Source organism: Beta vulgaris, chromosome 9 (assembly GCF_026745355.1).
Source record: "Beta vulgaris subsp. vulgaris cultivar EL10 chromosome 9, EL10.2, whole genome shotgun sequence".
NCBI classification, from domain to species: Eukaryota; Viridiplantae; Streptophyta; class Magnoliopsida; order Caryophyllales; family Amaranthaceae; genus Beta; species Beta vulgaris.
The window spans coordinates 23,904,640-23,976,728 of record NC_079210.1 but is presented as its reverse complement, the minus strand read 5'-3'; the positions used below and the strand labels follow the sequence as shown (position 1 = coordinate 23,976,728).

General features: G+C 37.1%; 1 protein-coding gene and 1 long non-coding RNA gene across 2 annotated transcripts; both read left to right on the top strand.

The window, feature by feature from the left end:
- The first annotated feature begins 14,920 nt into the window (after positions 1-14,920).
- LOC125493506 (uncharacterized) lies at positions 14,921-17,185 on the top strand. Its single transcript, XR_007270112.2, has 2 exons — positions 14,921-16,359; positions 16,840-17,185. It is a non-coding gene; the product is annotated as an uncharacterized LOC125493506 (long non-coding RNA).
- A 9,980-nt stretch (positions 17,186-27,165) lies between these two features.
- LOC104902805 (putative ubiquitin-conjugating enzyme E2 38) lies at positions 27,166-41,501 on the top strand. Its single transcript, XM_010690708.3, has 6 exons — positions 27,166-27,428; positions 29,894-30,427; positions 30,530-30,593; positions 30,978-31,117; positions 40,155-40,466; positions 40,903-41,501. Exons 1-6 carry the CDS (start codon positions 27,342-27,344, stop codon positions 41,143-41,145), a joined length of 1,380 nt encoding a protein of 459 aa, XP_010689010.1. The 5' UTR covers positions 27,166-27,341; the 3' UTR covers positions 41,146-41,501.
- The last annotated feature ends 30,588 nt before the right edge of the window (positions 41,502-72,089 follow it).

Genomic DNA, 72,089 nt, shown 5'->3' with positions numbered 1-72,089 from the left:
CATCTGCAGCATTTTTCACATCTGCAAATCTCTCCTTATTAAGCTCTTTAAGACCCCTCTTCATCCCTTTCAACTTCTTGACAACTATGAACATAGGAGTCCCTTGAATTCTCTCCTCCCACCCTGCTTGAACTCTCTCCATAAAACATGCAGCTTCAGTCCACATGTTAAAAAACCTAAAAGGTTTAGGTTTATTTATTACTCTCTTGTCTAATTTGATTAAACAAGGGCAAGGTCTGAAATATTTTCAGGCAAGAACAAGGTTTCAGCATTTGGATATTGCTCCATCCATTTTTCATTCACAACAACTCTATCTATTCGAGAGAACACTCTATCACAACCCTCTTGTTTATTAGACCAAGTAAAGAAAGGCCCAACAATTGTTTGTTCTTGTAGTTCACAGTTTCTCAAACACTGTCTAAACTCCATAACTTCATCTAAGGTGATAGGAGACCCTATTCTTTCATTGAGGTTCAGCATATTATTAAAATCACCCCCTATCAACCAAGCACCAGTGACATCCTTACTAATTCTCTGCAAATCCATCCATAACAGCATCCTTTCTTGAGCATCATTCATCCCATACACCATTGTAATCCAGCATTTCTTCCCAGTAGCCAACACTTCCACACTACAGTGAATAATTTGATCAGTACATTCAACTACATTAACTGCAAATTTACTAGGCAGCCATATCACCCAAATCCTTCCACCAGGATGAGAGTTATAGTTTGTGACAACAGACCACTTGCTACCAAATCTACCAATCACCCAAAGCTGTATTGTTTGATGCTGAAATTTTGTACAAAAATTTGTCTTAGAAAAACAGAAGGCATCACAAATTGCTAGAAATAAAAGAAAGCTCATATTGCTTGACAAACGAACTCGATATATATATATATATATATATATATATATATATATATATATATATATATATATATATATATATATACCAGGATAAAAACCAAGGATCTGGGGTTTTAACAGATAATACAGAGATAAAATAAAATCTTAAAATAAAACATTAAACAATTAAAACTAAGGCGGTTTAACCAGCCATTGCTTAAAATGAAAGACTTACAAATCGTCTTGATATGAAACTGAAAATACTAAAGAGAGTTACAAATTTATTTGTGGAAGAAGAGAAAGAGAGAGAGAGATTTTCTGAGGAGCTTTTGTTCTCGTGTATTTTGCTCTGCCCTTAATCTGAAGAAGAGTCCTCAATATATAGGCAGGGGAGAACTAGTAATGTCACGTTGTTTTACTGTGTATGAACAATTTGTCTTCTGCTTTAAACTGTTCACAATTTTGTCTTGTAGAAGCTTTATACTGTTGATGAATAGTTTTGTAGCTTTATACTGTTGAGAAACTTGTCTGTTGCTATTCAAAATTACTAGTGAGACTGTAGTTCTGAAGCATTTTGTCTGTTTGCTGCGTAAAACCTGTTGCTGCTTTGAAGATAGTGAGCGATATCTTTTTTTTTTTTTTAAGTCTGGAAACCAGCATCTTCTTCATCGTCACTCAGGTGGATGGAGGAGTCTGCTATTGTTTCATTGTCCGAGGTTATGGAGGATTCAGACATGCTATTAGCTAGCTGTCGAAGGATCCGTGCGTAATCTTCGGGGGTTTTAGCTGAGGCAAGCAAGGAATTTGCTTGTGATTTACGGGCTAGGAACTGAGATTGTTCTGCCCCTGATGTCATGATACCTGTGTTACCATTTTTCTTTAGCCATTCTCTAATGGCTGGTTCGAGAATAGACTGCGGAGCATTGAAGTTTGACCACCATCTAGTTTTAAATTTTCTTTGTAGGACCATGCCCCCTTGATCTTGGTTGATTTCGAGGAACCATTGACAAACCCAAGGGAGGTAGAACTTCATTGAAAATAAACATAAGGCAGGAAAACGCCTTTCAATATTTGAAGGTTTATATTGGGTTCTAAAAGTATTATAGCTTTTTGTGACTTCAGGGTGAAGGATTTCTGTAGAAGAGCCATAGAATTTCCACCAATGTGTAAACCAAGATGGCAATTTTTCTGGCTGTATGGTTTTAGTGTTAAAGTAGATTAACCAAGAATGGGATAATCTATTGTTTTGTATTAGGAAGGTGGAGAACCAAGCCTGTTGGTAATCCCAATAATTAAAGGTTTTACAATGTGGGAAAGTGTTGTTGAAGCTAATAGGGAAGGCTTTGTGTTTTGAAAGGTCTTGATTCCAGTCGTGAGGACTGAGAACCTTTAGGATTTTGATGGTTGAATAAGATGGCTCAGTATGTTCATTCTTATAGAAAAAGTGCTTGAATTCAGCAGAGCCAGTGGTTTCAAGGATCGTCTGGTAATAATCTGTTGTTTTAGTACGATCCCACGGTTTGTAGAACCAGTTTTTCCCAAAAATCTTTTGAATTGAAACATAAGGATCATCATCATGATACCCATGTTCAATAGTTATAATGTTTTGAGAAGCAGTTTTTACAAAATATTCGGAAGTCTCATTTTTCTTTTGGTTGAGCCAACACAACCTGAGAGCTGCCTGTTTTAACAAATTGTTTTTGAGGAAGGGTTTTTTGGGAAGATTCTCCTTCCTCTGGTTTTGAAATAACTGTAATATTTTTACCTGCGTGATTTTTGTCTTCTATGACTGCTTTGTTGGAGTTTTCCTGGCTTTGCTTTGAGCTTTGGAAAGCTTGGAGTATTTGGGGGTGTTTTAGGATAGAAGAAGGGTGCTCAGAGATGGAAAGGAGCCAGTCTTGAACTTCCTGAGTTCTATCAGTGGAGGAGGTTTCACTTTCCATATTCTGAACTGCGTCGTACCAGGTTTTTATTGGCTTTTGTGTGGTGCATATGGTTTTCTCAGGAGGAGGTCGGGACTTCTCCTTATCTTTTGTCTTTTTTGGCATTTCTGTAAGAAATTCACGGGTTAAGAAGTCAGGGATAGAATTCTCTTCTCCTTTTATATGCTCAATCTCAAATTCAAAAATGCTTAAAATAGACTGCCATCTGGCAAAAATGTGTTTTGCAGCAATGTTTTGGACATCCTTTTTTAAAACAGCTTTAGCAGCTTGACAATCAACTCGTAAGAGGAATTTTCTATTTAATAAATCAGACTGGAATTTGGTAATACAAAGAACAATTGACAACATTTCTTGTTTTATAGTAGAGTATTTTTTCTGGGTATCATTCCAGTGCCCTGAGGTAAACCTGATAATGTATTCTTTTCCATTGTCGACTTGTTTTAAGATACCTCCGTAACCTTTGTCACTGGCATCTGTTTCAACAATTTTAGATAGGTTAGGGTTTGCTAAACTAAGGCATGGAATTTCTAAAACACGGGTTTTTATTGTTTTAACAGCTGGGTATGGACATCAGACCAAGGTGGTGGGTTTTTCTTTAATCTATCATGGAGAGGTTTGGCAATTCTACAAAGATTTGGATAAAAGTCTAAGACATAATTTAAGCTACCAAGAAATCTCTGTAGCTGTGTTTTGTCTAGGATTTTATCAGGAAATTTGCTGGTGAATTGGAGAGATCTATCAATAGGGGTAATAGTTCCACAAGACACCAAGTGACCAAGGAATCTAATCTTTGTTTGAAATAAGGAAATCTTTTTCGCTGAAACGACGAGACCATTTTTTTTGATTAGATAGAAAAAGGTCTTTAGATTTTTGAAATGCTGGTCAATCGTGCTTGAGTAAACTAGCACATCATCAATGTAAACTATGCAAAATTCTGAAGGGGTTAAAGATATCGTTCATTATCCGTTGATATTCAGAAGGAGCATTTTTAAGGCCAAAAGGCATTACATTCCATTCATATTGGCCAAAAGGAACAGTAAATGCGGTTTTATAACGGTGTTGTGGTTTGATCTGTATCTGCAGAATCCAGATTTCATATCAAATTTTGAAAAGATGAAAGCATGGTGTAACTTCTGCATCAAGTCTTTTTTATTGGGTATAGGATAACGAATCCATCTAAGGGCGTCGTTAAGAGGTTTATAATTTATAACTAATCTGGGTGTGCCACGTTCAATTTCTGAAGCTTTGTTAACGTAAAACGCTGCACAACTCCAAGGGGAGCGGATTTTGAAATTAAGCCTTTACTTTCGAGAAATATAATCTCTTCATGACAATGACGTTCTAAATCGGCATTCATCTGGGTTGGCCGGGCCTTGGTAGGGATATTCTTCTCATCATAATCTGGTTCATAAGGTAAGTCGACCATGTGTTGCTTTCTATCCCAGAAGGCATTTGGAAGATCAGAGCAGACTTCTCGTTCAAGGAGACTTTGGAAGTCAGCTATTTGGGTTTTTAGAGCACTACTTTGTAACTGATCTTCGATCTTTTGTAAATGGATTTTTTGTTTTAGATCGTGCACATCACTTTGCTTTCGGTTGATAAGAGAATTTATCTCACTATTGTAAATAGAACTTGCTTTTATAATGTTGAGATTCCTAGTTTTTGGTTTTTCTAGGAAAAGGAATTCTAGTTTCTTATTTTTGGTTTTGAAGGATATCCTATCATAGCTAACATTGTAAGGGGTTATTATATTTATGAAAGGTGTTCCCAAAATTACAGAATGGTGTATATTGGTAACAAGGACAAACTGGTTTTTAGTGAAAGACCTTGATTAAGAATGCTGGCTTCAGTTTTTCCTTCTATTTGCATCTTGGTGTTATTAGCCGAGCTAAGTCTTTCAGAAGTTTTTTGATGAAAACGTCTCGGGACAAGACTAGATTTAATACAATTTAAATCTGCCCCGGTATCGAATAAAGCTATGGTATTAATTATGAAATCACTAGAAAATTCAAGTGTAACCTTTATATAATATTTTCTAGAACTGATCTCTTTTAAAACAAAGAGGAAATCCTCTGGGACTTTTGGGCTATTTTCTTCACCTGGGTCGGTGTCAGGATCACTCTCGTTAGGGGTGTCTGTAGTAATATGAGAGGTTAGAAGTTGAATTATGGCAGAGTCATGCTGTTGTTTTGTTTTAAGATCTCTTATGTCAGCTTTAATGGTTTTAACTTCGGCTTGAAGATCCTGTATGGTTCTTTCTGGCTTCTTTCTAGAACTCCTCTTTTCTAAAATAGAGGTGAGGTTGTATGGTTCAGTGCTGGGGGAGGGGGGGTTGAGATCTTTTTCTTTAGGTTTTTCCTCAAGGGATTCACGAAGGCGCTCAAGGTATTGTTTTTGTAAATCAGGGTTGCTAATATCCTGGATAACATCTAGGATAAGGCTTTGTTCTTTGGTTAGAACGTTTAGGGTATAAGGTTCATCTTCTTCCGAAGATGAGGATTCAATTTCATCAATCTGAGGTCCATGACTCTCAGCAGAATTATAAGATTCAGTCTCTTCATCAGAAGATTCTATTAGAAGAGCTGAAATTCTTCCTAGAGTCTCATCATCTAGGTCAAGATTTTGGATCTTGTTAGAAACTCTACAATATCTGGCAGTATGACCCTTTTTACCACATTTGAAACAAGTTATATTTTTAAAGTCAGGTTTTGGGGTGGTTTGTTGGTGTTTCTTATGGGTCTTCCATTTTCGTTGCTCAAAGGGTTTTTTATGGAAGACTTTCTCAGTCTTTTTATAAAACCTTCGGGTTCTATAGGGTTTTTGGTAAGTGGTTGGTTTACTACAACTTCCTTTGCAAGTTTTTGCTTGGGGGAAGGAGTTATCAAACTGTTGGCAGAAGGATCCTAACTCCTTTTTAGTTTCTTTTAACTCCTTCTTAAGATGTTTTTGAAGCTTCAAATCCTGACATATTTGAAGGCCTTGTTTAGAGGTTAGGCTAACTAATTCACCGTAGGTTAGTCTATCATAAGGGATGATATGTTCCCCAAAGTCTTCCCGGATTCTGTTTCTGACTTTTTCTCCTAGGATGGTTGGGAGTCCTGCTAGGAATTTTTCTTTCCAAAAGGGTTGGTTAGAATCTTCCCTAAGCATAACCCTAGTGAGAAAAGTATTCTTATACCATTGAAAATCACTAAGTTTTTTGCATCTAAGATTAGATAAAAGATCTGCGTTTTTATCTCTTAGATGGGAGGAATCTCCAATGAAATGTAGAGATAAGGTAAAGATTAGGGTCGAGACAGAATCTTGGGTTGGTTCTCCATTCTGGTTGAGAATGGGAACCCCATCTTCTGTTGTTTGGATAGCATTTAAAATGTCCAGTTGCTGTTGTTTGGTGAGATAGAAATCCCACCATCCCTTTAACTGGCCAGAGAAGCCTGCAATTAACAGTTCTGCAACCGTTTTATCTGACGTACCAGATTGGGTTTTATAAGCATTTGAAGCCATGGTCATCTGTTGTAAAAGGTTTAAAATCTGGTGTTCACTCATGCCATCTATGTTCCATTCATAAATGGAAGATGCGTTATATTTTGGTTGAACAATTGTGTTAGGCTGACTTCCAACCTGGAATTCACTAGATCTTATAGGAATAACATCAAGAGGACCAGAATTTTGCCAAGAGAGCTTAGCTATTTCAGGTGTTTTGTCATGGATGGAGGTAGTCTCGGTATCGGTGTCTTCACCTAAGTTTAGGACACTGATAGTGTTATTCTGGACTGTTTCTTCCTCAACAACTCGTGAGGTAGAAGGTTCCACCCTGCTAAGTTGGTCTTTGATAGCTTGAAGAAATTCGGTTTTTGAAGTCATGACCTCGTTTTGTGCCTTTTGCGAAATCTGAAATGGTTTAAAAATCGGATTTCGGAGGATCTTATCTACAGGGGTTGAGACCGAGTTTGTATCAGTTTTAAGGTTATGTTTCTCAATTCTGGAAAGTTGCTTTCCTAACGTGTTAAGGGTAATATTGGTGAAGTTGTTTTGTAGGACAATATTTTTGAGGTTTGTGGTATCTTCATCTTGAGGTATCTTTAGAGGTGAGGCCTCTACCTTGTGTCTCCTATGGAGAAGGTAATTTGTCGCAAAGGAGGATGGTCAGCTTGAACAGTGCCATCTGGAGTCTCCCAGACGGATGTCCTTTTGCTGGTGTTTACAGGTTCTATGGATTTAAAAGGGTAAACAATGTTGTGGTCAAAACTATAGAGTTCAAACCAGTCAAAAAATAAAATATGAGCTTTGTGTTGAACTAAAAAGTTGTAGTAACTTTCTTGTATTTGTGCACGTATATCTAGGAAATGTTCAAAAAACCACGTTCTCTTTGAGAGATTATGTGTGGCATAAAAGTCTTCATGAACTAATTTTTTATTGACCTCAAAGTTCTTTTCAAGGACGTTTAGCTCATTTGCAATGTTCTCAGTTATAACCGAAGCCGATGGCGAGTCTGGAGGAGACTGTCGTTCAGCATAAACGGGGTGTGGAACTTGGGTTCTATATTCAACATTTTGGATGGAAGGTGAGGGTATATCTGAGGTAGAATACCTTGGCCTTTCTGGATAATTGTTTCTAGGACAACTGATTTGTCGTTTGTAATGCATGTTGTTTATAGAAGGTAGATGAGAAGACCTTCCAAGGTTTTCAACAGAGGAATGGTCTGAATATCTGGAGCTAATACTCCTGTTAAAACTAAGTTTTACACTACCATCAGAGTACTGTACAACTTGTTGTAAATCGGTGTTAGGTTCTGGAAGAGCTGGGGATTGCTCTTCAGGTTCAGCTGCTCCTCGAGGAACCAATCATCAGGAAGACTGACGTCATTCCATTGTATTGGTCTAGGGATTCTTATGTTAGACCTAGAAAGGTCGGTTTGGAGGAGGAGAGTTTCTCCTTTCTTGCTATGTTGTATGTTTTTAGTATTAAAAGCAGACATCATGGCTTTGTAGTGGACTTTATAAATCAAAGCTACTGGTATAGAACCATCGAACATTTTGTAATTATGAGTTTTGATTTGCAAAAGCAAGGAGGATAAGATATTTTTATCACTTAAAGAGACACTGAAATTTGGATAACAATCGAACGAGACTGGACCCATGCATAAGCTTGACTCTATTGTTCCTAATAAGGAATCATTAAAGTCTTTGAATCGGCCATCTCTGAGAGCCACAAGGACTGAAGAATTCAATCCTTCTTTTGTAAGAGGTTTTAAACCTACTTGAACCAATCCTATATGGATGTAACGATATCCCTTTTCAACATGTTTTTGCAAGGTTTTAGCTGAAAACAATTTTATAGTATCAATAGGCTTTGTTAAATGTATATCACGTTCTTGGGTTTTGATAATATAATCTGTTTTAAAAATGTTATATCTACTCATTTTGTAAATTTGGTCTTTATTGACTCTGGGTATTTCCCAATTGTCAATACTTTGTTCAAGATTTTCTATAGTAAAGGTTTCATTTTTTACCAGCTTATTGGCTTTACTACTACTACCATGAGAAGAGGATGAGTTCCTCTGCTCCAAATAGAACTCATGAATCTGGTTAAAAAACTTAGACCAGGGTTAACACTTGGTACAAGCCCTATAATCTACCTGCCATAGAAAAGGTGTAGCCCTATGGTCTGACCGCCACTTTTGGGACTTACTGCCTCTACAAACCTTAAAAATAGCCGAAATAAAAGGACTGGAGCAAGAGTTAAGAATAGAAAGTACTATAACCAGAAAGATAAAGTTTTATAAGGAACAAAAATACTACAACCCCTTGGCTCTGATACCAGGATAAAAACCAAGGATCTGGGGTTTTAACAGATAATACAGAGATAAAATAAAACATTAAACAATTAAAACTAAGGCGGTTTAACCAGCCATTGCTTAAAATGAAAGACTTACAAATCGTCTTGGTTCAAGTTAGGTCAAGTTAAAATATATATATATATATATAATATATATATATATATATATATATATATATATATATAATATATATATATTATATATATATATATATATATATATATATATATATTCATATAATAGGTCTCTGTGTTATATTCAAGTTGAATATTATCGCTAAAAAAAATTCAATTATAGGTAGTGATATGTCTTCAGGAGATATTCTGGATTTGGCGCAATCACAAAGCCAAGTTAGATCTAAGAGACATGTGGTTCGCAGTTCAACAGTTCTTAGATCAGTCACACGGAGAATTATAAATGGTATTATGTTAATATTAAAGTATTCGTATTTTGATGTAGGGATTTTTATATTCATTTTCTATCATATCTAACACGTAGTATTAAATATGACGTTCATAAAGATGAAAATATTGCATCATCTAATTGTGCTCGATCAGATGCTACTATTCAAGATGAGTGTGTTACACATGACAATAATGACAACGTCGTGGCTGATACGGAGATCGTTACAGGTGCGTATATGCACGTGTTATCAAATTTGTAATTAAAATGTGTAGCTTGAAGCTGTATAATGTGATGGAAATTAACTAATTCATTTGTTTTTTTGTTAAATAGATAGCTATTCGGATATAGGAGACCCTACATATGTATGTGAGTTTTGTGGGGCTGAAATGTGGTTTGATGAGAGGGTAAATAAAAAAAATAAGACAAAGAAGCCGGCATTCTCATTATGTTGCATGAAAGGGAAGGTTCAACTACCTCTACTAAAAGATCCACCGAAACTTATTGACGACCTATTAAGGAAGAAACATAACAGAAACAATCATTTTCTTGAAAACATACGAGGATATAATATGATGTACTCATTTACATCCATGGGTGGAAGAATTATTGCACCTACAACTCGAGGACGAGGTCCGTATAATTACAAAATTGGAGGACAGAATCATCACTTGATAGGTAGTTTGTTGCCTCCTAATGGTGCACGGCCTAAGTTTTCCCAACTTTACATATACGATACGGAGGATGAAGTTAGGAATAGAAAAACTGCTGCAAGGTACAACGTTATTGTTTGTTTTACATAACAAGTTGTGCTTATTTGTTATAGTTGAATATTTTTGTTTTCATATTAACAACTTCGCTTATAAGTGTTTTCACAGTACCAATAAATCGGACAAGTTTGAGGATCGCTTAGTCGCACAATTACAAGATATGATAGATCAAAATAACCCTTTAGCTAAAACTTTCAGAATGGCTAGGGATAGGTTTGCATCGGACACATCAGAAGTTGCTGCGCTTATTGTTGGAGATATTGACAGTGCTGATAAAAGAGATATAATTATAGAAACAAAGAGTGGAAAGTTACAGCAAATTTTCGAGCTTCATCCTTGTTATCTGGCAATGCAATATCCGTTGTTATTTTCATATGGAGAAGATGGATATAGAACAGATATTATGCACAGAGATAAGACTCCGACCGACGGTTCAGCGAGAAAAAGATTTAAACTCACTATGCGTGAGTTTTTCGCATTTAGGATACAAGATCGAGCGTTAGAAGCGGCCACGATACTCTTATCTCGCTGGTTGTTACAACAATTTTTAGTAGATGCCTACACAATGATTGAAGCTGAAAGGTTGTCTTTTCTTAGACACAACGAACAGAGCCTTAGAGCTGCGAATGTGAAGAATTTAAGAGGGGCTGTTGAAAGAGGAGAAATGGAAGGAGCTTCAACTGGAAGTCGTATAGTTTTGCCGGCTTCATTCACCGGAGGGCATAGCTATATGAGAGAAAACTATCAGGATGCGATGGCTATTTGTAGATGGTACGGTTATCCGGATTTATTCATAACATTTACGTGTAATCCTAAGTGGCCAGAGATCACTAGATTTGTAAAGAAAAGGGGACTCAGGGCAGAAGATAGGCCGGACATCGTATGCCGGGTTTTAAAGATGAAACTAGACCAACCGGTAAGAGATTTGCAAGATCGAAAAATATTTGGCATTGTTAGGGCTGGTATGTAAGACATATTCCTTATTTACATTATTATTATTATAAATTCCGAACTACCTATGTGTTGGTGTAGTTATGTTCTGTCTGTACTATAACTACTAAACCCTACTTTGTTGTATTTCCAATTTTCAGTGGTATATACGGTAGAATTCCAAAAGTGTGGTTTGCCGCACGCACATATTTTGTTGTTCATGCATCAACAAGACAAGTACCCCGTAGCTTCAAATATTGATAAGAATATTTCTGCCGAGTTGCCCGATGAAGGTGAAGATAAAGAACTATATCAAGCCATCAACGAGTTCATGATGCACGGTCCATGTGGCGCAGCAAACACAAATACCCCGTGGGTTGACAAGCAATGCAGTAAGCATTTTCCAAAGAGGTTTATTGATTCGACTAAAGTGGATAATGAAGGATATCCCGTTTACAGGCGAAGAGATAACGGATCTACAGTTGAAAAGGGTGGAGTTCATCTTGACAATAGGTATGTTGTTCCATATAATGCTGAATTGCTACGTAAATATCGAGCACATATTAATGTTGAGTGGTGTAACCAGTCAAGATTAATTAAGTACCTGTTCAAATATATAAACAAGGGGTATGATAGGGTTACTGCTACGGCGTACCAAGATAAACAGAAAGAAGGTGAAGGGAAAGAAATCGACGAGATAAAGATGTACTATGATTGTCGATACATTTTGGCTTGCGAGACAATTTGGAGGATTTTTAGATTCAACATCCATTATCGAACTCCTGCTGTGGAAAGGCTAAGTTTCCATCTACCAGGAGAGCAAACTGTTTTGTTTAATGACCATGCTGATGTAGAATCCGTACTAGACAGGCCCCATATCGACAATACGAAATTCCTGTCTTGGATGAAGTGTAATGAGAAATATGAAGAAGTCAGGGCTATTAGTTACGTGGAGTTTCCTACAAGATTTGTTTGGAAGCAGGCGTTGAAGGAGTGGACACCAAGAAATAAAGGCTTTGCAATAGGTCGCATCTACCACGTATCGCGGGGATCTGGTGAGAAGTTCTATCTTAGGACGTTGCTAAACTTTGTTAAAGGAGCGACGTGCTATGAAGACATTAGAACGGTTGATGGTGTAGTGTATCCTACCTTCAAGGAAGCTTGCTATGCAAGGGGATTACTTGATGATGATAAGGAATATGTTGACGCAATCACGGAACCGAGTTTTAGAGAATCAGGGTACTACCTAAGACATTTGTTCTCCATGTTACTATTATCCGGGAGTATGTCGAAGCCGGAGGATGTTTGGCATAAGACTTGGAGGTAACTGTCTGATGACATTTTGTACAAGCAGCGCGATATTCAGGAAAATAAAGGTACACAACTATCAACATATCCTGAAAATAGTTACTATATATATTATTAATAAATGTGCATATTTAGTACACGTTACTGCTGTGTAATTTTAATTTATGTTTTCGCAGACCTACAGTTAACAGACGATCAAATCGAAGCGTTTGCGTTGGCGGAGATTGAAACCATGCTCCAAAGTAATGGCAGCAGCTTGCGTAGATTTAGTGAGATGCCGTTTCCGGATGAACTAATCATGTTTGAAGGACAAAACAAGCTATCGCAGATGAGCTTTCTTACGACATAGAGGAGATGACGTTGGAACACGATAAATTGTTAAGGGTCTAACTGATGACCAGTGCATCATTTATCGCAGAGTAATGGATGCTGTGTCGAGTCAAGAAGGAGGTGTGTTTTTCGTCTACGACTACGGAGGTACCGGAAAAACATATGTCTGTAAGACATTATGTGCCGCAGTAAGGAAGATGGGCGAAATTGTATTGCATGTAGCTTCGAGTGGAATTGCTTCTCTCCTCCTTCCACGGGGAAGAACGGCGCATTTGAGATTTGGTATCCCTCTGAATGTAACTGAGAATTCTACATGTGCCGGAATTCGTCCTGGGTCGGATTTAGCCGATCTTCTCATCAAGACAAAGCTTATTATATGGGATGAAGCGCCCATGATGCATAAGTACTGCTTCGAAGCACTTGATAGAAGTTTGAGAGACATAATGAGGTTAGTTGATAGGAGAAACACGCATCGGCCGTTTGGGGGTAAAGTTATGGTGTTTGGTGGTGATCTACGTCAGATATTACCAGTTGTACCAAAGGGAATGAGGCAAGATATCGTGTTTGCTACCGTTAATTCGTCTTACTTGTGGGATTCGTGTAAGGTCCTAACGCTTACTCGCAATATGAGACTTCAATCGGGTTCTTCTAAATCTTCTGCTGATGAACTGCGAGAATTTTCGGAGTGGATACTAAGCGTAGGAGACGGCAAGGCCGGAGGTCCTAATGATGGAAAAGCTGTAATTGAGGTTGTAAAAGATATTCTTATAGATCCAGGCCTCGATCCAATTTCAGCAATTGTTGATAGCACTTATCCGAACCTACATGAACATATTTGGGAAGCTAAATATTTCCAAGAACGAGCAATTTTGGCCCCTACGAATGAGATAGTCGAGATAGTCAATGATCATGTTCTATCTACCATTCACGGAGAAGAGAAAGTGTATTTGAGTTCGGACGCTATAAGCAAAGAGGAGGTTAACTTCGGAGTACATGAAATGTACTCCACTGAATTCCTCAATGCGATAAGGTGCTCTGGTCTCCCAAATCATAGCATACGATTAAAGGTTGGTGCTCCAGTTATGCTGCTAAGGAATATTGATCAAACATCTGGGTTATGTAATGGCACGAGGTTAGTCGTTAAACATTTAGGCAATCGTGTTATTGAAGCAACTGTTATATCTGGAAGTAATGTCGGAGCAAAGGTTTTTATCCCAAGAATGACAATCACCCCGTCTGACTCGACTAAATTTCCTATCAGATTTCAGAGACGTCAGTTTCCTTTAATGGTTTGTTTTGCTATGACTATAAATAAAAGTCAAGGACATTCATTGTCCATGTAGGTCTGTATCTCCCGAGACCTGTTTTCAGCCATGGTCAATTTTATGTTGCCTTATCCAGAGTTACGAGCAAAAAAGTTCTCAAGATCCTCCCCTTTGATAAAGGACACGGTGTGCGTACAACTACAACAAATGTAGTCTACAAGGAAGTGTTTGCAAACATTTAGTTTGAGTTAAGCGCTTTTGGTTTTATTTGTACTTCCTTCTCATTACCACAATTACATGTACAATTCGTGAAATTGTATTATTCGTTTCGTCTTTATTATGTGACTTAATTTACTTATGTTATAAAGCTACTAGCAATTTACGCACGCGATGCGTGCCTCATTTTAAAAAAAAATAAATTCTACCTTTTTGGGGCATTAGCAAGGGTAAAATTTGATCCATGATCCCAAAATTGTAACCGGAAAGTATAAACTAATTTCAGTTTTTTTCCTTATCTAACTTCTAAAGTCTGTTTTCACACATTGATATATATTTAAAATTTTCATCATTTTAAATCTTGTCCTTTTCTAAATATTAACACTTTGAGCTTCAATTATATTTGAAATGAAATTTTAAATTTTTCATACACAATTTGATATTGTAATTTTTTTTTTTTAGAAAAACAAAAATCGTTACTTTTCGCAAATTAATGTAGTTTTTTTTTTTCCTGGAAAATGGATTTTTGCAAAAGTTGTTCGCAAAAAGTTTGATATTGTTTTTTTTTTCAGAATTTATTTCTGAACATGGATTTTTTGCAAAAATTTTGGGCAAAAATTTTAATATGAGCATTTTTTAAGAAAAAAATAAATTTATTTTATATGAAAATAAATTAAATTTAAGTCTGATTGTATAAAAGCCCTTTTGAACTCATTACTATCATCTCCATTTTTTAACTACATAACAGTCGACTAAGTTGCTATTGTTTATTTCACTAATATGCAATAATTTTGAAGCTTAAAAGAATTATGTACCTTTTTGGAAGTTCGCAAATTGCCGATGGATGAATGTGTGATATCGCTGTTAAAATCATATGTTTTTCTCAGATTTGTGTTTATAGGTAACTTTTGTGAGTATGTAATTGTGAATGGTTCTTGAGAATAGTGATTTGTAAGCAAATTTTTGTAAATGTATTGATGTTCTAGGTTATTAGTTTTAGTTTATATGTTAATTTTGAGTTTTAATAAAGTTTCCTGATTATTTGAGTGATTTGCGCGATTTTTATAACGTGATTTTCTCAATTGTATGAGTGGTTTGTAAAGTTTCTTCTTTTAAGTGATTTGTGAATGAGTGTTTTAAATTAATTTTCGTTAGTTTTCTTTGAGTGTCGATTTTGATTTTGACATTCCTTTTGTAATTTAGAAAGAGAAGGGGGGGGCAAAATAGGCATTCCAAAAGAGGACACCATTGCTCCTCCCATCCCTTATATAATAGAGATAAATACACCCGTGCATTATGCACGGGTCCTAAAACTAGTTTGGCAAAACACCAAAACCAATCTACCTCCCCGTTTCCTTGGTCGGTCAATACAAGATTAAACTTAAAAAACCCAAACCAAAACAACTCTCTCCTGAAAAAATCTTAAATCGTGAAACCCAAAACCCCAACCCCCAAAACTAAAAACCCGAAACACTTTCTCTCTCTCCTCCGTCGTTGCCTCACCGGTGTTCATGAAGCTCGTCGGAGCTATTTGTTCCCCTTGGTGCGGTACTGCTGCTGCGCTAGTCCCTTGTCGTGTATTCTCGCCTCCTCGTCGCGGTAGTGTGTGCGGTGCTGCTCGTGTCGCTGCTTGTTCTCCGCTCCTTTTCTCCTCTTTTTGGTAGTGGTGGTCGTTATGGTGGTGTGCCGCTGCTATTTTCTGTCTCCGATTTCGGTGGTGGCGTGGGCTGAAAGATCACCCTTGTTCTGTTTTTCCCCTGTTCTTCGCTGCTCCTACTAGAGCAGAGGTAAATTTACCTCTTTGTTTTTATTTCAGAGCCTTTTTATTCATAATTCAATCCCAAGTTGTTGTGGTTTGTTGTTGTCGTCGCTGCGTTGTTGTTATTGTTGCTGTAGCTATTTCTTGTTGTGGAGGTTGTTGTTTGGCTTTTGATAATTGTCTTGCAATATGATTTCTTCATTGTTTTGCGAAAAGTTCATCTATTTCAATTTGAAATCAAATTTAAGTAAGTTAGAAACATTATTTGTATTTGTCTTTGATTAGATTTGTTTCAAGAAACTTAGTTGTTGTGGAGTTGTTGCTCTGTCTTTCTGTTTTCTTATGGATGTTCTTATTAGTTTAAGTAAGTTGTTAGCTAACTTTGGTTTGTTTATTTCAATAATTTAGAATTATGACTTGTATTGGGAAGTTTAGAATTGGCTATTGATTGTGGTAATTGGATTGAGTTATAGGATTGAGTCTTAGTTTTAGTTAGGTTTATGTTTCTAAGAGGTAGAATCGGTTTAAAGAATTTAAGATTTAGAGTTTGGAATTATGGTTGTAAAGGATTTCCAAATTGGGAATTAGTTGTGATTATGATTTCTAGTTTAGATTAGTCTAAGTTTGGTTATTGATTATTGTTATTGTTGTGAGGTATATTATTGTGGAGTTCAAGTTAGAGTTGGCGATCAATTGCCCATGATTATTCTTGGTGGTGAATTACTAAGGGATCGGTGATGCGTATAAGGTAACTTTTATGTTCAGTAAAATCATTTACTCATGCCCCTGTGTGTGGATCTCTATTATGTTTTTGATACTTAAGTTCGTACTATGGCCATAGATATGAACATGATGATGAAATGTCATTGATTGATTATGAATATGCAAATGTTTTGCTGGCTTAGTTTATGAACTAAAAATAGTAAGTGGGCAAGGTATAGGTAGAGGATGGTTACTTCTTTTGACCAAATATGGTCGGCTACGCTCCACAACGAACCTTGGGGGTAGTATTGCTGGGCTCTATAACGAACCTTGGAGGCAGTGTTTGTCCTTTGTCCAAAGCCCGTACTTGTCACTGATTTGTTTAAGAGAGTGAGCTATGCCAGCGTTGTACTGAGATGAAAATGATTTGAGAAATAAAATGTTTATAACGGGCTGAAGTAAAGGTTACGAGTTTTCCACTCATTTTGGAATTTTGTTTGTTTGTATTTCTTCTCTGAATTTGCAGGTTTGGTATCAAGAGCTCGAGAATGGAAGTGAAGCAAGATTATGATGTCGTCCGAGATTAAGGATTGAGTTTATATTTAGATAGTTGATTTGAGAATAATTATTATATTTCGTTGTATATAATATTTGAGAATTCAGTCGAGATATTTGTGTAATTAAGGATATTTTTCCGCTACGGAGTAATTTAATTAAGAGTTAATTGTTGTTTATGGTTGTCGAGTGTGTTTCATTAGCAGCTCGGAAGAGCGGGCTGTTACAGTATGCTATAATGAGATCCAAAGATAGGAAAATGTAGATCCAAAAAAGAATCATTGTGAAAATGTATATTTTTTCTATTATGTTGCTTAGATCATGGGTAGTATTTTTTTACATGCACCTGTGTTGTGAAAATGTGTATAGGCATAATGGAATTTTCCATGCATTGTTGGTGACATTCATGTCAAATCTGCATTGAAAACTCAGTGTGCCTCTTTGTTTAGAGGTTTGCGATACCGACTTAAGGGGGAATTTTGTGTTGGCTTTACAATTGATGAAGCAAAACGTAATAGACCTGCTGAAATTGATAAAACTAATTGGGATTGGCTAGTTGAAGACTGTTGGAATGATCCCAAGCAAAAGGTGAAATGTCATTGCATGTTGTTTTTTTTTAATCTTGCGATACTCCTTTATGATAATTTTTTTTTTTTTTTGCAAGTATAGTGAAGCATCGTTGTGGAGCAAAGTCCACATCTCGAATCTTTGAAGAAATGTTATGTAGTGTCTAGGTAATGCTAATATTCATATGAAACACATGAAAATAACTAATTTTAAAGTATTTTTTATTATTATAGTTGAATGCTCCACCAACCCAAACTCAACCCACACAAGAGGGTGATGATGCCGCTCAAGATCAAGATGATGAACATATATATGTCAAGCTATATGACAAGACCCATAGGTATATGTACTAATTATCTCAATTACCTTTAGATTTGGGCGAGATTAAGTTGTGACATTGGATATTGATGAATTCTTATAAAAAAAATGTGAATCAGGGGAGTGGATTATTGACCCTGTTGCTAAAACGAATTTGAATGCCTTGAAAGAATTGCATACAAAGGAAGTGCAGGAAATGGTAAAGATGATCTGACACCAATGGAAGCCTACCCTAAAGTTTTCAAAGATTGCTCCGGATACATAAAAGGGCTTGGTGTTCGGCCTAAGCCACCCAAAAGATCCATAAGAGCAAACTCTAATGAGGTTAGAGATGAAATCCAACAATTACAACAAGAAAAGGTGAAAAATCGCACAAAAGTTTCAAATTTGCAATCTGACAACAAAATGCTTAAGGAAGAAATGGAGAACCTGAAGTTAGAAAGTCTTGAAAGAGAGAAGAGATTGAGGGAAGAAAGCATCTCAAGAGAAGCCAAAATGAAAAAGGATTTAATGAAGCAATTATTGGAAATTATGAAAAAAAGAGGCAACAGCAAGGTATGTTTTTCATTCTCCTAAAACATATACTTTCCATGCTTTTAGTTTAATAGTATATAACTCCCTAACAGACTTCTTTTTTTGCTTTTCTAAAGATAAAGTTGTAAACTTGGTAGACATTTGGACGAGATTGTTGATACTTGAAATTTGCACCCTTTTGATCATGACTTGGTTAGTGACACTTGACATTGGTTGTTTACTTGGTAGACTTTTGGACTTTTTTGAGCAGTAGTTATATTATTGGATAAGTACTAGTTTGTGGTCATGACTTTTCTAGTATGATATGATCTAGGTTAGTTGGTGGATAGACAATCATTTACATATTTATCACTTATTAGAGAAGTGGAGGTCATTCTCGATATATTGAGAATGCCCTGCTTGTAGCATTAATTGCTTTAGGACTTCTTATAGACTTTAGTTTTGACTTTGATGTTTTTTTAGTGCTTTCTATGGCTTGTTTTTTGTTCTTTTCTTCCTTTCGTAATTCAGAAAAAGCATTAGGTAGATTTTGTTAGTTTTGACTCTGATATGAAAAATTTGGTATTGAGCTGTGCTTTGTTTATATATTGATATATCCTTCTAGTTCACATGTCTTAATGATATAATTACATTTCTTCTTCCAGAGGCCACTAAATTTGATGGTCTTTAGGAAGCAATTTGGATGTTTCTCCTTTTGAGAGGTATATTTGGTATTCTATATATTCCCTTCATTGCATCAAGTTCTTTAAACACAACTTTGCTAAATAAATTAAAATCGGGCATACTAGTGAGGTGATTGTTGTTTTCATGTGAATTAGTATTCTTCAAATTTTTAGTTGTAAAGAATATACCAACTAGACAATGGTTATACTTTTCTTGTCTCTTTCTAACATGATTGTTATTCTTTTTGAAGATCATTGAAGGAAGATGGTATAAAGTTGGGTACAAACGATGATCAACTAATTAAGGACATCGATATCAAATTAATATAAGGGTTATGTTCCCCTTTTTTGGATTTTGGCAATATAATATTTTTGAATATACTATTTTCCGGCATTTGCAATACTATGGATAGAAATGTATTGCCATATTTAGGCTTACTGGTTACTATTAAATTGTTAAAAGTTAGTATTTTCGTTGGTATACTTGGGCACTTAAATGTATTGCATTAGTTGAGTTTGGTTTATGTTATATGCAAAATCCTATTTATAACAGGTGACGTAATGTGGGCAAGAATATTTTGTGTTCCATCCTCTCAGAAAATAGGCCAGGATTGTTAAAAACCGTACCAAAAGTATAGTATGGGATATGAAATTATAAAATGTAGTCATAGTTTGAAAAGAAGAAAGAGAAATCATTGAGGTGCTTTCTGGAATATGGCTACAAAATACACTTTTTAACGCACAATAATGGGCTACGAAAAAGCCACACCATAGCCCATTATACTTCACATGGGCGACGAAGTCAAGGATTTCGACGCCATTTACTTTGGGCTACGAAAACTACACCATGGCCCATTACAGTTCATATGGGCGACGAAATCAAACTTTTCGACGCCCTTACTATGGGCGTCGGACCTACGGCGACGAATTTTTGTCGAAATAATATTTGTCGCACAAACAATAGGCGACGGAATTTTCTTTATGGGTGAGGAAAAAAACGTAGCCCAATGTTATTTTTCTTGTAGTGCCTATTTTTTTAAAACGACCATAATTTTCACAATAATTATAGATTTTAAAGGACAAAACTAGGCCATTTAGCATTTCATTTGTCGAAATTAAAGAAGCATTCAACCTTAATACAACAAATCCAAGCATAAATAACATTAAGATTTTAACATTGAGCTTTACCCTTTTAATTATATATTTTAAAATAACTTTAAACAAAACGGGTATTGGATCTGGATCTGGGTAATAATTTAGGACTCCCTGCATAACGTTTTTTTTGAAACTAGGATCTAGATCCTACCAGGATCCGTCGAGTCCAAAATTTGAGGATCTAGATACGCTAAAATGGGATCTGGATCCACAGATCCGGGTAGGGTCAATTACCCGCTGACATCCTTACCGTCCACAACAAAATATCAATGAATAATCAATGCATGAATCTAAAAATAATACTTCATAAAATGTTTCACCCTAAAAGTAATACTCCGATCCAATTTTCCGAAATTTTAACCATATTAATAAAAAATGTGTTTTCATTTTTAAAAAAAAACCACAATTAAATTAAAGACGAACTAATACAAGATACTCAAACACATGAGTTTTCAAAAATTTAACTAAAGATTAGTTAATTTCAAGTCAATGGGTACATTGGTACCACAACTTTAAGTTTTTCACCACATCCATGTAAACTTTCTAATTTTATCAATGAAAACTCAGTATGGTAATTTACCTCCTTGTAAATAAAACAATATCCATCAACGAATCACAAAATCAATAGAAGAAATGTATACAAAGTGAATGGGAATAAAGTACATGTAGATTGCAAACAATAGTGTCCAGGGTATGCCTAATGCAATGGTGGTGTAAGGTAGCACGATATAGAGGAGGTGAGAGGGAATGTAGGAAGCAGGAACAAAAGTGGCTCAATGATTGAGCACGAGAGGTGGTCAATTTGTGATCTAAACTAATCTTCTAAATGAAGTAGTGGGCAAAGCGAAAAAATTTCAATGAACTTTTTTTTGTAAAAAAAGATGCTAAGTTACGTGATACACAATGATATTAATTACATCAACTGCTAAACACACGGGTCATAAGCCATTTTCAAAGTATTTAATACATGATTATAAAACTATAAATCACAATATACTATTCATACAATGATTTAGGAAAAAGTATCATAACTTTTTAAATTTATGGAACAAAATTTTTCATGCAAATTGCACGAGTCTGATAGCAAATTAAAATTTACATATATATATATATACTTATTTTTTATATTCTTAACTTTTATATCATTTATTCGATAGATTAATGTAAATATTTTCACCCTTATTTTAGGAGAAATAACATAAAATCTTAAATTTATTGTAACACCCCGATAATTCTCCCTTTCTAGAAAATTCTTTTATAAATACACAAGTAGAGAATTACCCAAGTATTATCGCCCGTGTGGTAACGTATCGGCTTATTCACAATTTTGCAGCGGAAAATCATTAACTAATCTTTAACTTTATTAAAACTCAATAAGTAAATGAAAAATGTTTAGAACTTAAAAAACCAACTTAAATAATCAACCACTGAAATAAAACATGTTTCTACGAAAGCAGAAATTAAACTATGCTAGATACACAGACTCTCCACTCCAGATTCCCAATGAGACGCACATCTACGAACCTGTAATGTCAATGTTATATCGACTCTGCTCACCAGAAGGATCATCACAGGATCAATAGGCAAAGCCATGATCACACACACAAACAAAGCACGTAATCAACAAAGCTGAGTACTACATACCAAATATAATTAGTCCTAAACATGATACTACATAATTAACATGCAGGGATACATAATAATATAAACATATAATATTCTGCAGACAACTTTTACTGAACTAGACTCTAAACATCATTTCTTCCTTTAAATGGAATAGTTATTGGAACGAGTTGTCTTGCCTACTAATGTGAAATACGGGCGCGACTCCGCATTTCAGAGTGACCTGCGATATCGAGGAACCTTTGAAATAAAAGAGGGTTGGTGATCAATCCATTCCTAGAAAAGCTATGGCACGCTCACCATAACCCCAACCCTTAATGTCCAACTCTAGACGTGCACCAGTCTAAAGTCTATAACTATTCTCGTTACACTTTACGTTATTTACATATTATTACTTGTGTTGACACACACATACCAATAGCACATAAATAATAATCAGACAGTCACAACTGAACTTCTTTTATCTTTGGATTTAACAAGTGATCACAACTTACAATCCAAGAATACTATCCTTTTTAATCTCAACTTTATTTACTTGTTGAACCTAGCCAACAATAATCTTACCTTTATATAGGCATAACTTGTAAACTTACCAAATAAGGTCCACGGTCCTCATAAGATAATAAAATAATACTTCTCAAAGAATACATGAATAACATGATTCAACTTCTATAACATATACTAATTCTTCATGCGAATTAATAAATAAACTTTCTTGACATGCTTGCATCAATTATTCCATACAAACATATAATTCGATATTCATAATAAATTCCAAGTCACATGTTGCACAGAGGCATAAAACATGTAAAATAATTTCCAAAAATCACATATATGAACAAAGTAGGTTCCTATACATGATACTAAAATTTAAATCTTCCTTAGAACATGATACTAAGCCACATAGCACGTAATTATGTACGTACCTCGTGTATACTAGCCTGTAGGACACTTTTAATCCGTTAAAAGTTCCCTACGAGATATTCTCCGCTTAGAAAACAAGGTAACTAAAATTAATAACTTTAAATAAAAATTACAGCAGCTTTAAATAATTTAAAACCCCCTTTAAATACGTTTTAAAATCGATTTTAAGTGTCAAACTTGAATTATTTTTAATTCCTAGCATAGTACCACTATTCTAGTAATTAAAACTCTTAAAAACTCTATAAATAACCCTTTTCTGAAATTACAGCATCTTTAAAAATTAATAAACCCCCTTAAAACATGTATATCATATTTAAAATCACATACTAAGTAAATCTCATAGTACATAATATACTACTATAGTTTTCTAGCAATTTAAAACCCTAAAATCTCATGTTTTCATGATTAAAACTAAGAATCTAAGCATAATAATAAATCTGAAATTTTTCTTATAATATAAACTATAGATGAATCGAAATTACTTAATAAAACAGTCATTTAAACTAATAAGCATGATTAACAATAATAGAAAACATAAAAAATATAATCTTTAATGAAATCTTAAGAAGGAAGAAAAGAAAACAACCAACAAAAAGAGGAGGAAAAGGGCGCCGGCCACCACAGACACCAACAACAACACGGTTGCAATAATTTTGGATCTTTTAGGAAAGCTTGTGACGTTTCTTGTTGAAGAAGAAACATTACTTGAAGAAGAAGAAAGAACTTTTGGAGAAGGGGAGAAGAAAACGTGAAAGGAGAAAAGGAGAGGGAGTGCCGTGTGAATTGAGGAGAAGGAGGAGAGAGAAAATTTTCTTTTGTGTGAGATAAAATAATTGAGAATTAAGGTATTTATAAGGCTCCCTCTTTTTGGGCTTAGGAAAAGAGATAAAGTTCTAGTGAAAATTGATGATTAATAAGATAATCAACTTAAGACTTTAATCATCAATATGAATCTTTTCCTTTTTATCCTTTTAGGATTTTTGATTCCATTAGACTTCTTTTTCAATAAAATTATTTTCAACTTTATTACATTATGAAAATAATTTCATTTGACTTTTAAAATAGTCAACCATTTTAAATAATCAAATCATTTTAAAACTAATTTGGGTTTAAATATAAAAATATATATTTCTAAAATCGTTTAAAATTATGGGGGATTACATTTATAAAACAAAAAACTTTACATGCAGTTCTACGGGTATAAAAGTAAAATCATGGCTAGTGGGCAATGACCAATGGGTAGCCAAATATGATGCATCAGTGGTGCAAGAAGGCAGAATAAGACTACCATAAGTGGTTGCTGAAGCTGGCGTATGGCTGAGTGTTATTGTTGGTGCGAATTTTGATTTTATCTGAAACTTTATGAGAAGTAAAGACTCATTTAATTTATATCAATTCTTTTTCAAAATATAGGTGGGTCATGTGATCCACCGTGGCATTAACTACATCAGCTACTGAAGATACATGTTATAAGTCAGTTTCTAAAATAATATCAATACATGATTATAAAATTTTAAATCATAAGTAAATATTCACCACCATGATTTTAGGACAAACTTCCTAAATCTTCAATTTATAAAACAAAAAATTCCCCATGCAGTTTGCACGATACACGGGAAGTTATTGTTTTTTGTGGAAACAATGTCAGAGAAAAAGTATTTATCCCAAAAATGACAGTAACCCTGTTTGACTCCACTAAAATTTCTTATCATATTTCAGAGACGGCAGTTTCCTTTAACGTTTTGTTTTGCTATGACTATAAAGAAAAGTCAAGGACAATCTCTACCTCATGTAGGACTGTATATCCCAAGGTTTGTTTTCAGCCATGGACAATTTTAAGTTGTCGTTTTCAGAGTTGCGAGGAAAAAAGGGTACATGTCAAGATCCTTCCGTTGGTAAAGAGTACAGTTTGCGTACAAGCTAAGTACAACGAATATAGTTGACAAGGAAGTGTTTGCATAAACATATAAATTGATTTGAGAATTTCATTTGTAATTTTTGTTCTTCACCACTCTTACTTTATGATTTTATGATTTTGTGTAAAACGGTAAGTTAAGTCAATATACTTATGTGAATTCTTTTAAATATGAAGTAAAGTAATAAATACTCCCTTGCACGGGTTCTAAAACTAGTTTTGTGTTTAAACAACTATTCCCCCAAAATTTACGAATTTTAGCTTTTAATAAATAGTATAGCTTTTGACAATCACTACCAAAAACCCTAAATGAATCCCACAGTTGTAAGAAATTTTCTCACTGTGATTGTCCTTTCATTTTCAACCGACGACTCGAAAAGTTTACCTAAACTAGAGCCGATCAACTCCAGCTCGACCCGATTTTTGGACTGGGTTTGGGCAGAATATTTTGGCCTGCGGTCGGGCCTGGTCCGATTTTTTTTTGCTTTGGGAAAGCCAAAAATGACTTTTTAGTATTTTTTTGGCCCAAAAATCTCGCTCATTTCGGCCTAAAATAGCGATTTGTGGACACAAAATTTTGACCCGACCGATGTGCATTTTTTAGGCCTGATCCGTCCCGAACCCGGCCCAACTAGTAATCTCTATTCTATAGGTTTTGAGGGGTAGAGCACCAAAAATCTAAAAACTCCTATTTTACCCCTAACTAATGAAGCAAATTACATCCAATATAATAACAAAAAGAAAAAAAAAGGGGAAAACAAAAAAAAAATCTAAAGAGAAACAAATATTTTTTCAAATTAGTAACTTCACCACTTATCTCAAGTAACTACTAAAACAAAAATAACAAAAGGAAAAAGGAATATCACAATCAATAAAAACGTGTCTATATTATATATTTTTTTTTTTGTTGAGGGGAACGTGTCTATCTCTATTATATAAGGGAAGGGGGGAGCAATGGTGTCCTCTTTTGAAACGCCTATTTTGCCCCCCTTCCCTTTCTAAATTACTAAAGGAACGTTAAAATCAAAATCGGCACTCAAAGAAAACTACCGAAAATAAATTTACAACACTCACTCACAAATCACTTAAAAGATGAAACTTTACAAATCACCCATACGATTGAGAAAATCACGTTATAAAAATCACGCAAATCACTCAAATAATCAGGCTACTTTATTAAAACTTAAAATTAACATACAAACTAAAACTAGCTAATAACCTAGAACGTCAATACATACAAAAACATTTACCAAAATTTACATACAATGCAAATCACTATTCTCAAGAACCATTCACAATTAATGGTGGGTCATGATAAAAAATAGAGGTGTATTTTTAGTGAAATCAGAATTTAGAAGTTAGACAAGGAAAAAAATTATTTACTTTTTTTATAGTGTTTTCTATATATAATGAAACTTTTACATATATTTGGACCTGTTTTTTTCTATTATATAATAGCGATTAATCATCAAGATAAAAAGGTTTATGTAAAATATCATTCAAGAATTAAAGTACAACATATCTATATTATATAAGGGAAAGGGGGAGCTATGGTGTCCCCGAATGAAGAGACTATGTTACCCCCTTCCCATTCTAAATTGCAAATTCATTTACAAATCAAAGGGGGTTTCAATTAAAAATATCAAAAATATAATTGTAACAATCACTCACAAGTCAACTAAACTCATAAAATTGCATAATTTACGTTATGCAAATCACTAAAATGAGGAAACTTTATAAAAACTTAAAAATTCACTTACAAACTACAACCTATGAAAAAATTGACTTGAAATCAAAGTGTCTATTTTCTTTATAATTTATGAAGTATTGTACTTAATTCAAAAATCAACTAAAAAATTATAATATTAGAAATCATAAGTAAATTCAATAAATTTTTTATTTTGTTCATAGAATTTAACTTTGAAAAGTAAAAAAAATAAAAAAAAAAATGGTGAGAGACTTGAGTGACAAAAACTAAACCAATCAAATTTTGCAATTAAAAACAATTATACTTCGTATGTCTAATTAATGTTCAAATTTTGACTCTTATGCCGAAAAAAATCGAATTTCTGTTTCGAAAAAAAATTCAAGCACGCATCGCGTGCAAAAAATTCTAGTATTATATAAGGAAAGAGAAAGGAGATACTAAAAATGGTAAATCGTTTTATAACTTTAAATAATAAAATACAAATTCACCATCTTTTATCATTATATTCTCAATTAAAGTAATATTTACATCATCATTGTCTTATCAAATATACAATAAACTTTATAAATAAGTTTTCATATACTTCCTCCGTTTCTAAATAAGTGCAACATTTGCATAGTGTTTACTATTCACAGTTTGAACTTTAATTAGCTTTGGTGATTTACATTTTAGGAAAAACATAGTCATGTGGGATCTTGTTAGATTCGTCTAAATGTGAATATTTTTAATATCAACTTTTTATAATTTGTACTTATTGATAATTAAAGATATTAATGGTTAAAATAATGCATTGGCAAACGTGAAAACAAGAAATGTTGCACTTATTTAGAAACGGAGGAAGTATATTATAACACAATTAACCTTTTAGGCTACTAATCACCTCTAACCTAAACCCACTCTCTTTCTCTCTCCCACCTCATATACTTCTTTTTTTGTCCCACATTCTCTCTCTCTCTCTTCCCTGCGACTGTCAAAACGACGGGTGAATGCAGCACAGTAAAGCAGGAGAAGTAGATCATTTTTAAAAGATCGAATTATTTGAATTTCCCGAAACGAAGAAATCTTTAATGTTACTTATGGACGTGGAATTTGATGATTTACAGGGTTCGTCCCCTTCTCAGTCTTTGATCGCGAAAAAGTTCAAACCAGAAAAGGTAGAAATTTTCTAAAATTAAAATTTTATTTTATGTAACTTTTTTACTTGTTTAATTATCAGTTTAATCTTGATTGTGTTTTTGTTTGTGAGAAATTGTTATCTAGTTTAATTGCTGTTTTTGATCGCTTGAATTTTCTGGTTTTGGGAAGATTTTGTGGATTATTTTGGAATTTCACAGAATTTTGATTGAATATTACTTTTGGTTGCTTTATTTTTATGGGTTGGTGCTTGATTCTTCAATTTTCAGTTACGTACTCAATTTTCTGATAAATTGAGAATTGATCACATTGCATATTGTGATCACAAATGTGGTTAAACTCTTTGTTCAACTGTTGTTCTGTATTTTTCTCGGCTGTTTAGGGTTTCGGGCCATTTTTTCCCGGTTTTGGTGCATGATCACTTTCGGAACATGATGGTGTAATGATTTTATTGTAATATAAATGTTCACTCTCTTAAGATTACTTTGTTGTGTCCTTGAAACTTTTGTGGGTTTTGAGTGATATTACTCTCATGGCGGCAGTCAGGAAATGAGCCACGTGGGTTCGAAATTGTTCGAACATAAATCTTAAATTACTTTTTACTATCTAGAGTTACAATTTTTAAAGAAACGGAGGACTTTCAACAATTATACTTAACGTAACTTCCATTCTTGATTAAATTACAAAGAAATAACTATATGTCTATGATATAAAACATGAAAAAAATGAAATATTAGCAACTACCACAAATATGAAACCTAAAATGGCTAATTAACAACAAATCAACACGACGACAACACTAATAAGTTCTTTGCATTCTCGGTAATATTGAGCTCTGTCACGAATTTTGTTTAGAAGTAATGTATAAAATTCTTCTACGCAAAAAATTAATATCCACACTTCTAGTTTATATTATGCACATTTAGAAATTATATATATATGTAACATTAATCCTTCACATTTTAACACACTTCTCATTGCATATCATATAAATATATGAGTAGTGAATCAAGTGATCGACATTTGACACAATATTAAGTTTTGACTATTTTTACTCAGTACATGTTTAATTTATTGCTTAATCAAGGAAAATAAGAAGAGAATGGAAATTAAACCGAATTCATTACCTAATATTATTGTAGTACTTGGTGGGAAGGAAAGATTTTATTTATTAGATAAAAAAGGAGAGTTCAAAAAATAGAGGATGATAAAGTGTAAAATATTTAGCAGTGTTATTTTGCCTGCCTTTCTCATTAACTTTCATGAAGTCTGTATACATTACAATAGTTGGTTGTGGATAGGAAACTATTCTCAAATAATATCCCTAAACAATAGAAACAATATCAAAGCATATCCTAATTATGCTAATCATATGGAAAAAGATGAGCGAGAAAAACATAAGACTAAGGGAGGATGAAAAAGAAAAAAAAAGAGACAAAACTCCCTCCAAAGGATCGAACCCGCGACGCATAACAACCCTACACACACAAAGTTACCACTGAGCCACAATGGCATATAACTAGTATTACGTGCGTGTTTTTATATATAAACAGTATTTAGTTTCCAATTTCTTCCTGTTTCTTTTCTGGATCCGCGTGGGTTCAGTTGAACCCACTGAACCCACGCTGGATCTGCCACTGCATGGCGGAAGCGGAAATTCAGTGGTTTTAGAACAGTGAAGAAGTGATTGTTGTCCCTGTCACATTGTGGAGTGGCCACAATTTAATGTATTATGATCCTTTCCATTTATTTTCATCCATTTTTTACTCTTAGATGGTAACACCTAAGCTAGCAAAAAGACGAATAATCCAAAAGCATTAGTCTGTTCACCTCCTTCATGCATTTCTGACCACTTATATCTTGATTGAAAGGGCCCTGCTTTTCGCTTCCTATTATAATTTTTAAATCCAAAGCAAATCCAATGGCTAAATAGATAAATGTTAAGTTTTGGAAGCTGAAAATTCTTGATTGATGGGGCTAGCTAATATCACAGCCTAATTTATATGATTGACAGTCGTTATTAATGGATCTAAAACACGAAGTTTATGATGTGTTTGGGAACCCACTAGAAAAATTGGAGAAATCATAGAAATTGTTTTTTTCCTAAATACCAGAAGATTTTGTAGATGTTGTCATTTGATATTCCATTTGATTTTTTGATATTCCATTTAATTTTTTGGTATTCTTGGGGTTGGAGTCATATGTGTATTTTTTGAAATAAAGGTGGTACTGCAATTGATTTTTCATCTTGAAACCCCTTCTCTGACACCAGAAAGATATGTTAGAATTTCAGAGTGAAATGGAGATCAGTAAGATAACTTATTCGGGTATCGTCCAGAACTGGCACTATCTGATCGGCTGTGTGTCGGTCTTGTTGGCTGGATATATTCAGCTTGGATTTTTAATAGCCTGTTGAATTATACCTTTGCTGTGCAGCTTGCTCTATATGGTATATTCTTCATACTCTTTTGTTTCCTGCTTACAGGATGCCTTGACAAGTGATCTAGCAGACTCAACTGCTGTGCTTGTTTCTATGGATAGTGCCAATGATGTGAAGACCTCCACATCAGGATCCAACTATTCAGTTGATCATAATGGTTCCGCTTCTGACTTATCATTTCAGGATGATGCGATTGACGATGTGGATGATTATGTTGATGATGACGACGTTTCTGACTATGATAATAATGATGAATTTTTTTGTGATGACGATGATGATGATGATGACTACTTGAAGTTGCAAGCTCAATTTGACAATGTAGACTTGCCTCCTGGTGTGGAGGCATCAGTTCCCTGGTTGCAGGAACCTATTCCAAGTGAGAAGCCTCCAGCTGTTGGAACTTCAACTTCCTCAGGCACGGAAGCTTCTAGTAGTTCAAAAGCAGTGTCAAGTTCGACAGACAAAAAGGAGGAAGAGATGGATGATGTATTGAGAAAATTAATGTATTTCAAACAATTTGATACTGTTCCTGATTGTTCTGATCATCACTACCTGGACCTGAAAGCTTCAGGCCGACAGGTAATGACATATGAAGCATTGACTTGGATTTTTTTACCCTACATGAAACAGTAGTTTTGTAAGTTGTTGTACTTACATGATCTTCTCTAAATGATACTGCAGCCTTCAAAATCTTGGGTAAAGAAAATCCAGGATGAGTGGAAAATTCTAGAGCAGAACTTACCAGGTGCGATTTTCCACGGTTTAGCATGTACCTCTTTAATAATCTGTGGGAGGATATTCGATACTCAGGTTTCTAGAGATGATCATTTTTCATGTCATATATAGATGTATAATATCCTAATACTGCTGAAACTTTATGATAGCAAGCTTGCTAGATGGCAGGAAGTTCCCCTCTGTCATTTTTTTTCTCTGTATGCCTTGATATCTTTTGACCTTCCTGTGCCAGCATATTCTCTCCTTGTCCTTGACTTTATTGCCTCACATTTATGCCTGCTTGCTTCTTATTGCCTCACATTTATGCGGTTTGGGTGAGTTTTCGAAGAACATGTCAGTCCAGGGCCTCAACATTAGCTGAAGCCTGATTGGCTCTCTGCTTTCTGTTTTGCAGAAACTATATTTGTTAGAGCTTATGAATCGCGGATGGATCTTTTGAGGGCTGTCATTATAGGACCATCAGGTACTCCATATCATGATGGCCTTTTTGTCTTCGATGTTGTATTCCCGGCTTCATATCCAAGTGAACCACCGGTATGTTTTTATGGCTGTAACATCTTTTATCATTCGTGATTATGTCTGCTTATTAATTTGATGCTACTCCCTCTGTAACTTTTTTTCTACAAGTTTTTTGGAAAATGCAAAAGTAGAGAGAAAGAAGTGGGTGTAGGCCCCAATTATAGAGAAAGATTCCAAAAATGGGTATGCGACAAGTAAAAGTTTGGGAGTTTGGAACGACCCAAAATGGAAATTGTGGCAAATATATTGGGGCGAAGGGAGTATATATTAGTCGTTAAGACTGTTTAAACTTATCACTGGTAAATTTAGCTTGTAACCACTATGCCTACACTTCAGTGGAAACAATTTATTGAGGATACTAGTATCTGTTTTGTATTTTGGGTTTGTTTAAAGGGCTGGGAAGTCCGTTCAACAGGAGTTTGTTGGCAGAATCTGTTAATCAAGTTGCCTTTAGTTTAAAAAAATGTAAATAACACATGTTCGTGTTTATGATAAGATATTATTGAATGTTAATGTTGTATGGCCTATATGGTACTTGGTAATAAAGTATAGGACATATTACTGAGTTTCTATGTAGATTTACCTAAGATGTCCTATATATGATAATGGAAACACCACTACCCCAATAGGTGTTTTCTTCATTTATATTTTCATTACCTTGTTGAGGTGTGGGTATGAGTGGTAATGGTTGTTGATGAAGAAAACGACTTTTGAAATGGAGATGCATTATTATGGGCATTTACGCGTGACATTAAAATTATGCATAAACTCGGTATATTTATTCTTTCACCATTTACCTTTTATCGAGAGAACCATAATGGCTCGTTTGGTAGGTGATCATAAATAGCGGTAATGGTAATGAATTTTATTGTATCTTTGTTAGAATATCTTATGTCAACAATATCCGTGGTAATAAAGTTTCATCCTCAAACATATGTTCTTCATAATCTTCCTTTTATTTGCTTAATACCACCTTTCCAAGTGGTAATATATTGTAACCTTAGTTTCTAAAAGCGCGCCCAAGGTGGCCTGGGCGGTGAGAAAAACGCATCCTACTGGTGAGATGAGGCGAACAATGCGATGCACACATGCTTTTGTGCGCCTTTCCCTTTGGTTCGAAGCGCGCGTGTGGGCCACCTACCTTGGTTGAAACCCTAGAACTCGAGGTTTTTCTCTGCCTCTACTCGCCTGATGCTATTCTCTTCTTCTTTTGTCTTTCTTTCTTCGTTTTTCTTTTCTTTATTTATTCTTTCTTTCCTTCTTCTTTTTTCTCTAGTTGTTTCCGGCACATCTGCTGGTGATCGTTGCCGGAGAAGCTTCCAAGTTAGTTCTATCTATTCGATCTGTTCCCCTTTAATTCTCTCTTCTCTTTTTTTTTCCGGTTTCTTTCATCCTTCTTTTAGAATTCAACTTGTACAACTGTAACCTCTAGGTACTTCCCCTTTCTAAATAGTCACGTGACTCACCTCCTCGTCTTTTCTTATTTTATTTTGAGATTAGAGATAGAACATTTTTGAAAAATTAGATAACTTTTGAGTGGAGAGAATTTTAAAAGCAAAAAAAATGTATTGATGGCACTAAGCAGTATCTTACATTTTTAAATTATACTCGCTTTGTCCCTAAATAGAGTGCCCATTTTTCCATTTATGTTTGTCCCAAATAGATTTCCCATTTCCTTATTTAGTATGGGTTCACCAATTAAATAATATTTTGCTTTCAACTTTTATAGTTTCCCATATGATCCACATTCTCTCCTTAATAAAAAATATATAAAAAGTGTACCAACTTCTATATTTAATTATGATCTAATACCACTAAGGTCCTACACATGATTTCTTCTTAATACTTGTGCCCAAAAGAAATGAGCACTCTATTTAGGGACGGAGGGAGTAACAGCTAATATTTTTGTAAATTTTTTTAAGTTCATTTGAGTATAAAATATGTCCTACAATTGATTTTAAGGTTTTTGGCACCAAAGGTGCGCCTCACCTACTTAATGTGTACGCTTTCGGTTTGCGTCTTTTCCTCCATTCGCCTTGTGCTTTGTGCGTTGGTGCACCTTGCACCTTTTAAACTAAATTGTAATGGGTTTCTAGGAGAAAAATAGATGTTTTAGGGGGTAAAGTAGCATTACAATAGATATTGATATGCGAATTCTGCCAAGGCAAACCTTAGAACTAGCAAAATCACAACAATAATTGAAGTACACAGAATCCAAGTAACTAGATAGTAAATTGTATTTACATCTCCTTACTTTCGAGAGGTAAGGTCTCTCCTACTTAACCATATTCTCACTTAATATCTGGATGCCTTTTCTCTTTGCCCTATGGGCTATTTATCTCTGCCTATTGGCTATTTATCTCTGCCTATTGGCTATTTATGACAGACATTTAGTGATGTCATAACAAACTTCTCAGAAAGATTCCTTCCCTTGCTCACATTCTTCTCCCGTGGTGATAAGTGCACTAAGATAGTTGAGGTTACTTATCATCCTCTAGAACCTTCTTTCTTCTTTCTCTTCCTATGATAAGTGTCTTATATTGGGCCTTAGCATTACCCTCCTAGCCAAACTGCCACCTTATCCTCTTGGAAGATGAGACCTCCAGGTAGCATCGAAAAGAGGCAAGCTAGTCCATTGCACTAATACTTTAGAAGCAACAACACAGACGTTGTGTGCTGCACTCCTAGGATAGCTTGTGGTGAAACATCCTGGATGGTGGGAAAGACACGTGGGTTAGTAATGGCTTTCTTTGATTGGGACACATGGAATACGGGATGAATTTTGGCATCTTAAGGCTACTCTAACAAGCCACAAGCCCACATCACCAACTTTAGCTAACACGTGGTAATGCCCATAGAACCTAGGAGTTAGTTTGTCATAATGTTTTTTTAGCCAAAGACCGTTGCCGGTAAGGCGGGAGTTTAAGATACACCATATCTTCTGGGACTAACTGAACCTCTCTCCTCTATTAGTGCACTTGCATCTTTCTTCATATTGTACGGAGCTTCGAGGAGTTGAGATTTTAGTTCATCCAAAATGGAGTCTATGGAACAACTTTTCTAAAGTACTCACAGCTGCCTCTTTCACATCTATGAAGAGAAGGGGAAGGGGGTTCCCGACCATAGAGAGCCTTGAAAGGAGTGCAATTAGTAGAGGAGTGAAATAAAGAATTATGCCAATACTTTGCCCAAGGAAGCCAAGCTGCACAACTCCTTGGGTTCCCTTGAATGAAGCATCTCAAACATGCTTCCAACTTCCAAGCACTTGTTGACCACCTCGGTCCGACCAATGGACGACTGAGGATGGTAGGAAGTACTTGGCCCATGGTGTCAAAACAAAGCCGCATTGTACCGTGAAGGTTTTCAAATCTACCGAACCGATATTACCCGTATCGTAAAGGTGTAAAAAAACGCATTTTAGGCAGGTTTCAGGATATTTCATGGTTTAAGCCGATATTCAGCGGTTTTACAATTGCATTATCCCCGTTCCCGCATCACCGTGATCGTTACCGCGACCGTGACCTAAACTGTATTTTCGAACTATGCTTAGCCTAAAGAGCTCTCTCCTAAAGATACTCATGAAAACTTATATCCCTATTTGACACAATAGTGGAGGGAAACCCATGCAAGCGCACTACTTAATGAAGAAATTAGCCACAGTTTGTGTTGTATATGGATGTTTTAAGGAAATGAAATGGCCGTACTTGGACAACCTACCCACCACAACAAAGATAGAATACATGCCTAAAGACTTGAGTAAGCCCTCCACAAAGTCATAGAAGCGCACTACTTAATGAAGAATTTAGCCACAGTTTGTGCTCTATATGGATGTTTTAAGGAAATGAAATGGCCAAACGTGGACAACCCTCCAACCACAACCAAGATAGAATACATGCCTAAAGACTTGAGTAAGCCCTCCACAAAGTCATGGACACATCTTCTCATATCTGGTTGGGAACGGGAAGTGGTTGTAAGAATAAGAGTGGAAGTCAATGTCTATGAATGAAATTCCCCTAGGTAACACCAATATGCTTTTATAGTTCAATAGATCCAAAGGAAACCCCTTCATATAGTTCAATGTGTGCTGTTGCCATTGCCAATTTTGGTACTAATGTGCGGATCTTGTTTGGTCTATTTGTGGAAAATGGGCCAATGTGTACCGTGAGCAAGAGGAGGAAACCCATTGGACAAGGCATGCATGAGCACCTTGTTCCTAGGGCCAGGTTTTTATTTGATGTCAAAATCAAACCCAAGTAGCTTGCCAAGGGTCCTATTTCCCTTTGCTCAAGCAAGTGTTTTGTTGATTTGAATGGATAATGAAGTGCCTGCCAAGTAGGTAATGTCTCCATTTTTGCATCGCTAGGACCACAACCATGAGCTCTTTTTCATATATGGACCTGCACTTGGCCCTTGGTCTTAGAGTCTTGCTGAAATATGCAACGAGATGGCCCTCCTTTAGCTGCCCTGATCCATATCCACATGCATCAGCCTTAATCACAATTAAAAGCTTAAAATTAGGCATGGCTAGGAAGGAGTTGTAGGAAGGGTTTAGTAGCTTATGAGACCACCATGCAATGCTGCAGACCCTTATACAAACTTCCTGTAATAACCTGTTAAGCCTATGAAGCCTTTTCATTTCCTCAAAGAAGTGGGTTCTGGCTAATCCAACATGTGATCTACATGCTCCTCCATCATATTCTCACTGTAGATGAGAATATCATAAAAAAGACTAATACAAACCTTATGAGTTAAGGTCTGAAGACCTCATTCATGAGTGCTTGGAATGTAGTTGGAGCATTGGTTAAGCCAATTGGCATAACAAAAAACTCACAGTGCCACTCATGAAGGCAGTCTTAGGAATGTCTTCTTGCCTCATTTGAATATGGTGATATCCAGATTTGAGTTCAAGTCTATGTAGCTCATTAAGGAGCTCATCTATCACATGGATTTCTAGAACAATTGCTTTCTTCAAGTGCTTTATAATCAACACAGAAATGCTAAGAGCCATCTTTTTTTTTTAACCAAGAGTACAAGACTAGAATAAGCACAATGGGAAGTTTGAATAATGTCACTTCACAACATATCTTTGATCAAAGTTTCAGTTTCATCTTTCTCGGGTATTTATAGGGCCTAACACTATTCGGGTGTGTTCCATGTTTAGCGGTGAAACTATGCTCATGATTTCCCGGGGGGGTGTAAGCAAGAAGGCATGTGAATACCTCCCCGTATGTTTTTCATATCGAAAGTAAGTCTATTGGACGTTCCAGACCTAAGTTTCCTTCCTTCACCATGGTAGCAGCTTCCCCCCTTTCTTCTTCCTCATAGTGTGAGCATAGAGTTAAGTGAGATACATGGATTTTCTCTCAAAGTGAGTCTCTAACACCATGATTGGAGGTGATGGTCAGGGTGTTTCAATATTTGGTCATGGTTCCCAATATTTCAAGCCATTTAATGCCTAGTATGAGGTCAAAGTTACCCACAGTAGGGGTAAGAAGTCGTTAATCACCTGAATCCCTTGCATCATTAACTCCACATTCTTGCATTCCCCTTCTCCATACAGCTCCAGTTCTAAGAGATTTCCCAAATGTTTTCGAGATGGGATCCATCATCCGCTTAACCCAATTTTATTAAGCGTTTGACGGGTGAAGCGGGTGGCGGGTGAAGCGGGTGATGGATGCAGGTTGGATGCGAGTGAGATTTTTTTCATCCATCACCCGACCCATCACCTGCTTAACATCCACCCATCATCCATTTTGTCAATTACATATGTTTTTTTTTACATGGTTAAATTTTTTACTTGAAAATTTTAATAAATATGCATCTTATGGCGTAATTTTTTTTGAAAATTGTTATATATCTGCTCACCCGTTAACCACCCGACCCACCCGTTCAACTGTTGGATGACGGATGGATGGATGCGGGTGATGGATGCGGGTGAAGCTCCACCAGCCCCGAACCCGATCCATTTCCATCCCTAAATTCCTTAGCCTTCAGACTTTTCTAAGGATATATTTTTATGCTCTGTTACTCGAACTCGGCAAATTTTGCCAAATACCCGTGTCGGTACGACACTACACTGACACGGGTACGGAATACGTGTTGGATCCTTCACTTTGCACTCGGACACGACCAAAGTACAAGAGGGAGAAACAGAATACTTAGATCTAACAAAGAGATACAAATAAAGAAAAAACACGAGATCTATTACCAATTGCGCTCCATACCTTCAAATTCATAGAATTGGATATTGTTTTTTACCAAATAATAACGATATCACCTTCAATTTTCAGATCTAGGGTTCGAGTAGTAAATCCTAGATCTGAAAATTGAAAGCGAAAGCTTCGAGACAGAGATAGTGGGGCTTTTGCATTTTAAGACAAGGCTCATTTATTAGTTAAATTTGCATCGCCGTCGATGATTCGACGAGTTCACCGGCAAAAATGAAGATCCATCTTCTACTTTGTGTTTGACTTAGGGCGAGAGAAGGGGTGAGGTACTGAACGGTCGAAGTGAAGAAGGAGAAAATGAACAGAATGGGTGAGCAAAGAGGTTTGTTTTAACTTTTTTAATTAAAAAGATTGGTGGGTAAGGAGATTTTTTTTATATTTTTGACAGCAACCAAAGAGATTTTGAATATTAATTATTTCTTTTCAAATATCGTACTGTACATACCTTATCTTTTTGACCTTTTTTTTGTTCCCTTATTTTTTGAAATTTTCCATATCTGTGTCTTCACTCTTCATTCTTAAATTTAATTTCGTGAATTATAAGTAATATTAATAATTAAATTTTATATTATAAAATATTATTTTCGCGTACCCGTACCCGTGTCCAAATTTCGAAGAGAGCCGTGTCCTGATTTTTTTGGAATTTTCGTACCCGACACTCGGATCCGTACCCATATCCGACACTCCTAGCCGAGTCCAGGTAACATAGTTTTCATGGGTAGTACGAAGATCAATATTGATTTTCACCCTTTCTCCTTGTACAGTGGCCTCTAATTTAAGGGTTCTCGGGGGCTAGGGATATCCATCACTGAGTTGAGTGAAATTTCTAGCTGGGAGTTGTCAGTTGTGGTGGTGAAAAAGTCAAAGTGGGTCAGGTAGAATTGGTCACCATAGTCAACTTCTTCTTCCTCCTGATTGAGGAGAACATTCAGTCCTTTTCTGGTACAACGATCCCACATGCCATTTAGCATCACATTTAAAACAGAGACCCTTCTCTCTTTTGTACTGCTACTCCTTCTCATTGAGCCTTTTTAGCTCTCCAATAGGGCGGCCAGGGACTTGTGTCGCTGGTATGTGTTTGGGTGAGGCTTGGTATTGGTTTAGTTGGGTTTGGTTGGTTTTAAATGGATTGGGGGAATGATAGCTATTGGTAAGCGGAGGAACTTTTGGCACTAGAATAGGCCCATAACTTCACACCACGTACTTTTATCTATTTTGTTATTATTTTCAGGGCCTGCTTTTCATGGCCTTTTCAAGTATCCTGGGCCCATTGACCCATAGTTTACTCTTTATACTATCGGTTAGCCCACTTATGAATATTCCAAAGGCCATCTCCTCCGGTATTCTTTCCAATGGGGCGATGAGTTCGATGAACCTTCGTCGGCACTCCTCCACCCCCTTTAGGTGGTGATGATCTAACCATTAGTCGTGCAGTGAACCCGTGGCGGTTGGCCAAAACTCCCTCAATAGTATGCGCTTCTTCTCTAACCAATGAAGGATTAGCCGCCGACTCTGCCCCAACTGGTACCAACGAGGAGCATCTGTTCCAAATGACACCACCGCTGCTTCCACATGTTCTACCTCCTTCAACCAGCAGAAACTAAAAAATTGTCCCCTCGAATAATCCATCCATAAGGGTTAGATCCGTTAAAGAGGGGCAGAACCAACTTCTTGGTTTGCCACCCACCACCATGATATCCTTCCTGATACCCTGCTCTTCCACGTTGTCAAAACGATGCTCCAAATCATTTTCTTGGTCTGCATCTCCTTGATTAACACTCCTCACCCGTTCCTCCCATCCTGTTCGTTGCTGTCCCTCACCGGGGCGAGAGTTGTCCGGTGCTTCCTCCACCACTTGTTTGGTTTCAAGGGTGGCACGTATCTCCACCTGAAACCTCCCTTGTTAATGCCGACCACTTCCGATCATTGTCTCATGGTCAGCCCTAGCCCTAGCCCTAGCCCTAGCCCTAGCCCTAGCCCTAGCCCTAGCCCTAGCCCTAGCCCTAGCCCTAGCCCTAGCCCTGGTAATGCGCCCTTCTAGTCGATGTGAGAGAGAACCAGAGAAGTGAATTCCTGTGCCAGTTTCTGGTTAGCCTTCTCCAAACTGTCCACAATGTGAGCAGTGAGAGTTTGTTGGAACACCAACATTGCCTTGCTCACCACAGATTCTACCTCCTGAGAAAGCGAACCATGAAGCTCAGCCATCCTCTGTTCTGACTGCTCAATGCGTTGAGTATTTCCATTGGCCACCATTTCTTCCCGGCTCTAAAACAAAACGTGCTGTGATACCAATTGCTAAGGCGAACCTTAGAACTAACAAAATCACAGCACGAATTGAAATACACATAATTCAAGTAACCAGATAGTAAGTTGTATTCCTGATCAGAGTAACCAAGGGATTACGACTCCTTACTTTCGAGAGGTAAGGTCTCTCCTAGTGCATGACATTCTCACTCATTTTCTGGATGCCTTTTCTCTCTGCCCTATTGGCTGTTTATTATAGATTTATATACTGCTGAGCTGGCCTGAGGTCATAACAAACTTCTGACAAAGATTCCTTCCCTTGCTCAAATTCTTCTCCCCTGGTGTGCAGTAAGATAGTTCAGGTTACTTATCACCCTCTAGAACCTTCTGTCTTCTTTCTCTTCCTATGATAAGTTTACAGCAGAGGAGGCTTATATTGGGCCTTAGCAAATTCCTTCACAAATTTACATTAAAATGCATTACCAGTGCCATTATTTGTGACTACTTACCAATTTTCTCTAACTATGTAGATCAATAATTTATGCTTTAAAATATTCACTCTTAAGAAATATATATGCCAGATGGTCCATTATCATTCGAGTGGCTTTCGACTAAATCCCAACCTGTATGAATGTGGAAAAGTCTGCTTGAGCCTGCTGAACACTTGGACTGGTGGACGAGATGAGATGTGGCTTCCAAACAAGTCAACAATGCTTCAAGTTTTGGTCTCTATTCAGGCTTTGATTCTGAATGCGGAGCCGTTCTTTAATGAACCTGGGTATGAAAAGACGTACAAGGGGCAAGAGGGGAGGAAAAGATCCAAGGAGTATAGTGAAGATATTTTTATTAAATCCTTGAAAAAGATGATGTACACAATTCGGAATCCACCACAGGTATGACTCTGTTTACTGCACAACTTCATCTTCTTTGAAATGTCAATTATGTTTAATTCAGCTCCCCCTCCACCTGGTGGTCCAAAAGAAAAAAGAAAAAGGCTGATTCCATTTTTTGCCAACGCTGAAAGGTATCAATTTTTTGTAAGAAATGATTGACTGTCAATCAATTCTTCCAATGTTAGAAGGCTTCTTCGAAAGAAATTGATGTTGCCATTTTTGTTTTGGGGAAGGGGGAGGGCTGAGCCGTGCTTTGTAAATGGTGAGTTTTCTCATGCTCAGAGGTCTGCTAGTAATTAGCTTCTGGTGTTTCTAATGCCAGGAAACATCTCATTCCCATGGTGCTGTACTGCTTATTGTTATGCAGATTGTAGTGTTATCATTCTGCACTTTTAACTATTTGAACTTGTAACTAGACAATCAACTTCTCTTGCAGCATTTTGAGGATCTAGTTTCTGGGCACTTCCGTGTTCGTGCTTATGACATCATAAGGGCATGCAAGGCATATGTTGATGGCGCTGAGGTTGCTTGTTGTGTTAAGAAATGGCTGGAGGAGGGTGACAACGCTCCAAAGCCCGGCTCTCCAAACTTTAAAGCTGAGGTTGCTAAGATGATGAAACCTCTCATCAAATATTTTATCAATAATGGGTCCAAGGACTGTGAGAAGTTTTTGAACTGATCATTCAGGAACTTCTGTTTGCACAACAAATACTGACATAACTGTGGAGGAGCTAATAAGTAGGGCTTTAAGCATTACTAAAATACAGATTACTCGTGCAGATTTTTAATGGGATTGTAGACAACTACTACTGTGTAGTGCTAGCGTTATCTTTCTATTATTAACGTGTAGATATGATGTTGACTAGGCCAATGGGTTATTATCGGAATCAACTTCATGCTTCATTTCCTCAATGAAGTGAACATGGTTAACCGTTTTTATGTGCTCTAAGAAAGTTTTTCAATGGCTACGACAAAATTGTAGCTATTGTAGTTTGTAATTGTAGTAAATCTAAGCACATCATTTTAAAGAGACAATCTAGGCCATTTATATGTTTAACTACAAAACAAGAAAGGTTCGACGCATAGCCTCCTTTCTCTTTTCTCCTCGTCCTCCTAAAAAGCCCTAATATTTTCTTCTAATTCAGGGTTGTTGATGGTAAGTTTTTTTTTTTCTACTAGATTTTATTGCTTTTATTATTAGTAATCCCTTATTTTCTCTTTTTGAAAGTTTTATACTCAAATTTTGGGTTCTTTATCTCCTTTCATGGGAGTTTGGAGTTCAATTTTACTCTGTTTCAGGAACGTATTAAATAATTTGGGGTTCCTGTGCTAATTTTAAAATCAGGCGCTAATAATTTTTTTTAGAGAATTTATAAGATTTTTTATTATTATTTTTTAATGATTCAAGTTATACTTCAATAAGTTTTTGTAATAATTTCACACATTTGTTCTTGTTGTATACTAGTTTTTAAGCCCGTGCAATGTTTATTTATTTTTGTAAATTTTTTGTCAACATTGTTGATGTGAAATGAGATTTTTCGACACAATTGCTGTATAATTTCTCCATTCTTTTTCTATTGCAACATTCATTTTGAGTAGTTTCATCTATTCGAATCACTAACTTTTGATATAAAAAAAAAAAATCAACTCTTAATAACATCGTCTTTGTTTTATGTTAATAAAACCATCATTAATTACTCAAATTGCCTCATAAAGTTGTATTTACTTTATTAAGGATTTACTTATCCCCTATTCTAGTATAATCCTCTATGCTAAATTATCTTTTTTTTTCTTCTTACAAATCATGCCCAAACTCATTGTTCTAGTAGAAAAAGACAGAAAAAGTAGTTGTCGTGATAGTTTAATTTCTAAATTTGTTATTGCAATATAGAAATTTTACATTTTTAATGTTCAGTTGAATATCGTAGCTAAGTCTATTATTCTACAATATAAATCCTAATTAGAGACTTAAATTTTTGTCTCTAAATGGGTACAATACTACAATCCATCTCAAATTGCAGCTAGAGACAGTTTTGAGACAGAAAACAAGACGCCCCTATAGGAAGCGTTTATGCGAAATTTTCGTCTCAAATTCGAGGTGGAATTTTTTAGAGTGCTTCTCAAAATCTCTCAAAATTGAAATGATTATTTTTTAGGATGTCTCAAATTTGAGACGGAATAATTAAGCATTCGTCTCTTATTACGAGTTTTAATTTTTAAAAAACGTATATTCATAGTAGTCTAGCTATAGTACTTAATCATAGTTGCTGTCCTTATCCTCACTTGCTCATATAACAAATATTCACCCCCATGTGTAATTGATGAAATACTTTGCAAATATTAACTAGAACCGCAAGACAAGATCTAACATTTTTGATTCCAAATTCTACAGTCGGCAACACCTGCCATAACATGAATATTATTGATTAATCCAATGATAAGGCATAGAAATGTATATTAAAAAAGTAACAGTATGCATGCATATATCTTCAAAGTAATTTATTTATCTTTGTTAACCCAGTATGCATGCATTGGAATGAAGAGTAAGTTGAATTTTGTTCCATTCCTCTAATTTTGAATCTATGCGTTCACATTAGATTATAAAAACATAGTGATCATGGGATTTTAATTTCACTTCCCAGCAACCTTCAGGTTAAAACTCGAAAGCTCGTCTTCAACTGCTCCATCAAAACCAGCATCCGAAAACCTCAAATCCTTCCATTGCTCTGCCAATGAATCATTATCTTTATGCATAAACGACACCGGAAACGACCGAAAAAAACTAATGAACCAACCCATTTAAAGCAACCCCAAACTCGGCCCCAGCTTGGCCTATCCTATTATTATTTACCAATATCAAGAACCCCATTGATGATTGATCCCATCTTCTCTATAACCCCATCTTCTTCCCATATCCCTCTCCTATATTATCTTTGCACTTAATTATGTTATATCATGTAATGTAATAAATCTAGAACCGAGTTTCTCGCTGACCTAATCTTCTCCTCATATCCCTCTCTTAAATTATCTAGTAGAGAAATGGCAGCAAGATAAACAGCTGCTGGCAGCACTCGACTACTGTACATCCTACATGCTCCCTAAGCTCGGGACCAAGAATAGCAAAGCGAGGCTAAGTTGAAGTAGAGAAATGGCAAATAATTACCTCTAAGCTGCAATGCCATGCCCAGAACCAGAAGGAGGTGGCGGTGATGGTCTGATGGATGAAACTAGGGGTGATAATGAGTCTAACAAGCTAGCAGCTCGGGCTCGGCTCGGTCAAAGCTCGGCTCGAACTCGGGCTCGGCTCGGTCAAAGTTCGGCTCGAACTCGGGCTCGGCTCGAGACTTAAACGAGCCGAACCGAGCTAGACAAAGCTCGACTCATAAAGCTCGTGAACAGTTCGATTATTATTTTACACTAAAAAAAAATTATATTAAAAAAATATTTTACATTAAAAAAATTTAATACAAATTATATTTTAATTTAGATTACAAATTATATATTTTAATTTGTGATCCAACTTCACCTCTACTCCACTAGGCACTAAAGTCCCACATTGGTTAAGAAAACAAGGATCAACCTTATTTTCTTTATAAATAGCTACTATCTTTACTTCAACTTAAAGTTTAATTTTGTATCTCCTTGGTTGGAAACAAAAACTATACTTTATTTTCTTCATAGAGGGAATGAAGTATATTTTTAAATATTTGATTATTTAATACTTAAAATATTTGATAATTTTTTTTTTAGCAAAACATGGAGTCCCACATTGAAATTTTAACAATGCTAGGAAGGATTCCAAGTTATAAAAACATATGTAAATAAAACAAGGGTATAATGAGTTTTTTTTCTTAACAAAACATGGAGTCCCACATTGAAATTTTAGTAATGCTAAGAGGGATTCCAAGTTATATAAGCATGGAGTTACACATTGAAATGGGGATAATGAGTTTGTTTTTCTTTAACAAATCATGGAGTCCCACATTGAAATCTTAGCAATGCTAAGAGGAAAATCAAGTTATAAAAGCATATGATGGGTGAGTGAACAAGCTCACCTACTTCGAGCCGAGCGAGCCTAAACGAGCTCGCGAGCCGAGCCTAAACGAGCTCGAGCCCCAAATTTCCATCACGAGCCAAGCTCGAGCTCGGCTCTCCCAAGCTCGGCGAGCTCACGAGCCGAGCCGAGCTTGGGAAATTTTAAACGAGCTCGAGCCGAGCCCAGTGCTATTCGGGCTCGGCTCGCTCGATAAGCACCCCTAGATGAAACAGAGGTGAAGTTCGCCGACGACATTGTGAGTTTGTGACTCGGTAAGTTGCTCCAATATTGCTCTAATCTCTATCAAATTCAATGAGCACCCCCATTACCTGGCCCTGTGTTTAACCGTGGTGGACTTTTGTAACCGACCAAAGTGATAAATTCAAATAACATCACCTATCATTAGGAATCTACTCTTTACAGTTAATTTGCTACGACCACAACAGCTTCTGCTCACTCCTATCTCTGTTTCTCACTTTCAGCAACTAGGCCTCATCAATGAATCTTTCTAGCATTACTTTATAACCACTTATCATTGGTGAACAAAATCTCTTTATATGATCAAAACAAAACAAAACAAAACAAAAAACATTGTAGAACCTAAAAACGGTTCTCACTTGAGTGGATCTGCAAGCTCTTATAAGTTACACATATCAGAAAATGTACTAAAATTGTTAAAGCTTTAGATTTTGAATTTCTAAATCCACAACCTTGAATTAACCAGTTTCAAGTGTTGGAATCAAGGCTTAAAAAGCCTTGTTGTCTTCTTTTATTGAAATGTCCCACATTGCTTGTGGGAGGGAATACTTCCTTATTCTTATATTTCCTCCCTCCTTCCTTTTATTGAGTTGGTACTTGAGATGCTTTTGTGGTTGGATGTCATGTTTGGTTTGGGCTTGCTATCACACACGCGTGCCACCGATTCTGGACACAACCATCTCCCTTTCAAATGTCTTCTATGTTCCTAAAGGGTACTTAAATGGGGGTTTATTTATTTTGAATGTTGTTTCTTCTGTTATTCATGTCATCAATAAAACTGCTTGTGAATCTGCTTATATTGCCGAGTCTTTAAATTTATGGTATGGTAGATTATGACATGTGAATGTTGCTTCTATTAAGAGACTAAGGACCTTAGCTTTAATTCTGAATCTGTCCTCAACAGAGTTTTCTAAGTGTCCAGTTTGTGTTGAAGCCATTAATCCTGTTCTTGTTGCGGTTTGCCTCTTTAATCTGTTCTTGTTAATGTTACCAAAGCTAATCTGGTGGAAACTATTATTCTTTCTTTAGGTCTTATCAATGTCCTCGACGCCAAGGGTCTGTGAATCTGATGACATTGTTGCTGCTGTGGTTGTTGAAGCAAACCTGACCGAGAACAGTTCTGATTGGATTATGGACACAACCCTCTCCCTTTCAAATGTCTTGTATGTTCCTACTATGCGTCGCAACCTAGTGTCTGGTGCCTTGTTAAACAAAGCTGGTTTGAAAATTGTTTTTGAGGCTGAAAAGGTTGTAATGACTCGTGGTGGGGAATTTGTGGGGAAAGGGTACTTAAGTAGGGGTTTATTTATTTTAAATGTTGCTTCTTCTGTGATTCCTGCTATTAATAAAACTGCTTGTGGTTCTGCTTATATTGCCGAGTCTTTAAATTTATGGTATGGTAGATTAAGACATGTGAATGTTGCTTCTATTAAGAGACTAAGGACCTTAGCTTTAATTCCTAATATGTCCTCAACAGACTTTTCTAAGTGTCTGATAAGTCATATTTACATATAGTTTTTAGGTTCATTTAGGTTGCATTTTAGAGCATTTAGTTTCATATTTAGGTTCATTGTTGCATTATATTCTTAAGTTATGCTTTTCTATTCCTATTCGGTATGTTTTCTTTTTTTGATGAATTTCAGGCATTGATAACGTATTTGGAGTATAATTAGCTAATCTTGAGGATTAGGAGCACTTGGAAAGAAGCTACAATGCATAAGGATCGTATGGATATGTCATAGTACGAGTTTGAGCAAAAACGAAGCGGAAAATCATTAGAAGAAATGTGAAAAAAGAGTCATGTCTACTCTTCTGATCATAACTTTTGATGTACTTCTTAAAATCGAGTAATTCCAGCATATTTGGAAAGTAGACTTGAAGAGCTTTCCAACGATAGGTGGCACGCTCCGAGGAGACTTCTAGTCAAGGAGTTATGCTTTCCGGAAGATTGCACTGTTTCTGCTGGAATCTGCCACGCGTACGCGCAGATGACTAATCCGCCTATTAATGATTTAATTAAGACTTTCCTTATCTTGTAAATTACTTTCCTAGTCATATTAGGTTAAAAGATATTATTTAGATAGGTTTTTATATTTTTTCTCTCTCCTCCTCCCTTCTCACGTTATTTTTCATATTCTAGGTTTTAGTTTTCTCTCCTTTTTTTCTCTCTAGTTTTTAGTTGTAAACCCTAGTTTTCATCTCCTTCATTAATTCATGATTTCTTTTAGTTTCTTTCCTTGATTTGTTTGATTATGTTTTTCTTTGTAGATTTAGGTTTCATTATTTATGTCATGATAGAGTAGTTTTTATTTCTAGGGTTTGGGAATCCATGTTTATATGCTATGATTTGATTGATATTTATTGATGGTTTGATTAATTATTGATTTCTCTAATTGATTAGTGTTTATATTATTAATCTTGCAATCTGATCAATTGTCTGATTAAATATTGCTAATATCGAGTCATAGATCGAGAGATAGTACTCTTTAGAGGCTTACCTACAATTAGCAAATCTGATTATGTTGAGCGAGCGTACTAGCATATGTTGATTTGAGAGCGTTAATGCCTGACCAAGGATTAACCTGTGCTCTAGATATCTGATTGATTGAACTATTAATGGTATTTTGATAGATTATAGTTATAAACATGGTGAACCATTACCCTAGATCCTTTTTAGTTTGATTTTCGTAGTTTGATTAGTTTAGAACTTTAATTCAATTATTTCTGATCTTGTTTAGTTTCTCCATATCTTAGACGCTAGATTAAAACGACCATCTCTCTGTGGATTCGACCCTACTTACCCTACTATATTGTTAGAAGGTTTTGCAGGAATTATTTTTGACGGGTGTACGACAGCCTATCAAAATTTGTTACTCGCCCGGTCAACCGGGCGAAATTTTAGTCCAACCGGGCTGTTTTTCTCTTGACCGGGCGAGAGAGACATTTCAAATATATTACTGCAGGGCCTTTTCTTTCCTTCGTTCCCTCCCCACGCACTTTCTTCCTCAGCCACCTCTTCATTGCCCAGCCTGTCATTTGTTCACCATCTCCGGCGATCACCGTCACAAAGCCAGTCACTGGCGTCTCCCACAACCGACCACCCACAAACTTCCTCCGTTCGCATAACCTCCCATCCTACTCTTCGCGTCTGCTACTTCTTTCGTTCACAACTCACCCCACGCACCACCATGCGAACCCCACCCCAGCCATCACCGGTTCATCTACTCTCGCCGTACTCCCTCTGAAAAACCAGCATTCCTATCTTTGTACCTTCTCCGCGACTTCACTGCCACCACTGAACCCGGCACCCCCTTTCCCCTGTTTCTTTCCTCGTCCTCATGCAGTCATGCTACTCTGTTTCACGCCTTCTTCCCCCTCTCATCACATCGCACCACCCACCGGCGACCTTATCCGATGCCCACCACTGTCACCCTTACCGGCGCCATCCGCGTCGGAATTCTTCGCTGTGCACCACCAACATCCCACTGCAACGGCACCTTCATAGCTTCGTCTCCTCACGCACCCCCCTACTTACCTCCCCATCTGCACCGTACAACTCGCCTGCTCCTTCGAACCCCTCCCATTCTGTCCACCACACCTGCGCTGCACCACCATTAAATCCGACGCACCACAGCCGCACCTTTCCCTTTCTTTTCTTTCGTTCTTCTTTCTCCTTTTTCTTTTATTTTCTTCTTCTTCTTTTTTAGGTTGTATTAATCTGATTTTCCTTTCTCTTTAAATTTCTTTTTTGTTATTACTTTTTTTTTCCAATGGACTTCTAATTTTTTTTAATGGTTCTTATAGGATTCTCTCAAATAGACATCAAATTGGTCGAAGTTTGCGTTCGTGATGCATTATGACGTGATTTTTGAGCATATTTGCCTCTTCTCCCCAATTAATTGGGTAGTAAGCATCTTTCTCACTTATAATTGTTGTTAATGTTCATCTCAAATTTTTGCTTGGATTTTTGTTTTGATGCCATCTTTGTTGAGAATCTTGTACATTGATTGAATTATTAGTTCTTCGGATTGTCGTGGATTTGTGTGTGGTTTTTGTGATGTTACGGTTTTTGGTGGACGACTTTGGTGATTTGGTGATCCCGTGGTTTGGTTCTGGTTCCTTCTCTAATCTGGATTTCGCAGTGAGGACACTGCAAATTTTAGCTTGGGGGAGGAATATTCTATCCTTTATTTGCTTTATAGTGTAGATTTTATTGCTTTCGTAGGATGTTGCACGGTTTGTACTGCTTATTAGGAGTGGGAGTTTACATGTAACCAAAAAAATTAATGCTTTCTTAGTTGCATTAGCATATTTAATATTTTATTAGACTTTATCTCATTTTAGTTGCATCTATGGATATGACTAGGACTACTGCAAGACTTTTTGAGAACCTTGTTGATATTTTACTACATTTGTTAAGTGTCACTCATCTTGTTCATGATACTTCATAGCACGATTGTTTCGAATTTGTTTTGTGGTAAGATTGATTGATTCTCTCTGGCTCGATTTAACATTACTATGCAGACACCTAACCTAAGTGAGCTTTGTGCCTATAAACTGACGTATCTGTGTCAGTTTATTCTTTCATGTGTGATTAGTTCCTCGTTGTTGCATTGATCTTGACTTTGACTTGGTACTCCTTGATATTTGATAGTCATACATTTTGATATGATTGAGGCGTTTCATTTGATGATCTTAGCTCCAGAGTTATTCTTGTTTTCATATTATCTTCCTCTAGCCCGCTGAGCCTTTTCTGACTTTGTTTGATTAATACCTATGTTACAAGCCATTGGCCTAATTTGATTCTTGTCCCAAGCCTAGCTTGGGGGAGCGAGTATTAGTTTTGTTTTGGTTTGTGTTGAATTGAAGTGCTCTATTTGTGGTTAGAAGAATGAAAAAGTATGTTTAGTGAGCTTTGAAATTGAATTGAAAGTGTGAAAAAAACAAAAAAAAAAAAAAAAAAATGAAAAATGAATGAAAAGAAGTGAAAAAGAGTTTGAATAAAGTGAAATAAAAAGGGTTTGATTGAATTTCTTAGTGAAAAAGGTTGTGATTATTTTGGAGATTGTTGGTTGTTGCATGGAGTTGTTATGACCTTTTATGGTTATGTTTTCAGTTATATGATGCTCCCCCTTCTTGGTTTTTCCACCACAATTCCCAAATTATTTCCATACCTTTAACCTCAGCCCCATTACAACCCTTAAAAGTCCTCTTGATCATTATGTATTGTATTGTTGAGTATTAAGTGAGTCAAAAAGTCAAAGTTAAAGAGTATTTGCTTCATCTGAGTCGACTTATTTAGGTTGAGAGTCATTATTTAACCCTTAAACACATGAGAGATTTGAGTGCACATAACTATAGTGAGGTCTGTCAGGTTTGGTTAAATCCAGTTTGGGAGATGGTTGTGGTATGATTGGAGAGTCGATTGCGATACATGATATGCTATGCAGCTTTGTTCGAGTTGTTTGATGCTTGGTTTGTGTAGTGATTATATCTCTTGTGTTCTCAATTGAGTGTTTAGCCCTGTTGTAGTCCTATATTGTAGGTTGTCTAACTTTTCCGATGTCTATGTCTTATTGCTTGAGGACAAGCAATGGTTTAGCTTGGGGGAGTTTGATAAGTCATATTTATATATAGTTTTTAGGTCATTTAGGTTGCATTTTAGAGCATTTAGTTTCATATTTAGGTTCATTTGCATTATATTCTTAAGTTATGCTTTTTATTCCTATTCGGTATGTTTTCTTGTTTTTGATGAATTTCAGGCATTGATAACGTATTTGGAGTATGATTAGCTAACTTGAGGATTAGGAGCACTTGGAAAGAAGTACAATGCATAAGGATCGTATGGATATGTCATAGTACGAGTTTGAGCAAAAACGAAGCGGAAAATCATTAGAAGAAATGTGAAAAAGAGTCATGTCTACTCTTTTGATCATAACATTTGATGTGCTTATTCAAATCGACTAATTCCAACATATTTGAAAACTATACTTGGAGAGATTTCCAACGATAGGTGGCACCCCCGAGGAGACTTCTAGTCAAGGAGTTATGCCTTTCGGAAGATTGCACTGTTTCTGCTGGAATCTGCCACGCGTACGCGCGGATCACTAATCCGCCTATTAATGATTTAATTAAGACTTTCCTTATCTTGAAATATTACTTTCCTAGTCATATTAGGTTAAAAGATATTATTTAGATAGTTTTATTTTTTTTCTCTCTCTCCTCCCTTTCACGTTATTTTTCATTCAGGTTTTAGTTTTTCTTCCTTTTTTCTCTCTAGTTTTTAGTTGTAAACCCTAGTTTTTCATCTCTTCATTAATTCATGATTTCTTTTAGTTTCTTTCTTGATTTCTTTGATTATGTTTTCTTTGTAGATTTAGTTTCATTATTTATTTCATGATAGAGTAGTTTTTTTTTCTAGGGTTTGGGAATCCATGTTTATATGCTATGATTTGATTGATATTTATTCATGGTTTGATTAGTTATTGATTTCTCTAATTGATTAGTGTTTTATTTTAATCTTGCAATCTGATCAATTGTCTGATTAAATATTGCTAATATCGAGTCATAGATCGAGAGATAGTACTCTTTAGAGGCTTACCTACAATTAGCAAATCTGATTATGTTGAGCGACCGTACTAGCATATGTTGATTTGAGAGCGTTAATGCCTGACCAAGGATTAACCTGTGCTCTAGATATCTGATTGATTGAACTATTATGGTATTTTGATAGATTATAGTTATAAACATGGTGAACCATTACCCTAGATCCTTTTTAGTTTGATTTTCGTAGTTTGATTAGTTTAGAACTTTAATTCAATTATTTCTGATCTTGTTTAGTTTCTCCATATCTTAGAAGCTAGATTAAAACGACCATCTCTCTGTGGATTCGACCCTACTTACCCTACTATATTGTTAGAAGGTTTTGCAGGAATTATTTTTGACGGGTGTACGACAGCCTATCAGTGTCCAGTTTGTGTTGAAGCAAAATTTACTAAGAAACCTTGCAAAATCGTGACTCAAAGGACCACCCAACTTCTAGAATTGGTTCATACGAACTTAGCTGATTTTCAAAACACTAGAAGTAGAGGGGGAAAATTTTGGTACATTTCCTTTATTGATGATTACTCGACGTTCACTAAGTTATACCTTCTTAAAGCCAAAAGTGAGGCAGGGGAAGCTTTTATAAAGTATAAGGCCGAGGTAGAAAACCAACTTGATAGGAAAATCAAGAGGGTTAGGTCTGATAGGGGTAGAGAGTAACTTCTCTTTGAATGACCATTGTGAGAAATTGGGTATCATTCATGAACTTAGTGCTCCATATGTACCTCAACAAAATGGTATTGCTGAACGAAAAAATAGGTCCTTGAAAAATATGATGAATGTTATGCTTGTAAGTTCTGGTTGCCTGATGAAATGTGAGGGGAAGTAGTTCTTTCAGCTTGTCATGTTCTTAACCGAGTACCTCACAAAAGGTTAGATAAGACCCCTTATGAACTATGGAAGGGTTATCCTCTGAACTTGAGTTTCCTTAGAGTGTGGGGGTGTCTAGCTAAAGTTGGGCTGCCTGACTATAAGAAGTCAAACTTTGGACCTAAGACTTTTGATGTTGTGTTAATTGGCTATGCTCCTGCTGCTTATAGATTCATGACGTTGAGTGATGGGTCTATTTGTGAATACAGAGATGCTGAGTTTTTTGAACATGTTTTTCCTTTGAAAAAGGGTTATACTGCATCTATGCCTTCTTGTTCTTCTCCTGCTGTTGATTTATCTACTTGTTCTACGCATGATGTTGTTCTGCCTACTAGTAATATTCCTGCTGATTTGACTTTGAGTAGTACTTCAGTTGACATGCATGCTAGTAGTTCTTCTGTTGTAGATGAGCCTAGGAGAAGTAAAAAGACCTAGTAGCAAAAGAATTTGGTTCTGATTTTGTCATTGCTTTTCTGTCTGAAAGTTCTTGTGCTGACTTGTTGAGTGATGAACTAGATTATGCTTTCATGATAGAAGAGGATCCAAAGACCTTTGAAGAGGCAATGAGATCTGTGGATGCTAGATTTTGGAAAGAGGCCATTAAAAGCGAGTTAGATTCCATAGTGTCTAACTCTACTTGGGAGTTAACTGACTTACCTAAGGGATCAAAGACCATAGGATAGTAAATGGATCTTTAAAAAGAAGTTGAGACCTGATGGGACTATTGAGAGGCTTAAAGCTAGGCTTGTCATTAGGGCCCTACTAGCTCTTGCTGCTATTCATGACTTAGTTATACATCAGATGGATGTTAAGACTGCTTTCCTGAATGGTGACTTAGAGGAGGAGATTTAGATGTCTCAACCTGAGGGTTGCGTGGTGCAAGGTCAAGAAGACAAAGTGTGTAAGTTGAGAAAGTCCTTATATGGACTCAAACAAGCACCAAAACAATGTTATGAAAAATTTGATAGTGTTGTTGTGTCAAATGGCTTCATTGTCAACAACTCTGATTCCTGTGTGTATTCCAAATTGATAGGATCAGATTGTGTTATTATATGTCTTTATGTGGATGATATGCTAATTTTTGGTAACAACTTAAAGGTGGTTAATGATACTAAACTTTTCTTGTCTTCAAAGTTTGAGATGAAAGATTAGGGAGAAGCTGATGTGATTTTAGGAGTAAGACTTAAGAAAATCTTCGGTCGCATTTACATTAGTCAGTCTCATTATGTGCAAAAGGTGCTTAAAAAGTTTAATTCCTTTGATGTTGTTCCAGCGAGTTCTCCCTATGATTCTAGTATTCATTTGACCAAGAACTTAGGTGAAAGTGTCTCTCAAGGTGAATATGCAAAAATCATAAGTAGTTTGATGTACCTCATGAACTGTACTCGACCTGACATAACTTATGCAGTGAGTAGACGTAGTAGATATACCCATAACCCTAGTAATGAACATTGGAATGCTCTTCATCTTCTTCTCAGATACCTAAAAGGAACTGTGTTTTTTGTCTGCATTATTCTAAATTTCCTGTTGTTCTTAAAGGATTTTGTGATGCAAATTGGGTATCCGTTAATGATGAGATCAGTTCAACTAGTGGCTATGTGTTTACCCTTGGTGGTGGTGCTATATCGTGGAAGTCTTTGAATCAGACTTGTATAGCACGTTTCACCATGGAGTCTTGAGTTCATTGCCCTCGAGTTGGCAGGGCAAGAAGTTGAATGGTTGAGAAATCTGTTGTCTTATGTTCCCTCATGGGGAGGACATGGTGCACATGTCTCTCTTCATTGTGATTCTCAAGCAGCCATTGGTTTTGCTAAGAACAGTGTCTACAATGGTAAGAAGAGACACATACGGATCAGACATGGAGCCGTCAAACAACTCCTGAAAAATGGGGTAATTTCTTTGGACTAAGTGAGGTCCGAAAGAAATCTTGCAGACCCCTTTACTAAGGGGTTATCTAGGAGAGTTGTCCTAGAGTCGTCGAGGGGGATGGGGCTAAAGCCCATAAGGTGGATACCCATTCGAGGTCAAACGAAGCCATAAAATCTTAACTTGCACTACCTCTCTCATCCTTATGACGCATGGTAGGGCTTTTTAATCCATAGCCTATTGGTGGTACTACTGAGAAGCACTCGATGGATTTAGATTGAGAGGTTGAGCTTTTGCTCTTAATAGTTCCATATCCCTTCGGGATGGTGTTATTGAGAAACACTTGATGGACTACCTACGTAAGTGTGGAGGTTAAGCCGCCTTCTATGAGAGACTGGGTTGTCTTTCTAGAGAACTTATTAGACCCAAGGAATGCACATGGCTATAAAGCGAGTGTGATGTATCGTGGAGACTACACGATCTTAAGGTATGTATGTGTTGTGGGGGGTCTCAACGGAACTCTAGTGAGTTCAAGAGAAATTCACTCACTAAATAGTAAGTTGTTGCCTCATTTCACTATGCATCAATTCAAATCGAAAGATATTGATGCTTAAGTACTTTCCTTTCCTTACCTAGGAATTTCTTTTGTTTTTCAGAGCCTTTGTGGGGGATTGTTGGAATCGAGGCTTGAAAAGCCTTGTTGTCTTCTTTTATTGAAATGTCCCACATTGCTTGTGGGAGGGAATATTTCCTTGTTTTTATATTCCCTCCCTCATTCCTTTTATTGAGTTGGTACTTGAGATGCTTTTATGGTTGGATGTCATGTTTGCTTTGGGCTTGCTATCACACGCGCGCGCGCGCCGCCCGCCTGGACCGGGCCAGGGCCATAGGCCTTGGGCTTTGGGCTTTAGGGAATAAACTTAACTAACTTTTTGGACCCGGGCTGAGCGCGTGTGTGACTGATGAAGATTTGTAACGTTTTGATCATTACAGGATTAATGGCAATCCCATAATATCCTCCCTCCGTTTTTTTGGCCTGATTTCCTCCTATAAAATCAGTGCTTCCTGATCAGTTCAAAACACACAAAACTGCTAGTGGTGGCAGTTTTAGGCTGCTGTGTTAACCTTGGGGAGCTTTTCCGTCCAGATCGATTACCACCGTTGTCGGGCCGTAATTTCTTTCAAGTCAGTGGTCTCCTACCACAGCACAACCTTGAAATCAGTGTCTATTTGCCATTGCGATTGTCAGTTTCTACCATCAAGCTTTCACAGATAACCAAATTATATATTCCTGGCACAGAGTATATTCCCTCCAAAAATGAACTATTCATTAATCTTCGGATCAAGACCATTCCACTTCTAAGCCATTTATGTGTCGGCTATCCCATTTCTCAATTTTCATTACACTATCCAAGCATCCTCGTCAATCATCGTACATGTTATGTGAGAAAATTCCAGTCCACGTGGTAATCAATCATTTGCAATATTATAATTATTTTGCAATGTTACTTAGCAGCAGACGACTGGTTTGAAGATGGAAGCAGGTTGTTAATATGGCAGGTTGTTGTGGTAGCTCCTAAAATGGTGGCAAGTAGTTCCTAAAATAATGGCATGTGAAGGAAGAGACAAACATTAAGTCAATTGTCAAAGCAGTTGGCAAACTGTTGAGAGGATCAAGGGAGATTCCTAAAAAGTAGGAACTAACAAGTTGCAGCACATTTGACAGATTTTGCTTAAACCGTCATTCTTCCATCTATAAATACTCTTATTTTAAAACCTGCAAAAACATATAAACTTTCCTTCACTCACTCATACCCCTAAAAACTATATTTCACCTCACTCTCTCTGTTAATTTTCTTTTATATTCTTAATTTGTCGTATCTTTCTCTCTAAAACCTGAGTTGCTCGTCCTGCCAATCAGGCAAAACCAATGTACTTGTACTGCAAGCTAATATTATTATAGTGGATTGGCAGAACACCGATTCTCCCGGGATTTTCTCCCCATTTAGAGGGTTTTCACGTAAAATTGCCTTATATTATTTCTTTATTTACGCACTATATTTTTAGGGCCTTGCCCGACTCGACTCGACTCGACAACTCGCAAACCCTGCTCGACTCGACTCAAAATCTCGTTAAGCTCTTGCCCGACTCGTGCTCGTGAATTTTTTTCCAACTCGACTCGAGCTCGATAAGCTCGATAGGCTCGAATCATTATCTCGCTAAGAATGAATAATGAAATTAGTTTTACCTTTTTTGTTTTCAAATCATTAGAATTACTACAATTACCAAAACATATTAAAATTGTTCAAGTTCTTCCATGCATCCTTGCCTTTATTTGATTAATTTAACAAAGGATAAAAGTTATCTCTAAAATAACAATATGATCATAAGACACAATTACACAACTCTTAGCCTCTTAAATAACAAACATCCTATTACAAAACAAATTTAAAACATTCAATTAAAATTCCAAATATTTCTTCATAAAATACTCCATTACAAGTTTGATGCTTCAATCTTCTCCAAAAGTCCAAAACACCTACAAACATTCATGTACAAAAAAGATTAGTAAGGATCACCATTGTTTTGAAAATACACACATGGTAAAAGTATTAATAAAATCTATTACAAACTTTAGGGAATTGGAAGAGTGATTTCTTTTGGCTCATCTTCAATGTTATTCTACATGACATAGAATAAGTTAGTATATATTTGGTAAAGTATAGGGGTGGCCCAAAAGAAAGAAGGTAAACCAACAAGAAGAAATGTAAAAAACATATTTAAAAACCAAATTAAAGAAAGTGAAAGACATATACTTAGGAAAAATAATAATAGTCTTACTTTGTTTTTCCTCTTTACTCCATAAAGAGAGCGACACCAATCTCCACTACAAATCAACATTTGCACAATCTCCGGAGATAATGAAGCTCTATAAGGATCAATGACCCGACTCCCCGCACTAAATGTAGCTTCGGAGCGATCGTTTCTTTGTCAACATTACTAGACATATCTGCATTTAAAGGATGATAATATTACATTATTAGATAATAGACAAGAAAGACAACACACCACTTACTACACACCACTGACATTAGTAATCTACTAACATAGTAGATAAGTTGCAATGACAAGAAAGACAAACAGTAAAAAAAAAAACAGAACAACTTTATCTGCTAACATAGTGGTGAAAACAAATAGTAAACAATAGAGACAAGTTGTTAGAACAGCGGAAAAAATGAACAAATCAAGAGCTAATTAGTGTTCTTCCATTATTAATCTAAATAAAAATTACACGGTCTTCCATTATTAATCTAAACAAAAAACTACTAAATGAGCATTTGTTGTTCTCGTGTTTTAAGAGTTGAAGAGTATACTTGAACATCTTTAACATGAAGCTAGTGATGGTGGTGCATGCTGGGCGGGCCGGACCGTCGGCCGTAATCGGCTGAACTGAGATTTCACGGCTCAGGATCGGACAATGAAATTTATGGGTTGGGGTCTTAGAAGAATAAATTTCACCACTAGAAAAATAGATTACAAAAGCCTTAGAAGAAAGAATGTATAAGATTGAGTTGCTTAAACGTGTTATCCATAAAAGACCTGCTAGTTTGTCCTTTCTCCATATTCTAGAAAAATATCGAAATAATCGACTTTAATGATTTAGCAATCACATTATCTTTCATCCTTCTTCTCTAAGCTATCTATGCATCTCTCATTTTCTTGAGGTTGTACTCAAAGATCCACGTCGCAGACAAATTTGAATATCAGAGAAGCATCATGCTATGAACTGCCATAGCAGGGACAATATAATGTAAACAAGTAACAATTTAACAAAAATATTCATAATAAAACACAAATAGTCTAAATTCATATCAAATGTAACAAGTATTACATTCCCAACAGCAACACAATCGAGATTAAATCAACAAAAAGAAACAATAAATCAAAATTAGCAAACTAAATCAAAAAAGGGAAAAACAAACGAAAAACATATAACGTGTACCTGTCATATATTAGTCGAAAAACACCAAAAAGTTGTCGGAAAACCTTGAGTTTTTGCGTCTGCGACGAGCTTTTGCACCGCCGGTGATAAAGTGATGTTGAAGACCGAAGTGAGAATGGTGTTACTGAGCAAAGTCGAGAGTCCGAGAGAGAGAGAATGAGTGAGAAAACCGTGAGAGTCGAGAGACGGCTGAGGCGTTGGGCTGGGAATTGGGGGAAATGAGGGACTAGCGTTTTCCTTTCAATTTTCAAACAAATCTTTTCTTTTGTGTATTTGTTTTTTTAAAAAACTTGTATTAGTAAGTTTATGATATGATCATGACATGGACCATAAAGTAAAAATTATTCGACTTGGTTAGTTGGTCCATATATATCAAGTTTTTCATAAATTTTTTTATTAAATAAAATATTGTTTTGGAAAATTTGTGAGAAACCACATTTTATAACCACTTTTTTGTGAGAAACCACCTTTTAATTTTTTTTGGTCAATTAGCCATCTTTTTTGCTTTCTTTTTTGTTGAAAGCCACCTTTTGCCGGAAAATAGTAATTGACTGATAAATTCCGACGTTGACCATCACGTGCATGACACGTGATGTCATTAAACCCTTCCGTCTTCTTCTTTTTCTCTAGATTTCCCCCCCAAACCCACCCTCTTCCTTCATCTCTCTCTTCCTTCAATTCAACTCCATCTACCCGTGTCTCTGTAAATTGCAAAAGGATTCATGTCCATTTGAATACAACTGGTTCCAAGTCCATGCATCCATCTTACACGGATACAAAAACCGAGCAAACAACAACATACAATCATCCAAAACTGCACAATTAGAGATTAGTTATTTCGATTCTTCATAAAATGAAAGAGGCTCATATTTCTCCAAATCACCAACATACGACCGCCATCGAAAACCTCACCCACCTTAAATCTTGCGCTTACATGTTCAAGAGTAACCTGAAATTCTACATTGTCCCACCTACAACCCTAGGATCCCCTGATCCTAAAGGTTTTGCCAAACTTGCTCCAAATTCAGGGAATTTCTCGACTACCCAAAGTTGAACAATTTTAAACAAACCAACAACATTACACTTTTAATCCAAAGGAAGATCAGTAACTTTATGGGTCAATAATGTCAATTCATGATATAATTTTGCAAGAACAACAGGAGCAAGAGAGTAATTTGAGTGCCTTGAGATAAATAAATTGCAATATAAAGTACATAATTACCAATTACACCCTCAAATTGATCAGGGAAAACAAATCTTGAAAGTATTAAAAAAAGAAAAGCAACATGTTCAAAGTTCGAACCTTATCCGCCATATTCAATTTCACCTTCTTCTTCTTCCCTGAAATGTTTAATCCAAGTTGAATGACTAACCTCTCTCTCTCCTCCATTCTCAACACTCTTTTTAGAGGTTTCCCTTATTGCCCTTCTTAATTCACCATCAATTTTCACATAATTTTCTTCAATGAGTTCATTAAAAGACTCAAAAATTACATGTAAACCACCGAAGATCATGACATCTTCAAGAGTAATTCACAAACACCAAAATATGAAAGAAATAGTCTTTGGACACCAAAATTCACAAACACCAATAATTAAATCTTTGTTACATGGAATTTTATGTAAATAAGCATGAATTACATCAATAACACTAGAATGAATCCAAGTTATAGCATGATTTGTGAATCGAAGGAAGAGAGAGATGAAGGAAGAGGGTGGTTTTGGGGGGAAATCTGGAAAAAAAAAAAGAAGAAAGAAGGGTTTAATGACATCACATGTCATGCACGTGATGGTCAACGCTGGAATTTATCGGTAAATTACTAATTCAGCAACACACTAGAGGAAAAAAAAGGAAGGGTTGCGCTTTTGATAAAAGCACAGCCCTATTAATGAAGGGCTGCACTTTTCTAAAAAAGCGCAGCCTTACATAACAAAAGGGTTGCGCTTTTGAAGAAAAGCGCAGCCCTTCAGTTAGTAGGGTTGCGCTTTTTGAAAAAGCGCAGCCCTTCTCACATTAGAAGGGCTGCGCTTTTTCAAAAAGCGCGGCCCTACTAAGTGAAGGGCTGCACTTTTTGAAAAAGCGCAACCCTTCTCAAAGTGAAGGGCTGCGCTTGTTGAAAAAGGCGCAGCCCTTCTCAAAGTGAAGGGCTGCGCTTTTTTAAAAAGGCGCAACCCTTCGTTCAATTTTTTTTTGTAATTGAAGCGCGCATGTATAGTATACCCATACTCATTCTATTTTCCCACTTTCCTCCCTTAGAGAATTACGAGCGAAAAAATTTGAGCCCTAACACTGCTTCCCACCACCACCACTGCGCCCACCACCACCACTGCTGCCCACCACCACTGCTCTTTTCTCCACTGCTCCACCACCACTGCTCCACCACTAGGTTTGCGCGACGACATTACTCCACCACTGCTGCGCCCACCACCTTGCGCACCACTGTTGTCCACCTCCTTGCGCACCACTACTGCCCACCTCCTTGCGCACCACATTGCTCCACCACGTGCAACCGCGACCATTCTCTTCTCTTCTCCACCATTTGAGTGGTTAATTAGGTATGAATTAATTTTGTTTTTAAGTTACTTTTGTTTTTTCTTAATTATTGAATTAAATGATTAATGTGCAATGTGGGTTTTGTTAATGCTAGGAAAAAGAGGCTTAGGAAGGCAGATTAAAAGTCAAACTATCTTTTCTCTCTTCATTGCTCGTCGTTGGTGATAAGAGGTAACTAGTTTAACATGTAGACAAAGTTGTCATGTGTTAATTGATTAAGTTATGATAATTTATTGATGTATATATGTATTTTTATAATTATATATATTTGTTGATATGAGATTGTATAAAACGCAATGTGATTTAGCTATATATGAAATTAACAGTTGTTTGAATCATCATCATATATGCCTAGATACCCGTTCAAGACTTACTCATTAGGAGTAAGTCTTGAATAGTCCCCGGTTTGGGACTGTTCTTGGACGTTTGATCTCACTTAGGTGGTGAATGTGTGTCTTCTTTTCAATTCTGAGGAAAATCTTGGCTATATCGTTTCTCTACATTGTTCTCTGGGTACATATGTAGATAAGCAATTATCTACATTGTGTACTTGGAGAACTGTAGGGAAATGCTGCCGGATTTTCCTTAGAATTGAAAAGTTGGCATATATTCACTAGTGAGATTAGACGTCCAAGGATGGGTTAGGTTGGAGTGATAAGGACCTTTGACTGCATGCATACAATTGAACATGTACTATCTTAGCTTGCTTGTATACGTGTGTGATTTGAATATGTGAGTGTAGTGTACTTTAATAATGATTGATGCATTATAATGAATGTTGTGTTTAATTATTAGAGGTGGTCTTCTTGAATGAGATGGATCGTACTTGGATGTATGGTAGTCGTGAATCGATTGAGTTTGTGAATGGGGTCTCGGAATTCTGTAGAAGTGCATTAGAATATCAAACATCCTCTGGAGCAGTCGACTTTTATTGTCCTTGTTTGGATTGTAGAAATGTGAGCAAGGTTAGTAGTATACATGTGGTTAGGGAGCATGTCTTTCGCCGTGGGTTTAGGCCTCAATACCACGTATGGTTTGGCATGGTGAGCAGGGGAGGTATAGGAAGCTCTGGAGTAAAGAATGATGTATGTGAAGAAAAAAAGAAGGATGATGATGAGTTAGGGGATGAGAATTTGGATGATGAATTTGGAGATGAGATAGGGATCGGGTAGAGAGATGATACACGAGGTTGAAGATCAGTCGTGTAGACGACCTCGTATTTTTGAGTCTATGTCTCAGGCTGCTGAAAAGCCGTTGTATCCAGGTTGTACAAAGTACACCAAACTTTCGCGGTGGTAACACTGTTCAACATTAAGTCGAACGCTGGTTGGACGGACTCTAGTTTCACATCGTTGTTGGAAGTTTTAGCTGAGATGCTCCCTGATGGAAATGAACTGCCAAAGTCGTACTATTATGCGAAGAAGCTGATGTGTCCTTTGGGTTTAGAGTACGAGCGGATACATGCTTGTCCTAACGATTGTGTGCTTTATCGTAATGAGTATGAGCATTTACATGAGTGTCCACGTTGTGGATTGTCGAGGTACAAGCGTGAAGGAGCTGGAGGTAGTGAAGGACCACCAGCCAAGGTGTTGTGGTATCTACCCATAATACCTAGATTTAAGCGCATGTTCTCAATTAAAGGAGATGCGAAGAATTTGAGGTGGCATGCAGATCGTAGGAAGAAAGACGGTCTGCTCAAGCATCCGGCTGATTCGCCTGAGTGGAAAACTATCGACAGGGTGCATAAGTCATTTGGTAATGAGGATAGGAATCTGAGGCTTGGATTATGTACGGATGGCATGAACCCTTTTGGCAATCTCAGCTCGCAGCATAGTACATGGCCAGTAGTTTTAGTGGTTTACAACTTGCCTCCTTGGTTGTGCATGAAACGCAAGTACATGATGTGTCGCTTCTTATATCGGGGCCCAAACAACCTGGAAATGACATAGATGTATACCTTCAGCCGCTTGTTGAAGATTTACAGAAGATGTGGAACGAAGGAGTGTTAGTATTTGATGCGTATGCTAATGAGATGTTCACTCTGCGTGCCATGCTTTTTTGTACTATGAACGATTATCCAGCTTATGGGAACTTATCTGGGTATAAGACTAAAGGAAAACAACCTTGCCCGATTTGTTTAGATGACATGAAATCTACACACCTTAAGGGCTGCAAACATGTGTATATGCGCACACGAAGGCTCCTCAGCCGCGACCATCCCTATCGGTTTAAGAAGAAGGCATTCGATGGGACGGTTGAAGAAGAAGTTGCTCATAGACCATTAACTGGTACTGAAGTTTATAATCAGGTGAAGGGCATTGAAACAGTCTTTGGTAAACCTGCTAGTGAGGTTGAGACCTACAGGATTATGGAAAAAACAGTCCATTTTTTGGAAACTCCCATATTGGAAAGATCTAAAGGTCAGACATTGTTTGGATGTCATGCACATAGAGAAGAATGTTTGTGAAGCTATTATCGCGACACTTATGAATATTCCGGGCAAGACAAAAGATGTTAAGGCGTCACGACTTTACTTGGAAAAAGGGGATTCGACCAGAGTTGTGGGCTCAGAAAAGGAAGGAAGAAGAAAAAGAGGGGAGGAAAGGGTTGATGATGAAACTCAGAAAAGTAAAAAGGTGGAGGATTGGAGAAGAATTATTTGCCACCAGCTTGCTACACGATGTCGCGTGCAGAGAAACGGATTTTTTGCGAGTCATTGTATGGCATTAAGGTCCCTACTGGCTACTCATCGAATATGAAGCGCTTTGTTACCTTAAATGGTGAGTTGAAGTTATCGAGTATGAAATCGCACGATTGTCATGTCATGATGCAAGTATTCTTACCGATTGCAATTCGTGGGATACTTCCAAAGCATGTGAGGCACACCATTACAGAACTGTGTTCATTTTTTCATTCAATCTGCAGCAAAGTCCTAGACCCGTCGACCCTCGATTCCTTGCAGCCAGAGTAGTTGAAACTCTATGCAAATTTGAGATGTCACCCCCGACATTCTTTGACATTATGGTCCATCTCATTGTCCATCTAGTTCGAGAAATTAAGCTGTGTGGTCCAGTGTTTTTGAGGTGGTGCTATCCTTTTGAGAGATATATGGGAACTTTGAAGGATAAAGTTCGGAATCCTGCACAACCAGAAGGTAGTATAATTCAAGGGATTGTGGGTGAAGAGATCAGTAATTTTGTGGCTGAGTATTTTGCTAGTGTTGATCCTGTTGGACTTCCGACATCCCGACACGAGGGCAGACTTGAGGGCAAGGGTACAATTGGTTCAAAATTGATCACACCTTCCGTAGAAAAGCGTAAACAAGCTCACTTATTTGTATTGCATCACGTACCAGATGTCCATCCTTATTTAAGTGAACATATGGAGGAATTACGTGTTAGCAATCCTGGAAAAGGAGTGAGGGCATTGACGCAAATGCATAACAAGACTTTCATTGATTGGTTTCATAAACGAGTACTCAATGATTTGGATGAAATTCTGAAACAGTCAAGTGGTTAGCATTTGGTCCTCGTGAACTGTACGCTCTTATGAGGGTTATGATATTAATGGGTATACGTTTTGGACTGAACGTCAAGATCTAAGTCAAGATCGCAACAAAATAGTGGTGTTTCACTTGTGGCGTCGTCTACACAATATGCAAGCTCGAAAGATAAGTCGCTGTACATGCTGAAAGCAACTATTATGGGCGAATACAAGAAATATGGGAGCTGGACTACTGTACTTTTAATATTTGCCTCTTGTGTTGCAGTGGGTTGACATAATCGACGTTGTGTAAGAAACGATGATCCTTGCGGTTTCACTCTTGTTGACCTTAGTCGTCTACGTGAAACTGAGGAGCCATTTGTAATTGCATCACAAGTAAGCAAGTATTTTTTGTAACTGATCCTGCTGATCATAAGTGGTCAATTGTTGTACCTGGTAAAAGGAGTATCCTCGGTATTGGTGATGTTGATAATGAGGAAGAATATGATGCATTTGAGGACCTCCCCCCTTTACCTATCCTAAATTAGTGTGGAAGATGATGTAATATGTCGGAGAACTATATGCGTGTAGATCACACGGAAGGGATACATGTACTTGAGGATCCTAAGAAACGGCGGAAGCTCAATAAATCATGAGACATAAACTCAGGTCTGTGTAATTTCTCCAATTTTAACTATTTTGGCCTTTTCGCTCCCAAATCGTACTTATCGAGTCATTTAACCCCAAATTCTCTTTGAACATGATTATATGAGCTAAATAACTAGTGTGTAGATTTTAGGCTTAATTTGTTGTTGGTTGCATTTCGGGAACGAAAAGGCCATTTCCGGCCTATTTTGGCCTTTTCGCTCCCAAATGTACTTATCGAGTATTTAACCCCAAATTCTCTTTGAACATGATTATATGAGGATAATATAACTAGTATGTAGATTTTAGGCTTTAATTTGTTGTTGGTTGCATTTCGGAACGAAAAGGCCATTTCCGGCCTATTTTGGCCTTTTCGCTCCCAAATGTACTTATCGAGTATTTAACCCCAATTTTCTTTGAACATGATTATATGAGGTATAATGTAACTAGTGTTGAGTTTAGGCTTTAATTTGTTGTTGGTTGCATTTCGGGAACGAAAAGGCCATTTCCGCCTATTTTGGCCTTTTCGCTCCCAAATCGTACTTATCGAGTGATTTAACCCCAAATTTTCTTTGAACATGATTATATGAGTATAATGTAACTAGTTGTAGATTTTAGGCTTTATTTGTTGTTGGTTGCATTTCGGGAACGAAAAGGCCATTTCGGCCTATTTTGGCCTTTTCGCTCCCAAATCGTACTTATCGAGTATTTAACCCCAAATTTTCTTTGAACATGTTATATGAGTATAATGTAACTAGTGTGTAGATTTTAGGCATTGCATTTGTTGTTGGTTGCATTTCGGAACGAAAAGGGCATTTCGGGCCTATTATTGCCTTTTCGCTCGTACTTATCGAGTCATTTAACCCCAAATTCTCTTTGAACATGCTTATATAAGGTATAATGTAACTATTGTGTAAAGTTATAGAATTGTATCTGTTGTTGATTGCATTTCGGGAACGAAGATGCCATTTCGGGCATATTTTTGCCTTTTCGCTGCACACCCCCTTCCCCCCACTGCCTTACTGCTGCCCCCTCCCCCACTGCCTTGCTGCTGCACACCCCTTCCCCCACTGCCTTGTTGTTGCCCCCTCCCCTCCCCCACTACATTGCTGCCCTCCCCCACACCCTACTGCACTCCCCTACCCCACTACACTGCTACCCTCCCCTCCCCATACCCTGCTGCCCTCCCCTCCCCTCCCCCACTGCATTGCACTGCTGCCCTCCCCACACCCTGCTTCCCTCCCCCACTGCACTGCACACAGCCCTTCCCCACTGCCCCTGCACACAGCCCCTACCCACTGCCCCTGCACACAGCCCCTCCCCCACTTCCCCTCTGCACAAAGCCCCTCCCCCACTGCCCCTCTGCACACAGCCCCCCCCACTGCCCCTCACACAACCCCTCCCCCACTGCCCCTGCACACATCCCCTCCCAAACTGCCTGCACACCCCCCCACTGCCCTGCTCCACTGCCCTGCCCCCTACTGCCTGCACACAACCCCTCCCCACTGCCCTCTGCACACCCTCCCCTCCCCCTACTGCCCCCTCCCCACTGCTGCCCCCTCCTCACTGCACAACCCCCTCCCGCCCTAAATGTGAAATTTTTTTTTATTAATGCGTATGTTTGTACAATTTCAGGGACATGGCAGAGGTGCATACGGATACAAGTGCGGAACACACTACTGAGGATGAGTGTTTCGATTACGAAAAGGAGCAGTGTAAATTGGTTAAGGCTTGCCGTGAAGAAAAAGGTTTACAAAGGCCAAGTAAGAACTTGGAGACGAAAAAGAGAAAAGGAAGGGGACCTACAAAGTCACTAGGGTAATCCACCCTAATGACTTTGGAGTACGATCATTTGGGGCAACTTTGTGGAAAATTGCATCAAAAGTATGCCATGCAAGTTGGGATTTGCATGCATAAGCTCTCCATTCTCCACTCATGGAAAATGGTGCCCGAGTCTTTGAAAAAGATGATTTGGGAAGATACTATGGTAAGCTTTGCGTACAATAATGTTTAGAATCTTAACACTTTAGTTAAATATACTATGTAATATTTACTAATTTGTGAAATGCGTTTTTTGTAGAATCAATTCAATATTGCAAATGATGAAGCCAAGAAGAATGTGTTTCTATCCGCGGTTGCCCAGAGGTTCAGAGACTTCAAGGCCAAGCTAGTGTCGAGGTGGATCACGAAGCGGAGAAAAGTCGAGGGTACAAAGAAGAAGAAAATCTATGGGGGAGCAACACATTCTTCTTCTGAGGCTTCACCGAACACATCATTTGAGGCGACCTCCAAGTTTCCATATCAGATATGGAGGCATATCACACCTGAGGAGTGGCATGCATTTGTTGCACAAAAAACAACCCTGGAAGCTGTTGTAAGAATATTTTACTTGCTAAGATTTAATACTATTAGATTCAGTATTATTGTATAACACCTAACCTTTGTTTATAATTGTGTGTTTCAGGCATCTCGTGAGAAAAGTAGCGCGAATGCAAAAGCTATGAAGTACTATCACCATCTAGGTGCTCAGTCGTACAGGCAGTTGAGAGATACGTGGATGTATAGCCATTACCCCACGATTGGGTCGACAACTGCAACGGGCACTAGCTCTACGACGACAGTTGCACAGCCTCGACAACCAGATAGAGTGCTCGATTGGTGGTGTTCGCTGCATGGGGTTGATGCAAAGGGACAGAGAGTCTTGCCTGATCCCGGAACACAACAGATAGCTAAGGCCATTGTAAGTACATATATATTATAAGTTTTTGATAAGGTATATATAATATAACTTATGCGCTCACGAGCATTTCTCTCTTATCCTTATGTAGATTGGCTTGAAGGAAAAGGAGGCAACTGGTGAGTTCACTCCTAGAGGACAAGTTGATGCCTTACACGAGACTCTAGGACGGGACCAATATGGACGTGTGAGGGGCGTAGGAGGTGTCCGCTTCGGGGTGAGAAAGGTGTATGGTGATCAATACACCTCTACGTCAAAATCCAGTGCCTCCAGTGTCAATTCGGCAGCTTCCATAGATGTGGAGGCTATGAAAGCCCAAATTCGGGAGGAGCTCAGAGCAGAGATGACTCAGAATTTCAACGCCATGTTGGCGCAGATGGGCTTACCGACTTTTGGTGCTTTCCAGCAGGGCAGTGTTCCTACGCAGCCTGTTCCTACGCAGCCTGATCCAGTTCCGCATTCACGGTAATCACTTAATATCACAACTATTGTTCTTAAATGCATGAAATTCTTACTATATATATGTTGTTTCATAATACACTAACTATGAATAGAGTTTTTTTTAAAAGGAAGAGACACCATGTGAGCTATTAGCTCGAGGGGATGGTCATGGCAGTTTCATTCTCGTTGCTTATGGCACTGCACAACCCCCTAGGGACCGGGTACTATTGCACAACCAGGCAGTCACTGATATTCACTATGTGGTCAGCGTTTCAGAGATTATGCCCGGTTTCGAAGAATTACCTCTTCCGCTGCCGAATGCGAAAGTTGGTCTACAGTTAGTGACTGATGCCCTTGGCAGTTACGTTCTATAGTCGCGTGCATTGGTGTGGTTATCAGATGAGGTACAATGATTAACATAATATATATATATATAATAATATATATATATATTATATATATATATATATATATATATATATAATATATATATATATATATTACATATATACATATATATACATATATATATATATATATAATATTGTTTTCTTTTTATAGTTCCTATATATATATATATGATTGCCAGTAATATCTGTTTAATTTAACTAATTACTAGGGTTCGGGGAAGGCCGACAAGAAGGGAAAGAAGAAATGTTCACCTCAGGAAGGCCGACGTGATGTAGTGGAGAAAGTAAATGTTTCTATGGTAAAGTATCCACTCATTACGGAGGTCGAGGTGGTGCAAGGCCTTACTTCTCCGTGCTTTTGGCTACATGAGTGCGCTAGCGATGTAGCCGATGAAGCAATGATTGAGATTCAGTTGTCGCACCACCAATTCCACTACTTTGAGGATACATCGACCTTCATTTCTAAGGTTGATATAGGAGAATTCTTACGTGGGGAAGAGTTGAATGTTTCAATGATACAAACATTCATGAGGTAATACTTTAGTATATAAATTAAATATGCATATTATATATATATACATATATATGCCTTAATTAAGTAGTTTTCAATCCAACTAACTTCCATAATGAGTAAGTTTTCTTTTAATCAATACGATGTCTCAGGCTATTATACAATGAATTGTGTGCATCTAGTGAGCCAATGTTTGGTTGGTTATGTCCAAGCTTCGTACGAGATAACAGTTGCTTAAATAACAAAAAGGAGGTGAAAGACTATCTCAAGTCTTCTTTGAAAACATGTTCTTGTCTTGGACATAAGATCGTTCTTCTTCCTTACATTGAATCGTATGCTTCTTAAACTCACTTTACTTTAATTAAATTGACCTATTAGTTGTTCTACGATTAAATAATAAATATATTTTATTGTTGTAGGAATCATTGGACACTGATTGCAATATGTTTGTCACGTAATGAAGCCTACCACTTTGATTCTTTGCGTAAAGAAACAATGCGGTCCTTACTAGTCAAATCATTGTTAAATAGGTAGCCTAATCGAAACTCAATATATGCGCACTTATTAATATTAAATGTACATCTAATCTTATAATAATGTGTATTGATGTAGTGTGATGAAGGAGGTTAATTCAATAGGAATTCGACCACAAAAATCTCCTGTTTGACATTCAGTCGAGGTAACATGACTATTTTTTTTTTTTGCTTATATAGAAACACATAATACACATCTAACATGAACCTTTGGTGAATTTAGTGTCCGCTAAAAGAAGGTGGGCTTGCGTGTGGGTAGTACGTCATGAGGTTCATGCTCGATATCATCAATCGTTGCAAACATGTTGATGATCTTCAAAATGTATGTAACTTATTAATTAATTATTAGTATATGTTAGTTTCTGCCTATTTTGGCCTTTTCGCTCCCAAAATGTACTTATCAAGTGATTTAACCCCAAATTTTCTTTGAACATGATTATATGAGGCATAATATAACTAGTATGTAGATTCTTAGGCTTTAATTTGTTGTTGGTTGCATTTCGGGAACGAAAAGGCCATTTCCGGCCTATTTTGGCCTTTTCGCTCCCAAAATGTACTTATCAAGTCATTTAACCCCAAATTCTCTTTGAACATCATTATGTGAGGCAACTAGTATGTAGATTCTTAGACTTGCATATGTTGTTGGTTGCATTTCGGGAACGAAAAGGCCATTTCCAGCCTATTTTGGTCTTTTCGCTCCCAAAATGTACTTATCAAGTGATTTAACCCCAAATTTTCTTTGAACATGATTATATGAGACATAATATAACTAGTATGTAGATTCTTAGGCTTTAATTTGTTGTTGGTTGCATTTCGGGAACGAAAAGGCCATTTCCGACCTATTTTAGCCTTTTCGCTCCCAAAATGTTACTTATCAAGTCATTTAACCCCAAATTTTCTTTGAACATCATTATATGAGGCATATTATAACTAGTGTGTAGACGTTTAGGCTTGCATTTGTTTTTGATTAAATTTCGGGAAGGTATATGTCATTTTTAGAACTACTAACTACGGTAAAATGATTGATTCTTATATAATATGTGTTTATTCCTTGGTTGTTTTGTAAGGTTTATAAGAATTCCGCACCAATTTCGAGGGACTTCACCAAAGAAGAAATAGATGAAGTTCGGGATAAGTTGGCGTCCCACATTAACGATGATTGCATATGATACATTTTAGCTCGAATGTACTAGTTTCTATCAATTCTATGTACACTTTTTACATTATTAAATATATATTTGAAGTTAATTATTACCTTTCGCCACTTGTCATATATTATTGCATTTTTTTTTTGTCCAAGGGAGGTTTTGGGTGGGGGTGGGGGTGGGTGGTGGGGGCTGCTGGGTGGGATGGGGATGGGGGTGCAGGGCTAGTGGCAGGGGTGTGGCAGAGGGGTGGCAGGGGGTGTGGCTAGGGTGTGGAGAGGGGTGGGCTGGGGGCTATGCAGGGCTGGGCAAGGGTGGGCTGGGTGGGCAGCAGGTCTGGGTAGGTGTGGGGGTGGGTAGGGGTGTGGTTGGGGTGGCAAGGTAGGGGGTGGCTGGGGGTTATGCAGGGGTGGGAAGGGGTGGGCAGGGTGAGCTGGGGTGGGCTGGGGTGGGCAGGGGGTGGGCTGGGGTGGGCAGGGGGTGGGGTGGGTGTGGGTTGGGGTGGGCAGAGGCAGGGGGTGGGCAGAGGCTGTGGGTGGGAAGGGCTGCATGCTGCAGGGTGCTGTATTAATTTACAAAAAAAAAAAAAAATTAACAGAAGGGTTGCGCTAGTTTTCAAAAAGCGCAGCCCTTCTTCTTAGAAGGGCTGCGCTAGTTGAAAAAAGCGCAGTCCTTCTTGCTTAGAAGGGCTGCGCTTTTTGAACTAGTGCAGCCCTTCATAGTAGGAGGGTTGCTGAAGGCTGCAACCCTTCAAGCTTAGAAGGGCTGCGCTTGTTTAAAAAAGCGCAGCCCTTCAAGCTTAGAAGGGTTGCGCTTGTTAAAAAAACTGCAGCCCTTCAAGCTTAGAAGGGCTGCGCTTTTTTTAACAAAGGGTTGCGCTTTTTTTAACAAGCGCAACCCTTCTAAGCTTGAAGGGCTGCGCTTTTTAGTAAAACGTGCAGCCCTTCGTTGTGAAGGGCTGCGCTTTACAAGCGCAACCCTACTTAAAAAGTGAAGGGCTGCTATTGAAAGGGCTGCTGTCAAAAAGCGCAGCCCTACAGGCCATTTTCAGTGCATCCCTTCTTCATTTTTCCACTAGTGACAGGTGGCTTTCAACAAAAAATAAAGCAAAAAAAGTGGCTAATTAACCAAAAAAATTTAAAAGGTGGTTTTTCACAAAAAAGTGGTTATAAAAGGTGGTTTCTCAGAAATTTTCCTATTTTTTTTAAAAAAATTATCGAGCTGCTCGCGAGTTTAACGAGTCGAGCAGGGTCTTGCTCAACTCGTGCTCGTTTAGGGTTTCGGCCGAGTCGTGTTTTGACCGAGCGTTGACCAAGTCGAGCTCGAGCTGCTCGACTCGATTATCACCCCTACTTACCGCCTCTCATATTTATTATTCACAATCAAACAATTTACATGCAATTTTGAATCAGATTATAATCAACCACCGATTACAATGAATACTAACTGTTTATGATCACTACAGGGTCCACCTAATATCTATGCCACATCATCGAAAATCGCTAGACAGGTGGCACACTTGGTCACAC

Coding starts and splice junctions, on each gene's coding strand:
- LOC104902805 (XM_010690708.3), top strand. CDS start 27,342: ATGTTACTTATGGACGTGGAATTTGATGATTTACAGGGTTCGTCCCCT. Junction 30,428..30,529: donor TGAAAGCTTCAGGCCGACAG/GTAATGACATAT, acceptor ATGATACTGCAG/CCTTCAAAATCTTGGGTAAA. Junction 31,118..40,154: donor CATATCCAAGTGAACCACCG/GTATGTTTTTAT, acceptor TATATATGCCAG/ATGGTCCATTATCATTCGAG.